General features: G+C 34.7%; 1 protein-coding gene across 1 annotated transcript; it reads left to right on the top strand.

Annotated features, from left to right (window-relative positions):
* The first annotated feature begins 10,297 nt into the window (after nt 1-10,297).
* Nucleotides 10,298-35,710, top strand: LOC124372451 (protein LSM12 homolog B-like). Its single transcript, XM_046830853.1, has 4 exons — nt 10,298-10,499; nt 15,350-15,459; nt 18,915-19,044; nt 34,386-35,710. Exons 1-4 carry the CDS (start codon nt 10,482-10,484, stop codon nt 34,446-34,448), a joined length of 321 nt encoding a protein of 106 aa, XP_046686809.1. The 5' UTR covers nt 10,298-10,481; the 3' UTR covers nt 34,449-35,710.
* The last annotated feature ends 23,328 nt before the right edge of the window (nt 35,711-59,038 follow it).

Below are 59,038 nucleotides of genomic sequence, written 5' to 3'. Positions count from 1 at the left end.
GCTTGTGCGTATTTAAAAATTGATGTTATACTCATTAACTTGTTTAGCTTGCCAAATTTGGTTGATGCTAAATCATCACAGTGTAGATGATCTTGTTTGGAGTAAAATATAATTATTATGAGGCGAACCAAGCGGCTATACGGGAAAGTAAAAAAGCACAAAACTTAGCTAAAAGAACTTAGAGGACTCCTTAGTACAAGTGAATATAGTAAATGCCCTAGACAGTGCATACAACAGCTGACAGCTCCATGTGGGTATGCTGTAGATATGTGCGAAGACTGATAAGCATGTATGAGCATCTTATCAGAGACTTGATAGAACAATGAAACTTAAATTTAGCATAGATATTAATGAAGATATTTCAAGGCTTCAACTTAGGTATGTCATGAAGTTGTCAAACCATAGCATGAAAGTATTCTTGCTGCAGATCGTACTCTATAACCGTTGTTGATAATGTTCAGTTTATCAAGTCACGTTTTTGCTGAAAAGTCTTTCCACAAAAATTAATTAAGTCTTAGAAGGAAAAAAGGTACAGAAAATTGAAGGAAGTGGGTAAATCCAATGGTCTAGTTATATTATTGCATGTTGATGATGGACAGGGTAAAAATACATTTCTAACCGATTCTAGAGCTTTGTATCACATGTCTTTTTGAAGGAAACAGGATTTTTCCGGACATTTGCCATCGTTCAGTGAAACAAGAAAACAGTAACACTATGTTTCGAGATCTGCAATCTGATCTCTTCTTCAGGTAAAGAACTAACCTAATACATAATTACAAACTAGGTTAAAATAAACAAATCTTACTAAAGCGTTGTGGCACGCCTAAGTCAGGAATCACAACCTACATGTTGTTTTGTCAACTTCACTAACTCTAAAGACATGCACTTAACACAAAACTATACCAAACACTAATCATTAAAACTAAACTACGGAATACAGGTCACAATAGGTCTTCACTCGTCTACTAACCACCTACGACTGACCAGAGGGACTAGCCAATGGTAATCGTGACGGCTGGCTAAAACAAGATGGCGGAAATACAAGGGAAGGGGGAGAGGAATGGGCCCTTTCGTTATTATTGGTTCATGCGAGATGAACTTCTTAAAACCATATTGTGACTCCGCATTTGTTTATTACAAATATCCGATCCGTTTGATACTTTTGGTTTTCTCTTTAGTTAATTTTTTTTTTATTTTTTCACTCAATGCAATTATTTTGAGTTAGAGGGTAAAATTTACCGTCAAGATGAGGGGATGGCAATGGGTTCTCCACTGTCTCCTATTTTCGCCAATATCTTTATGGAGAAATTTGAGCGAAAAGCTTTTGCTTCACCTCAGTTCAAACCGAAGATTTGGTGGAGGTATGTGGATGATACCTTTGTTATTTTTTCTCATGGAGACATTGAATTAAATAATTTTTTGAATCACATTAATAGTATTTCTCCTTCCATCCGCCTCACAATGGAAGTGGAAGTCCAAAACAAGCTTCCCTTTTTGGATGTGTGTGTATTAAGAGATAGGGATGTCCTTAAGACAACTGTTTTTCGAAAGATAACACACACAGGAAAATATTTAAATTATCATTCCAACCATCAAAAATCTGTCAAATAAGGAGTAGCCTACTCGTTGTTTGATAGAGCAAAGAGCTTGTTCTCAGATAAAGATGGACTAAAAGAAGAATTTAAGAAAATTGAATCGGATCTCAGAAGCAATGGATAATAATAATAATAATAATAAATAATAAATTCGTTTATTTGTCGTAAAACATGTTACATGCATTGACAAAGTCTAATTCAGCTACAGACTAAGTAGCATTGTCTCTAAATAATATTTAATAAGTATAATACATAAATATTATATATATAACAATATAAGACATTAATTGTCTAGTTGATAATTATACTAGTTATATTATGAGTTTATCTTAAAACAATCATTAAAAGTCTATTTTGTTAATAGAAAAAAACTCATCAATATTATATAAAGGGTTTTTTAATAGCCATTCATAAAGTTTATTTTTATAAATTTTAAGAGGGTATTTTTCTATCAAATGTTTCAATTTGTTATACACCTTCAAGCCAATTATAACATGACTATTCAAAGATTTGCTCAGTCGACAATATTCAATTAAAATGTTATTTTTGTTTCGTGTGTTATAATTATGTGTTTGTGTATGATTTATTAAGTCCTTATTATTTAAAATGTAAACAGATAAGTCAAACAAATATAAATTAACTATTGTAAGTATTCCTTGGTTAATGAAAACAGGTTTACAATGATCAAGATATTCAGCTTTACCAACAATTCTAACAGCTTTCTTTTGAAGCACCAGTATTTCCTGAACTCTAGCACTATTTCCCCACAGTATTAATCCGTATCTCAAAATTGACTGAAAGTATCCAAAATATGCAGTCCGAACATAATTTTCACTTATGCAGCAAGATAGACGTCTCAATAAAAAAAATAATTCTAGATAATTTAGTAGACAGAAAATCAATGTGAGGTCCCCATGAAAGATTATTATCAATATTAATTCCTAAAATTTTGATTACACTACTTGATTCAAAATTAAAGCTATTTTCAGGAATTGATTTTAAAGTAAACAAAATGTTTTGAGTTTTAGTTTCATTCATTAAAAAACCGTTTTCTTTAAACCATATTGATGCCTTGTTTATTGTGGTGTCGGTTAATTTCTTTAGTTCATTCAGGTTATTACTACTATTGAAAAAAGTTGTGTCATCAGCGTAGAGAAGCGTATTAGCATCAACAGCCAATGTTATATCATTTATATATATGATAAAAAGTAAGGGTCCAAGTACAGATCCCTGAGGGACACCGTACTCTATTTTGACTTCCTGTGACCAACTTCCTTTGATGTATACTTTTTGTGTTCTATTGATGAGGTATGATTTTTATAAAATCAAGGGCACTTCCATGAATTCCATAATGCTTTAAGGGGAGCACGAGGGTAAAAAAACTAAAAATTTTGACTTTTTATTTTTTAATTTTTTTTTATGAAATACGGACTTATTGCGGACATTTTGATATATAAAAACACATGATGAAAAGACGTTTGGAAATGCACATAAATAATTTTTAAAGATATGATGTGACGCGCAAAACGAAAAGCAACATTGTTATTGTGCGTTACTATAGTACTGCAACTCATTTACAAACTCTAATGATTTCAGTTTCTGCTGTTGGCTAACCTGTACTAGTGTCTATCTGTAATAGTGAGAACTGTGTAGTGGGCTTTAATTGCTGTATTGTTTGTTTACATTTCAGTCAAAACATTGTTATTGTGGTTTCTTTTTTCAGTGGTTGTTTTGTGTTTTTATGGTTCAATCATGGCAAGGAGACCAAGAAAGACCTAATACTGTGTTCAAAAAAAGAAGAAAATGTAGGTATTCCTAAAGCTAACTTACCTTTACATCCTCAACCAAGTGACAACCTAATTCAAAGTAGGCCTAACACATTGGATAGTCCTAGGCCTAGCACATCTCAGTTACAGGTTGTTGATGAACTCGAACCAAAACAAAGTACTTCTGAAAAGAAGATTGGTGATCTGGATGAGTGTATTATAGCATGTACAGTGATTCTAATGTAAATAGTGTAAATATAGTTTTAGATTTATCTTTATTGTGTGACGCTTTAGCTCAGTCTGTGGATTGTTCGCTTTGTGGCGAATCGGGGATCGAAGTACGATTAGTTAGTAGCATTGGTTCGGCCTCAAACCTTGAAATATTTTATAAAAATTGTTCAAACAAGCATGATTTCAAATCATCCAAAAAGCTGAACAATTCCAAGCTGTATGAGAGTAATGTTCGATTGGTTGTATGGCCTTCGCTCCATTGGCAAAGGTCCATAAATCTGCGCAAACTCTACTTGGAATAATGAATTTGCCCCCTCCGCCCACACATTTTGAGTCTTATAAACGATGTTTTGGGCTCAGTAGCAGAAGATATTTGTTTTCAGAGCATGAAAGATGCAGTGGAGGAAGCTGTAGTTGTAAATAATGGGATTCGAGACTTGGCAGTGGCTCTCGACGGGACATGGCAAAAGAAAGGCCACACATCTCTCAATGGAGTTGTTACTGCCACCAGCTTTGACACTGGCAAGGTAATTGACTGTTCAATACTGTCCAAATATTGTAAATGCCCCAACAAAGAACAGCATAGCCATCAATGCACTGCAAAACTATAAAGGCTGCAGTGAGGGATGGAGGTGCAGGGGGCAGTAGAAATTTTTAATCGGTCCCAAAAGTGCGTATAACGTACGTTATATCTGAGTACCTTGGAGATGGGGATTCTAAGGGGTTTGCTGCCGTGAAAGAAATGAATCCCTATGGCCCAGACTGTGAAATCAGCAAATTAGAATGTCTGGGACATGTACAGAAAAGGATGGGTACTAGATTAAGAAAATTTGAAAAATGAAAACAAACATTTAAAACTTAGTGACGGTAAAGGTTTGGGTGGCAAAAATAGGCTATCTAATGCTGTCATTGACAGATTTCAGACCTATTATGGGCCTAGCCATAAGGAGAAACACTGACAATGTACAGAATATGGTAAAAGACATTTGGGCCATTGTACTATCACAAGCTGTCTACTGATGATGACCCACACCATGGACTATGCCCTAAGAGTGAAACTAGTTGGTGCGGCTACCAAAAGTCTATTATAGGAAATAAAACTTATTCCCATAAGAATAGTGTACCAACCTGCATTATGGAGTTTATCAAACCTGTGTTTAAAAGCCTAACAGATAAAGAGGTTGTTGAAGAAATGTCTGCACGGGAAGACCCAGAAACCCGAATGAAAGCGTGAACGCTGTGATTTGGTCGAGGTTGCCGAAAAACCGGGTTTGTCGGACTGAAAACTCTACATTTTGGAGTTTATGATGCTGTGTCATCTTTCAACGATGGAAACATCACTAAGTGCAAAGTCATAAGTAAGCTAGGCATGGACATAGGGAAACACACCATCAACAGCATGAAGAAAATGGATGAACTCCGAATACAAGCTTCTAAACGGAACTCGTTCTGAAAATGAAAAAACAAGCAAGGCAGAAGAAAAGACAGATCAAGAGAAGGTTGGAGGACACTGAAGAAGATCCTGATGATCCAAGCTATGGAGCTGGCCTGTTTTAGGATGCCAAAGGGTACTGTAAATAAATATTTTGTGTTTATCTTCTCTTTTATCTCAGTTTTCCGAAAAACTATGTTTTTACAACTTGGTGCACAGTTTTCTCAGGAACTACTGCATATAATTGAAACCAAATTTTTACCACTTATTCCTAACATACTAAAGCACACTTTAACACAGGAAAATAGCAATATCTCTTTTTGTTCCAAATTTATAAAATTATAAAACAACACGTTATATTTAAGAAAAATATAAGTAAATTTTAAAAATTTAATTAAATTTTTATTAGTGGCTTTATTTTTTAAATCCTTGTGTTAAAGTGTACTTTCATATGTAAAGAATATATGGTAAAAATTTGGCTCAAATATCTCCAGTAGTTACTGAAAAAAAAACTGTGCACAAAATATTCACAGTTACCATGGAAATAATACAACATTAGTGCTCCCCTTAATTTGGCTAAAAGAGTACTGTGTTCTACACAATCAAAGGCCTTACTCAGGTCACATAAAGTGGCCTGAGCAAAGGCCTTATTTTCAAAAGTTGACAGTATATTTCGTATTAGCTTGTCAATGGCATCAATAGTGGATTTACCTCTTCTGAAACCAAATTGTGATGGACTTAAAATTTTATTTTCTTCTAAATAGTCACTTATTTGGTCATAGACCAGTAGTTCTAGTAATTTAGACAAGACTGGGATGACCGAAATTGGGCGGTAGCTACTTGGATCATTATAGGGACCTTTTTTAAAGACTGGACAAATTCTGGACACCTTCAGTTGCTCCGGAAAAATACCCTGACTCATACACATATTGAAGCAAAGTGTTAGTGGCTCAACAAAAGTATAAATCAATCTCTTTAACAGATTATTGGATATATTGTAGATGTCATTACTATCTGAATTGTTTAGTCTTTTAGCTGCATCAATTGTGTCAGATGGCTTGATTGATTTAAATGATAAAAATGATGAATTAATACAATTAGCTTTTAATGAATTTAAACTACTATTAATAAATGTACCGGTTTTCACTTTAATTTTTTTTATTGAGTCAATAAAAAAATTACTAAAATCTTCTGAAGTAATATCAGTTTGAAGCCTATGGGGTGTACTTTTACTCTTGCTTTTAATTATTTCCCATGCAGCTTTATTTTTATTGTTGCTGGTTTTAATATAATTGGTGTTGTGATTAAGTTTGGCGTTTTTAATAGATAATTTATATTCTTTTTTTAGGTGGTTAAAAAGTTGGAGAAGTTCATTCGAAGGCTCCCTAGAACTTCTGATTAAAGAGTCAAAACATAACAACTTTTCTTTCATATTCCTTAATTCACTAGTGTACCATTTATATTTAAAATTGCTTTTAGCTATAAATGATTTTTTCTTAATAACTGAGTAATAATTTATATTATTTAAAAGAATTTGAAAAAAGGACCAAAAAGATTGTTCAGCGTCAGTGAACTTAATTTCATTAATTAAATGTTCCCAGTCATAAGCATTCAAACTAGATATTAAGTTGCATATTTCTTGTTTAGGCAAGACAATTTGTAAGTTCATGTTTTTTCCAATAAAACCATTTTTATCATTTGGTGCAGAAAGAGCTTGAGTATCTAGCACATTAAGGTCAGCCATTACACCATCATGATCAGAAAAGGGAAAACGAAAAATATTACAAGAGTTAACCCTATTCTGCCCACAATTGACAAAAATGTTGTCAAGGCAATTTGCACCTCGTGTGGGAGATTGATTCAGACAATAAAAATTGTACTCCCTTAATAAATTTAAAAAATATTTAACAGATGGTTTGTTTTTTGTAATATCAAATTTAATGTTCAAATCGCCTCCAATAACTATTGTATAATTGGCCCATTGAGTTAAATATAATAAAAGATTTTCAAGTTTATTGAGAAAAATATTATGGTCACCATCAGTTGAATGGTACAATGACACAATAATTAACTTGAATTTATCCAACAATACAGCGGTTACTTCAAAATGAAGTTCTATACAAAATTCTGCAACATCAAGAGGCCTTGCATGAAAATTATTGTGGACAAATATTAATGTTCCTCCTCTAATCCGTTTTGCTCTACAGAAAGCAGAAGCACAGTAAAAACCATTTGGAAATGAAGTTGCTACCACTGATTGTTTAAGAAAATGCTCTGATAAGCAAATGACATATAGGTTCAATTCATTTTGTATGAAAGTTTTCTAGAACAGTGGTTTTGCCATTAAGACCTTGAATGTTTAAAAATAGCAATTTTATATTTATAATATTATTTTGTAAACGTGATGTGTTAGAACAATTTTCAAAATGACGAAAGTGCAAATTACCTGGTCTTAAGCTAATTAAATTTCTACACTTAGACTCCTCTCCCCCTCCAAAAAATGACTCGAGACCGATACACCCACAGAGTGCTCCAAAGGACACTGATTATTATCACTTGTGACATTCACCAAAGAAACTCGATCACTTGCAATGCTCTCATTTTGCTCACGGCACTTCACTTGTGAAGATGACGGAGTGTTGACCTCAGGTACGGGGCTCTCGTCTGTGACGTCAGTGACAGAGTTGGTCCAAGTACCTCCTTTACTTTCTGAGCTTGAATTTGGTGGATGACTGAAGACTTTTCTTGGCCCAGTTGCCCAGTTTTCTTGGTCTACTTCATGTTTTTTTTCCATTAACACTGTTCACAAAATCAACTATCATAAAACCAAGTTTTCTCTTTCCTTTATAGTTTAAATGCAGACCCTGTCGTGTGAAGTGATAACGCTGGAAAAGAATCCAAATCAATGAGGTGAACATTGTCCATTCTTAAAACAATTTCTCTTATGTAACTATTAGTCAGGGCTAGATCATAGTGTATTGAGTTGTCATGGTGTACATCATGTCTAGGGGGGATTGTTGTTACACACACTGGCTTAGACCTACTCAGAATTTGTAATTCATTTTCCATTTTTTTATAAATAACTTGAGGAGATCCTTTTAAAATATCATTTGTTCCTGCAAGTATTATTATAGGACGTTGTAGAGATTTAGCTGCTTGGTTGTAGACCTGTTGGACATCGGCTCCAGATTTAACTACTCCATCCACATAAATCTTTCCCTTACTGCATGAACCAATAATCTCTGGTAGTCCTTTACCTTGGCTGTCAGCGTACAATTCTACTTTTATTTTGTCAATTGAAAGTTCATAGTTGCTGTCATGGCGATACTCATGAACATGATTTGTCCTTTTTTTACTTGTTGTGTTAGTTTTGTATACATAATTTTTATTTTTATTAGACTCCTTTATCTGTAGTAAATTGTTTTTTTCAGTAAGTACATGGAAGCTATTTGATGTTGAGATAGCAGTTTCCCTTTCAGCAAATATTTTGTGTTTGGGTTTTAATTTATATCGCTTTGACCGTCTTTCAAACTGCCATGGGTTTTTTGGTTGTGTTTCTTTCACCTGATATGTAGTCATATTGCTGTCACTTTCAGAGATCAATGTCACAGGCTTTGTGTTTGCACTTACCACAATATTGCCTACTTGAGCTTGAGGTCCAGTAGAGGTAGATACAAAGTGCTTAAACATCATGTCAGATACAGTCTGACAATTCAGCAGTAAATGTGGATAGTTGTGCCAGAGTAGTGCCAGTTGGGAGCGTTTTGTTAAGATGTCAGAGTGACGAATTGTGCATACTAATCTGCTGCCTGTGTTACCCAGTGGGTCCAAAGAACCAGAACCTATCAGTTGTATAAGAATGTCTGTGAAAATTGTTAAGTAAATTCCACAGTCAACAGTATTAGGCTGTTGAGGGACTTCGACAATTTGAAAAAGGACATCACCTTCCACACCCAAGTGCTCATGGACCTTCTCAGCCACCTTCTGTGCATGTTCCCTGTTGTATGTGCCACATGAATCGAAGTATAGAAATTTTTGCAGGTTTCTTACAAACAACATAAGGCTCCAATGAGATCCTTCTGTTTTGTATGAGCATTGAGTGTTCTCTGGATAATTGTCTTGCACATCTTGCTTCAAGTCATGAATTGGGAAGAGAACATAGTTTTTATTAAATAATTGTAAAGGCTCAAGTAAATGGTCATAGTCTTGAAGGCATTTTGATAGCATGGGTTACTACGGTATTCATAAGTAAGATTGTTTTATCCGACTTTGTGATTAAGGATGTTAGCGTATCATAATACAGCTGGATAGTATCATCAGTTACCCACTTATTTTCTAATAAAGAGAGACTAATAGAACTTTTCTCATTGGTATTGGTGCTCTTTGTACTTTGAGGTTTTTTTACTTTGTCCACATCTATATTACTCGTATTAGTCTCTGTCTGCACTGATTCAGTATTTGGAGTTTTATTTAATGGGTTTTGATAGAGTAATGAGGGACTTGAAGAGGTTGTTTTATTAATTCCTGAAACATTCTTTTTTTGTTTATTTGAGGGGGTTTTCTGATGAAGTAGAGACGAGGATGGTTGACACCTTTGTGTTTTATCCAATTTTTCTATCTGAGACAGAGCCAGTTTGTAACTTTCTTTATGTTTTTTTGCTATAGAGTCGAGAGTATATTTCATTTTACATTCGTTATAATTAACAATATCCGTTTTATTAACGAAAGCAGTTTCATTTGTTGAAAAAAAGGTAATTTCATACTTGGTTATATTTTTGTAAGTTTCATCATCAATGCCAGTTACTTTTGCAGGCCAATGGGGAAACCCTTTCACTTTGGCAAATATTAAGTCATTGATTTTAATATCAGTTTTAGATATATTTCTCATTGGAGTAGCCATTGTAGATGTTAAATTTCACAGTTAAAATCAATCAATATATACTTTACCCAGCTTAATTTGTGCCAAGTTACAAACAATAAAATATAAACTAAATATATAGACAGGATATTATATACAAAATTACAAATTTATAAAATATATGTACAAGCAAAGTTAATCAGTAAAAATATCAATTAGTAAAAATGTAACTGGTGATAATCTTGTCAGAAAGTAGTTTAAGCATGAACCTGTTTATATGTTCAAGGTCAATGTCATATGGGGTTTGATTGTTGTCCCCAGCCTATGGCCAGATGAGTCAGAGTGATAGTTGTCCAATGGTTTAAATCACCAACTGAATGACATTGGCAATCAGCTGTTTTGGCAAGTTTTAGCTTGATGTTGGCAGAATAACCAGTTATAGCTGAATAAAGTAGTTCTATTTTATTTATTCAATTCTACTTATTTAATTTATTTTTTAGTGAGTAAACAGTTCTCAAAAGGAATAACTCTTAATAACAGCTGCACTATACAAAACATCTACTCTCTGCAAGTTCAATATATGTGCTCAGACAAAACATATGTTACAGAGCCTGAATGTAAGTACACTTTTAATTGTAAATAATCACTGAAAAGATTTGTTAAAAACATTAACTTATGGATTTTTCACTAGTAAAATACTGTACTTTTTTAAAATTAAATCACAACACATAACAACTTTTACTTTAAATTAATAAATTTCATTAAAACCACAGAGGCTTAAAAACTGCAAAACACTTATAAATGGCTCCTTAATACAATACCCTCAATTAGTAATTAATAAGTGCAAACGAACCAGAAGAATCATTCCTGAGTCAGAAAAACAGAATTTTGATAAATTTGCGTTTATGTCAAACCCTTATGTGCCGGGATTATCGGAGAAAATTAGAAGAGTAAGTAGAAAGTACAACATTAGAACCGCGTTTAAAACACACAACACTCTTAGACAAAGTCTCGTAAAAACAAAACCAAAAAATCGCACACAGGATTCCAAAAACTGTGTTTACAGTATAAAATGTAGCTGCAATAGGGAATACATAGGCGAGACAAAAAGACCACTAAACGTAGGGATAAAAGAACACAAAAGAAAACACGAGAAAGGGTTTCACAGAAAAGTCAAAAATTGCACACCATTGTTGGTCCGAAGACCATCATATGAATTGGAATGAAGCCCACATAATACATCGGGAACCACATTTCTTCAAAAGGAAATTAATTGAGGCAACATACATTAAATTGGCAGACCAACCAATCAGTCAACCATCAGTCGAGATTAGGCCGCTTTGGTTGCCAATTCTAAAAAATGAACTAAAGAGAAAACCAAAAGTATCAAACGGATCGGATATTTGTAATAAACAAATGCGGAGTCACAATATGGTTTTAAGAAGTTCATCTCGCATGAACCAATAATAACGAAAGGGCCCATTCCTCTCCCCCTTCCCTTGTATTTCCGCCATCTTGTTTTAGCCAGCCGTCACGATTACCATTGGCTAGTCCCTCTGGTCAGTCGTAGGTGGTTAGTAGACGAGTGAAGACCTATTGTGACCTGTATTCCGTAGTTTAGTTTTAATGATTAGTGTTTGGTATAGTTTTGTATTAAGTGCATGTCTTTAGAGTTAGTGAAGTTGACAAACAACATGTAGGTTGTGATTCCTGACTTAGGCGTGCCGCAACGCTTTAGTAAGATTTGTTTATTTTAACCTAGTTTGTAATTTATGTATTAGGTTAGTTCTTTACCTGAAGAAGAGATCAGATTGCAGATCTCGAAACGTAGTGTTACTGTTTTCTTGTTTCACTGAACGATGGCAAATGTCCGGAAAAATCCTGTTTCCTTCACAATCCTTCCATCGTCAAAAATAACCTTCAAACAAAGGACATGTCTTTTATTGTAAAGACTTAAAAGTACAGCTGAGTAATTTACTTAGCCACAGCTGAGTAATTTACTTAGCCACTGTGGAAAATGAAGCTATTCTTTTTATTGAATGTAATGTAAAATGTGTCAGTATCATAGTTAGACTTCAAATCAGAGTTCTGATAAATGTTGGTACGTTACATACATTTTTCAAAACTCAACCTGTGTTTAACTCCATTAAAAAGAGTTTTATTTTCAAAGAGAAAAAATAGTGTCATGAAAAACTTAATTATATGGTCAAAAACGAATAAGCCGTATGAGTTGGGTGTAGTAGTATTTTGTTACCTTACTTCAGTTTACACATGCTAAAATAGCTATAAACAAAGTTAGTGTAAAGTAAGTTAACCAGGAATACTATGACTGCTTTGGCATCAAGAATATCTATGAAGGATAAGTATAGATGGGTTAGGGTATGAAAACAACACGGATGTACTCAAGTACTGTAGATCTAACCATATTGAGTGAAACAATTTGTGCAAATATCTGTAGAATATTATTAAAACGAAATGCAAATTTATTGCAGTAAATTTTACTGTCTGATAGTTTAGTACTATTCCCAGTGTTGGGAAAGGGAGTGAGATAGTTAATTTACAATGTTTTCTCTATGAGTGTCAGAAAACAAAACAATTCTTATTGAGTGATGGTAGAACTAAGTATTGCAATATGACAGTAAGGCAGGTTCTTTAATAAAAGGTGTAGTTATGAGGAGGACATTGTCCTAGACACCAGAAGAAATGTTTTCCCTAGAGAGAGAAATGAGACTAGTTGAAACACCATATCTTACAAAGACTTTCCACTTATATATAAATTTTATTTCAAAGTGATAGAACCTGATTTTTACTTGGGCATTAAAATTTTTTTGAATGACGCAGGTGGCAGAGATCATTAACCCCTGAACGGTTTTTGATGTAGTATTGTTACATTTATAGCGAATGCTTAAAAGTGTGTTATTAAACATCAAAATATTGTTCCTGTTTTATTCTGTTGTCTATCATAATATTGTGCAAGAACCATTTCCATGTTAACCCCGGTTCGCGCAAGTGGTTCTAGCGGTTGCCACTTGAGGTCAACACTTTCTTGGTCCTCTTGTTATGAGTGTTTGTACCTTGGTGAGTGCACTGATGGTTGCATAGTACAGGCAGCTATCGTGTGATGTTGCATGTCATCCATCCCAGAGGATTTTATGGTTTTATTACTAGTGTTTCTTGTATCATGGAGAAATCTGATGTATAAAATAAGACAGTTGGCTTCGTTTGTGTGATGACGACATGGGCCCGGATAGTGGAAGCCACAATATATAAAAAATAACAAAAATTTTAAAATGACAATGAGAATAACTTTTTTGAATAAAAAGTATATATCTACATTCTGCAAACCTGTCTCTGTCATAACAACAAAACAATTAAGCAAAACGCCATAATTTTAGGTACAAAAATAAAATTGTTAAGGGATTCATGTAATTTAGTATATTTAATATTTGTAGTATTTAGTATAATTAAGTGTAAAGGATTTCTAATTTACATCCTGCTGAAATACTGCTTAAAAGAGTATGAAAATATAAATGTAGAAATAAGAAGACTCTTGAGACAAGTGCACCATTTGGAGAAGTTATTGGAGGTGTTTTACATCAGCTATGTTATAATATTGTGATATCTCAGAAAATTTGTGCTTCTGTCACTGATAACAGGATTTATGTAAAAGTGTTTTGTATTAATGGAAGAGAACTGGGGAATTTGTATTGTATACTGGAAGACGAAGAGAATTTTCATTGCTTTAGTAATGCACATTCTACTTGGCAATAAGGAGTCTGGTACAGAATATTCTCTTAGCTGATGTAACAGGACTGTGTCACTTACTCAGCAACTTTTGTGCCACAAGTGAAACAGAAAATTTGTGCTTCTGTCACTGATAACAGGATTTATGTAAAAGTGTTTTGTATTAATGGAAGAGAACTGGGGAATTTGTATTGTATACTGGAAGACGAAGAGAATTTTCATTGCTTTAGTAATGCACATTCTACTTGGCAATAAGGAGTCTGGTACAGAATATTCTCTTAGCTGATGTAACAGGACTGTGTCACTTACTCAGCAACTTTTGTGCCACAAGTGAAACAGAAAATTTGTGCTTCTGTCACTGATAACAGGATTTATGTAAAAGTGTTTTGTATTAATGGAAGAGAACTGGGAAATTTGTATTGTATACTGGAAGACGAAGAGAATTTTCATTGCTTTAGTAATGCACATTCTACTTGGCAATAAGGAGTCTGGTACAGAATATTCTCTTAGCTGATGTAACAGGACTGTGTCACTTACTCAGCAACTTTTGTGCCACAAGTGAAACAGAAAATTTGTGCTTCTGTCACTGATAACAGGATTTATGTAAAAGTGTTTTGTATTAATGGAAGAGAACTGGGGAATTTGTATTGTATACTGGAAGACGAAGAGAATTTTCATTGCTTTAGTAATGCACATTCTACTTGGCAATAAGGAGTCTGGTACAGAATATTCTCTTAGCTGATGTAACAGGACTGTGTCACTTACTCAGCAACTTTTGTGCCACAAGTGAAACAGAAAATTTGTGCTTCTGTCACTGATAACAGGATTTATGTAAAAGTGTTTTGTATTAATGGAAGAGAACTGGGGAATTTGTATTGTATACTGGAAGACGAAGAGAATTTTCATTGCTTTAGTAATGCACATTCTACTTGGCAATAAGGAGTCTGGTACAGAATATTCTCTTAGCTGATGTAACAGGACTGTGTCACTTACTCAGCAACTTTTGTGCCACAAGTGAAACAGAAAATTTGTGCTTCTGTCACTGATAACAGGATTTATGTAAAAGTGTTTTGTATTAATGGAAGAGAACTGGGGAATTTGTATTGTATACTGGAAGACGAAGAGAATTTTCATTGCTTTAGTAATGCACATTCTACTTGGCAATAAGGAGTCTGGTACAGAATATTCTCTTAGCTGATGTAACAGGACTGTGTCACTTACTCAGCAACTTTTGTGCCACAAGTGAAACACCTCAGCAGATTGACAGCTGGAAGTGACTTTGCAAACGACATAGCAGTTGTTCTATGTAATAGTAGTACTGACACACTACAATTGGTAAAAATGGAGGAGAACTCAATAAGATGTTCAAGCACAAGAACATTTATCATCTGTTATAGAAAAAACCAGCTGGTGGATTGTCTGATGAAGGAACTGCCGATTGAAATCCAGTGCTCGCTCTGTTTGGAAAAACATTAAAGAAAAAAACTCACTAAGAACTATTATTAATTAGTTATTGTGTCACAAATAATAAATTGATCATATATTGATAATAGAATTATATGCATGTTTTTCTTATGTTAACATAAATCCTGTTTTCTGTTTAGTAGATATTTTAAATTATTTAAGTTGAACAATTTAAGTTTAGTTTAATTTACTAACATGATAGTCACCAAGTTTTCTGACACTGCCATATAAAGTCGTAATATAAAATGTTGTGTTTCAGTTAAATACAAGAGTGCGAAACCAAATAGAAGAGAAAAAGCGATTAGTCACGGCTTTAGCAGCAGGTGTTTCACCGGACGGACAAAAGCTATTTCTAACAATTACTAAAACGTAAGTGCATAAAACCTACTTATTTGTTTATATGGGTTAATTATCATTATAATGATATTCCAGAGGGTTCAGGAAAGTTTAGAAAGAATTATCTTTAAACCATTCTGCAGTAAATCAAGACCAGACTATATTACAGGCGGGGGTCCTGTATTGTGACGTCACAAGACCTGTCCTACTGCACCACTTCATTCAATAGAAATAAGCAAGTGCTGAATTTTTCAGTTTAGTGTAAAAATACAATCAGTAAAGATTCCTCACTCTGTAAGTATAATTTAGTAGTAAGATGTAAAAGTAGAATGCAAATTATGTTTGTAATCCGGATCACTATCTGTGTTGTAGAATCCTACACTAGAAGACTCATCATACTCACAGAACAAATCACTCATCATACAACACTCTTTGTAATTTATTTTCACTGATAGGTGAGTGTATGTTCTGGCAGGATCCCATCTGTAGATTGTGTGATGGACAGGAGAAAATTGCTAAACACACCTGTTCTTTGATTGCTGTACAAAACAAAGGAGCACTTTGCCGTCTTTGGTACTCTAGAAAAGAGTAGTGAATTTCCCCAAGAGGACATGATCGGTCGTTTCTGGTGGTTTGTAGAACTGCTGAAACTGTAAACTGGCTGGTCTTGTACACTTAAAGGCCCTTGAGGTTTAAATGCATGGATATAGGCCACTCTCATAGAAAAAGGAGGAGTTATCATCTTAAGACAATCACAACTTATTTAAGACCCAATAATTGATTACAATACTTATGATCAAAAAAAGTATTAAATGTGTTCTGTTGAGTAAAGATTTTAAGTTTAATTCATTAAAATTTGATCATTACCATAAGATTCATGTCTATGAACAGAACTACTTTGATAGATCAAAATTCCTACAAAATAATTCTCAAAAGGAGGCGAGGTCTATTCTCATATAAAGTTAAAGATCACAGTAACAAAATTTTGTGGAAATTGCATTATTAATAGTAATTAGTCTCAGATCTATAAATGTATCATTATAGACATTTAGGTTTTATTGTCTCCGTGCTAATGAATTGATAAAAATAAGATATGTTAGTAAAAGTGGTTTATAATTTATATTCAATGTAGAATATCTTATGGGAACTCTATAAATTTATTTCTTCTCAGTAGTACATGTGCCTATCTATCTTGTATAGAAATTTGGTCTCAATTATATGACAAATTTCTGAGTTACGAATGTTCAAAGCTGCAGTTGGTTGAAAAGGGCGAAATTCGTTTGTAAATTATATATATACAGAGTGAGTTTTATGTCCTGGCACACCTGGATATAATTTAAACGGCCCGAGATATCTATGTGAAACCTTGACCCTACCTATTATAACTTGTTTTTTTTCATTTTTCAAGTTGTTGAAAATTTGTCCCCCCTTTTCTAAAGGGGGGCAACTAAACATTTTCAAATACAAACCCCTATCATGCGACCCCTCATTTTAAAGGGAATAAAAAAAGAAATCCAATAATGCAAACTAGAGGTCTCTACGTTTATTTTAACAGATTTTATGACAAATTTACAATTGAGTAAAGGGGGGCAACTAAACATTTTCAAATACAAACCCCTATCATGCGACCCCTCATTTTAAAGGGAATAAAAAAAGAAATCCAATAATGCAAACTAGAGGTTTCTACGTTTATTTTAACAGATTTTATGACAAATTTACAATAATAAAGTCAGTAACTGTCTTGTCCTGTTTATCGTAACATGAGTCAACACTAACGCACTTACCTGTTTTAATGTAGCAGGTGTTCAAACTGTTCAACTTCGACTGTTTGACAGTGTGCTAGACGTGTGTAAAAACTTGACACATGATAGGGGTTTGTATTTGAAAATGTGTTAGTTGTCCCCCTTTACTCAATTGTAAATTTGTCATAAAATCTGTTAAAATAAACGTAGAGACCTCTAGTTTGCATTATTGGATTTCTTTTTTTATTCGCTTTAAAATGAGGGGTCACATGATAGGGGTTTGTATTTGAAAATGTTTAGTTGTCCCCCTTTACCCCCCTTTAGAAAAGGGCGGCAAAATTTTCAACAACTTGAAAAATTAAAAAAATATGTTATAATAGGTAGGGTCAAGGTTTCACATATATATCTCGGGCCATTTAAATTATATCCAGGTGTGCCAGGACATAAAACTCACTCTGTATATATATTAAATGGCAGAAAAAGGCCTGAAAATTAAGAATGTACCTGGCAGAGAAACATGTGTACCAATTTTTAAGGAACTAAAAATAATGACAATTTCAAATTTGTATGTTTATTGATGTTTAGTGAATGTTAAAGAGTCGTTATGTAATTTTTTTACTAGAAAGGAAATCCATAGTTATTTTACCAGAAAAATCCGCATTCTAGATTTACCTACTGTCAAACTTGAAAAAAGCAGAAGCAGCCACACATATATATATATATATATATATATATATGAAACTTAAGATATTTAACAAATTATCAGAAACAGCATGGTCTGTACGTATAAAGAGATTTAAAATAGTAGTGGAAAGCTGGTTAAAAGAGAATGTATTCTATTCTGTTGATATTTTTTTAGCCTGTGATACTAGCACTATAAAGTTTTAACTACATTGATATATTGTTTTTTTATTTGTATATATTTCTGTTTGTGTATTAAGTGTATTTGTGTGGTATTGTTATAATAATAATAATAATTAAACACAAACACACATGCGCGCGCACACACACACATACACAAAATTATTATAACTTCATTGTTATCTGTTATTACCTTATAGATGACGACGGAGAATTTCACAACTGTCCTTTAGACAGGGATTTATATTTATATTTAAAAAATGTTAATTGTAAATCTGACTTTGTCAATTGCTCAATGTGATTAAAGACAGTAAAAATTCTTGATATATCTAAATGGTTATGATTTATCATATGTCTAAATACAAATATCTTTATTATAGCTCCACAAGCTAGTTTTTGGTTAACTTTCAGACTTTTGTATGTAATTTTCTTTATCCAACAGTAGATAGGCTTGATTTTTGTATAATGGAAAATGATATCATGAATACACATGAATACTTACAAATAAATAAGAGACAATTTAAAACATAAATGACTGACTTAATGATCTGAACAACGTGTGCATGTTGGCTTACTTGGTTATGTCAAGTAGGTGATCTGTTTGTTTTAAATTGACTTTTTATTTGTTTGTAAATATTCATGTGTATTTGTGTGACTATTTTTATTATTCATAATGAATGATTCAAGCCAATCTTTACATCTTTACTGTCTGTGATGTTCAATGTCAGCCTGAATATGCTTTAAGAAGTGAAATTGATTTCTGCTACAGAGAATTGGAACAGTAAACCTTAATTATAATTATAAATACTATTAGGGTAAAAAATAAATGATATGCAATTACTATTCTCCAGAGTAGGACTTAATTAGATGTGATTTGTTCCACAGTATTTCAGAAGTGACCTGGCAGGGCTCCGATATAGTCGTCCTGAATCAAGTAATAATAACACCTCCCTATAAGCCAGAGAATGTAAAAGGAAATGCAGATAGTAAAGCCTACACACATATTAAAAAAGTTGTAAGTAATTAAATTTATTAAAGGCTGCATTAGTTGTAGTGTCTGTATTTAACCCTTTCAGGAGTAATGACGTACCAGTATGTCATCCCCAGCACTTTTCACAGGAGTAATATCAATATACATAATAGTACAAGTTTATTGAGTTACAACACCGATATTTGTAATATACCTTTTGTTGTGTTTATCTTAAAATAGCACAGTACGTAAAAAAATGAAAATGTTCAAAAGTGTTTCTTGGTGTTGAATACTGAGACACAACGATATACACACAGGGCAACATTGTAGTCTGGACACTCATACTGTGTATCTTCATTTTTCCTCTTGAGTATTTGTGTTTTAAACCCCGCATAACGTTGTTTCTGGACTATCCGGTTTTGTCCCTCACAATTTAGGAATGGACGTGGAAAGTGGTGGCAAACTACATTTTTCTTTTTGTATATTTCTCATTGTTTTGTTTGGGTTCTTTTTCACCAGGTTCCCTATCACTGTTCAAAAATTCACTAATAACATGATCATAGTCCTCAGCCTCATCAAAAACATCATCATCTTAAGATTGCAATATCTCCTCATTATTTTCAGCAAGCTAATCACCCTCACTGACAAGTGAAGTTTTTGTAAACAGTGTACTGACTAGAACTGACATTTCATACAAGGCCCTTTTTCACTTTAATGAACAAATTGAGCTGATGTGTGGTAACTTTGGAGTCACTTATGTGGAGGCTAACTGCTCTGTAGGGAGGCGTGACCTGGCCCGAGACGGACGACACTTCAATAGGAGAGGTATAATTCATCTAGCTACGGTTTTTGAGTCTGTTTTCATTGCGGCATTGCAGCAGTCTAAGGGTTTTGAAGAGGTGTTGACCCCTTGCACAGATTTTTTATGAATGGTCCCCCTGGGGACTCTGCAGTGGCAGATCTTGGACATCTGGATAGCCCACCTGATACTGTAAAGATTCTTCATCAAAATGTTCAGGGTCTAAATAACAACATAGATAATTTTCAACTTTTTATTGACGGCGAAAATGTAGATATAATTTGTTTATCTGAACACCACCTGAGAGATGTTGAGTTTGAGGTTGTGTCACTGCATGGTTACACTGGTGTTACAGCTTTCTGTAGGACAATGTACCAAAAGGGAGGTGTTTGCATTTTCAGTAAATCTTCAATAAAACACAATGTTTTAGATGTCTCCCAATTTTGTCAGGAGGGTAGGTGTGAGCTTGCGGCAGCGATTTTTCAATTCAGACAGTTTCCTCTTCTTGTTACCGCTTATAAGCCGAAACCTTTATCAGCGTCAGTGCAAGAACATGAGATGTTTTATGAATGTTTATCCGATTGCCTCCACAAAATTATAAATCCAGCAGTTAGAACTGTTGTAGGTGATTTCAATGTTAATCTCTCTGTTGCTGACATGAAAGTAGATAGCCTTTTATCCATGATGGCATCTGTAATGACTCATTTCACACACCCATCTCACATTCATATGAATACTTAATTTAATTTAGAAATTTATTAGTAATAATAATTAAATAATTAAGGAATAATTATTTATAAATTGTCTCAAATTTTGATACAAACAATAATAAATACAAAATTAAATATATCAAAATTCACCTTATTACATATAAAACTCAAAAGTTAAAGTTGAGAGGAGAGACGAATATAGAAGAAGTGAAGCAAGATTATTATATTAAATAAATAAACTGGTTACATTTTTATTCAGCAGTATTTGATTCAAAAGAAAGGTTAATTTATTAAATTCGTATTATCACTGAAGTACAGAGAAGCAGAAGACAGACATTGGGTGAGAAAATTCCTTTTAAATTTAACAGTGATCCATTGGAAGAACATAAAACCCAGGAACATTCGATTTGGCTAACAATTCAAAATTAATATAATTAAAATTTAACAAAATTATTTTTCAAATTATAATATATCTTTTATTAAAATCAATACCGAATATTTCTATTTCATTAAGCCAGCACGACCACCCTGCCCTAAAAATTAAGAACTGTATTTAAAAGAAATTTACCATTATTGTATCCTCCATCTTGTTTCAAAATTCAAACTTGTATGTCAATTAATTTATCATCATTAAAGTTCACATTTGTATCATACTGAGTTATTTATTATTTCTAGCTATAATCATCAGAATACAAATTAAGTTTAACCATTTATTTAAAGTGTATAGTAGTAGTATATTACACATCTTACGATTTAAGCAATAAAGTAACTTCATTTACGAGGGAATTTAAAAACTCCCGGTCCCTAATCGATCATGTATATACTGATCTTTCTGAAGACATTTTTGGTTGCTCTGTCATGATAAATGCTCTGTCCAATCACCATGCACAAATCTCACATGTCAGGTATTTATCTAGTCCTGATTGCCCTAAGTTTATGCTTAAGCGATCATTTGTAGAGGATAATGTTCGTATTTTTAGAACATGGCATGATGTTTATGCAGCTAGAACAATGGATGATAAGATGAGCTTGTTTATGTCCTCTATAGAGTTTTATTTCATTCAGGCTTTTCCTGAGAAAAGAGTTCGGATTCGTGGGTGTTCTCCAAATGTCAAAGTGTCTTTAACCCAGGAGCAAATTGAGCTACGTGATTTTGCTGTGCATTGGTATTATAAAACTAAAGACCTGTGTTCTTCTGAGAGAGAAGAAAACAATACCTTTCTTTGAAGAGGCAATATAGGGCGAGTGTGAGGGAAGCTAAGTCATCTAAGGTTTAACATTTACTGCAGACTTCCTCAAATAAAGATAAGACTGTGTGGGACATAGTGAACGAGCATAGAGGTAAGGCAAGAGTTTTGGCACATATCCCTCGAACCATCAAGGATGGTAATGGAGTCATTGTTAGGGATCCGAAGGACGTTTCCAACTTGTTCAATGATTTCTTCATTAATGTGTCGAATGCAAGTTCATCTTCCATATCGTTGTCTCTTCTTCAACAACAATCATGTGCAGAGGTGTCTTCATTTTTCTTTTCACCTGTTTCTGAAGTGGAAGTATCTGACATCATCAGATCTATAAAAGCAAAGGCTTCTTCTGGCTTCGACAATATATCATCGAAGCTTCTTAAATCATGTACGGAGTATTTTGTTAGGCCACTTGCTCGTTTGATAAATTTTTCGTTTGAAAATTGTGTGTTTCCTGACATTTTAAAGTTGTCTATAGTGAAGCCGTGACATAAAAGGGGACTGGTTGAGGAACTTGATAATTTCAGGCCTATTTCGATTGGATCGACATTTTCTAAGGTGTTTGAGAAGGCAGTTTTAATAAGGTTAACGGCTTTCCTGGAGAGTAATAACGTTTTGTTTGACAAACAGTTTGGCTTTGTCAAGGGAGGCTCAACTGTGAAGGCAATGTTTGCTCTCTTGGATAAAGTTGTTAAAGCTCTTGATGAAGGAAAGTTTTCTGCTGGTATCTTTTTTGATTTGAGAAAAGCATTTGACATGGTTTCGCATGAACTTCTTTTGCAAAAGCTTGACAGAGTGGGTGTGCGTGGCTTGGCAAATCAATGGCTGTCATCTTTTTTGAGTCAGCGTAGACAAGTTGTGGAAATTCCATACGTAAACGTAAATACTAAGAAAAGATGCTTTTCTGACGAGCAGATTGTCAAGACGGGTGTGCCACAGGGCTCCATACTTGGACCCTTCCTCTTTATTTTGTATGTGAATGACCTCAGCAGTTGTGTTTCGAGGGGCTTGTTGTGTTTGTTTGCTGACGACACATCACTTGTAATTGATGAATCTTGTCGTTTCAATATGGAGATAAATACGTTTGTTCAGTGTAATTCAATAGTCCAGTGGTTTCAGAGTAATGGTTTGGCCGTGAATACTGATAAAACTACATTGCTAGACTTTTCAATTTCATCAAGACGCAATGACTCTTTGAGTGTCTGGGTTGGCGATGCAGAGGTTTTATTCTGAGCAGATGGTCAAGTTTTTAGGCCTAATTGTCGATAGGAATCTTAGCTTCTCCTTTCATGTAAATCATGTCGCACGTAAAGTCTGTGCTGGTATTTTTGTTCTTCGTAGACTTTCATCTTTCACGGGCACCGATGTGCTTCTGACTTCATATTTTGCATTAGTTTATCCCTAAGGGGGATAGAAAATGGCGCCTGCTAGTAAGAACCCGGTTTGTGGTGGATGTCCAAGAAAAGTGACTAATAGCTCTGGAGGAGTTATGTGTACTGGAAATTGTAAAAATTGGTTTCATTTTGATTGTGCGGGTAAATCTAAGAAGGATTACTCTTTCTCCAAAGGTGAAAAGTCGAACTTTCAATGCAGTGAGTGTACGCAGCGGCAGTTGGCGAAACGTGTATCAGTGAGTAAGCCGCTCGATGCAGTGGCTGATTGCAGGGATGATATAAACTCGTGTGAGTGCTCAGTGCATATTAGAATTCTAACAGACCAGATTTTTGATATAACTCAGAATCAAAAGGATCTTCGTAAACAGGTTACCAATCTGTTGGCCGAGAACGCTAGACTAACCTTAATTTTGACCGATCATTCAGAAGTGATTAGCAATATCTTAACTAGTAATAGTAGTCGGACCTCTTATTCTAGTGCTTTAAAATCATCTCCTAAAAACACAAGCTCATTATATTTGGTAAATAATTCAAATAGGACTGATGGTGAAACTAACATTAGTGAGGTTATTAATGATGAATTTGATTTGACTCCAGTGGTTAACTTTGACATCTCTTCATGCATAAGCAGACGAAATTCTGTTCCGTCAAACAGCTTTTTGAGGGAAATAACTATTCGAAAGAGGAAGGAAAAAGTTTCTAAGCCTGCAGAAGATCCAATTGGTCGTGTTAATGGGCAAACAACTGTGAGGCTTCATGACAATACTCAGTCTCCTAACTCTAAGCAAGGCAGTTCTGTTCCAGTCCCCAATTCCTATTCTACTGTTGTTTGGGGTAAACGGTCACTATCAGAATCAGGGACAATTACGAAGATGAGTAAAGTTGAATCCGATCGTACGGATTTCAAAGTAGTTCAAGCCAAAAGAAAGCGTGGTGTAAATATTGGTTTCAATAAACTGCAAAACCGAAATCGCGCTGATTTTATTACGGGACGTGCAACAAGAAATGACCTACTCAAAGTTGTCGAGAAGAGTAGGTTTCTGTTTGTATCCAGGTTTGATGAGGATGTTGACTGTATGGCCGTGAAAAGATATATTAATGAAGGTGCAAACGGTAACTATGAAGTTACGAAACTTAAGAACAGGAACTCTGGTTATAGTTCTTTTAAGGTTAGTGTTCCCGTTACCCTCCGGGATAAAGTGTACGATGCAGATTTCTGGCCAGTTGGGACTTATGTGGCTCGTTTTCGATATAATCAGAAGAATAATTCTCATAATGTTCCTAGTGAGTCTTTTTTGGAATCAAACCATGGTGCGAGTTTGGTAACTTAGGCCTACCAAAGTTTGCAGTTAAGGTGAGTGATCCTAGTCCTTCTCAATCTATATCTGGTTTGAAATTGGATGTAAATTTTGTGCACATAAACACTCAGTCAATTAAAAATAAAGTTAACGAGCTGGATGTTTTCCTTGAGGATGTCAATTGTGACATACTTTGCATTAATGAACACTGGTGTGTAGACGATGAAATATTGCTCTATCAACCAGCAGGTTTTCTACTAGCTGCTAGTTATTGTAGGCCTACTTCATTTGGCGGAGTGGCAATATTTGTTAAAAACACTTTTTTACATGCGTTTGAAGTTGTTGACATCCATTGCCTGTGTGAAATTAAGCAATTTGAAGTGGCTGTGATAGTTTTTTCCTACTTTGAGCTTATTGACTGTGTCTGTATATCGTACACCCGATTCGTCAGTCGACATCTTTACGGAGAAGCTGGCTAATCTTATTGACTTTTTAAATAAATACAGAAATTTCAAGATGATAATTGCTGGCGATATAAACATGGATCCAAAAAGTGACGACCCTAAAGTGCAAAACTTTGTTAATATTCTACGATCTCTTGATTTTGTCTGTTTAAATTTCCAGCCCACCCGTCTTACCTCCTGTCTTGATAATTTTATCACTAACCTACACCCCTCAATGCTCACCTGTGAAATTATCCAACCTCATCTTTCTGACCATTGTGCACTACTTTTAAATTATAATATGCAACACCTAACCTCATCTTCTGAACCTTTTCAAAATATTCACTGTACATTTGTTACACATAGGCTTTTGAGCAAACCTTGTCTAGATAGACTTAAGCATAGGTTAAGATCTGTAACCTGGGATAGCATTTTTTTAACAGTAACTAATGTTGAGTTAGCTTTTCAAACTTTTCTGCAAGTTTTATCTGATTGTTTAAATGAATCATGCCCTCTAAAAAAGAAAAGTCTTGTCAACCATAGTAGGCCTAGATATAAGTCAAAAAGCTTAAAGTTGAACTGGTACACTCCTCTGCTAAGGGAAATAAGGCTATTGCTAGACTTAAGTCATGAAAAAGGAAGGACTGATCCTCAGTGCATGGCAATTCATGGTAGGCTTAAGAAAATGTATAGGCAGGAAATTATTTTGGCTAAAAAAAGAGCAAATGAAAAGTTTATTTTTTGAGTCACACAATAAATGTAAAGCTGCATGGAAAGTTATAAACGCTGAAACAGGTCGTGTGCCTAACAAAGCCAAAGAAAAAATCCCAATAACAGCTGATGATTTTAATAGCTTTTTTATTAATGTTGTTAATGTGTTAAAAAATAACTGTGATATTTTAGATGTAGCAAGTTCTGTTGATATGTTGAAATCGTCAGGTATTAAACCCCCTGGCTTATCTAGTTTTAAGTGGACAGTTGTAAATAGTAGAGATGTATATAGTTCTGTGTATAGGTTAAGTAATTCCAGATCAGAAGATGTCTATGGACTTTCTAACTTTGTATTAAAGGAAATATTAGATGCTATAATCTATCCTTTAACACAGCTGATAAACTGGGTGCTTACTGATGGAATATATCCACAGTGCCTTAAAATAACAATAACAGTACCTATACATAAGAAGGGTGACAAAATGAATTTAAACAATTACCGGCCTATTGCCCTAGTACCCATTATATCAAAGTTAATAGAGACTATTGTGAAAAACCAATTGGAATATTACTTTGAGTACAATAATTTGATTTCTTCAACTCAGTATGGGTTTAGGAAAAATCTTTCAACTGTTAAAGCTGTAGGAAATATCGTATCTTATGTATTGAATAGCTTTGAAAATAAGGAAGAAACAGCTGCTGTGTTATTGGATTTAAGTAAGGCATTTGACGTTGTACCTCATGATGAACTCATTCAAAAATTGAAATATTATGGTCTGGAGAACAATGCTTTGTCTTTGATTATGTCTTATTTGAGCAATAGACTTCAGCTTGTCAAAGTAGGTGACCAGAGATCAGGACTTAAGAGGGTGGCAAGCGGGGTTCCCCAGGGCTCAGTCTTGGGCCCCTTCTTGTTTACTGTCTTCATTAATGATCTCCCTAAATTTGTCCCTGGTAAGGTTGTCTTGTATGCTGATGATACTACTCTGTTATCATCAGACACAGACTCAAAATTAAATGATGTCGTTATGGGCTATATGAGGGAAACGTCCTATCTCTGGTTCTCTGCTAATAAATTAACTGTGAATAATAACAAGACCGAGGAAATTGTCTTTAGTTTACGTAATTCTGTAAATAAGTCTGTAAAACTACTTGGTATCAATTTAGACTCAAAGCTTAGCTGGGGAATCCATACAAACCATTTATGTATTAGATTGGCAAGAGTAATATTTCTACTAAAAAAACTAAAATTGTATACAAGTCTTAATCTTGTCATTAGCGCATATTACGCTTTCTTTAATGTACACCTTCTGTATGGGGTTTTACTGTGGGGCAACTCTAGTGGAGCCAAGACTGTGTTTAAGTGGCAAAAGAAAGCCATACGCTGCATAGTAGGAATTAGCGACAATGAGTCCTGTAGGCCATTTTTTGAAGAACTGGGTATACTTACGCTTCCATGTATATATATATATATTACACAGTTTAGTTTTTGTTAAGGAAAATCTCGACTCTTTCAATCTTAGAAGCTTTAACCATGAACACAACACACTAGAATTAAAAATACAATTGATGTGCAATATGCTAGGTTAACCCTTAAACCGAAATAGGACACTTTTGACTCGCCAGGGAAATAGCGGTATGTCAGACCGCCCGATGTTTTCGCCAGAGAAATACCGGTCTGTCAGACCGCTAGTATTTGTTTTTTTTTTTACATTGGAAAAGCCTTTAAAGTTAAATCTTATCATTAAAATGCAAAGCTTAGATAATTAAAGAATGTTTATACTTATTATCATCAAGGGTATTTTTGTTGGATTTGAACAAAGGAATAATGAAAAATGACACTTTTTCACATTAAGTTTGGTTTATTGAACATGGTATACGTAATAAAAAGTAGCTTAAATAAGAGTAAATCAGCACGAAAACTTAATATTCCTGGATGAATGATGAACACATCATTTCTACCTTGCACAATTTAGGCACACTTTGCGGGAGCATTCCAAACAAATGGCGTTCTCACATTCAATGCATTTGTATTGGGTTTTTCTCTTCTTTTCATAAGGGCATATGCTGCAGGTTTTCCTCTTTTTGTAGGCGATCGTCACGCACTTCTCCTCGCTCCTGTTCTTGTCCAAGAACAGAAAGAATGGTCTTTTTCAGGTCTGCTCTCAAGTTAGGCATTTCTAGTCGTCTTCTAATATGAGGCTCTACTAGTTCAAAAGCCAGCTGCTTTATAAAACTGAAATCTTGTCAAAACTGGACTTCCCCGATAGCAAAGAAACAATATGAACGCGTTAACACTGGCAATATTAATTATGGCATAAAATACTGCCATTGGCCAACGACGAGTCTTTCGATTACTCCCATAGATAGATGTCTTCATATCTAGGGTATCAACGCCACCCTTAGTCTTATTGTAGTATCCTACAATTTCAGGCTTATTATTTATTTTCAGAATTTGTCTCAATATCGTGGTGCATCGAGGAAATAAGAAGTACGGCCTTATTTTTCTTCGGCACAACAGAAAGTAAACGTTGTGTTATTGTGGAAAGCATACAGCGAAGATCCCACACGTCTTTGCCTGTGAGGTAAAAATTCTGGAGGAATCTCTTTTTTGTTTTTTTTAATAGTGCCAACAAATGTTAATCCCCTTAGTTTCAATTGGTCAACTAGCTCGATGGAAGTGAACCAATTGTCAGCAGTAACATTACGATTGGTTTCTTTCTATATGCTTTGTTAATTTTATGACAGTCTGCGTACTCTCTTCAGTAGTTGTTGTTCATCTCTGGTGAGACCAACACTGTAACAGTTTTTTACCAGTGTAAATAAAAGCATTACAGAGATACGAACTACCTGAATCGGCCTTACAAAAGATTTTTATGCCATATTTTGCTGGTTTTTTGGGCATATACTGTTTGAAACGGCATTTGCCCCTAAAAGGCACAAGCATCTCATCCACAGTTACATTTGCTTTTGGACAAAACAACCCCCTGCCATTTGAGATTAGTTGATTGAATAAATCAGTATATTGCTGCTGCCTTATCTTCTGCCTTGCGCTGTTCTCTTGTCGTGGAGTCGTCAAATCGTAGACAAGATATTAAAATCTCAAACCTTTTACACGACATTGTAGCTAAAAATATTGGTCGCCCAGTAGGATCTTTGTTGAACAGAGATCTCATATCTTCATGTCCAGATTTAAATATTGAGGTATAAAGAAACAACCCTAAAAGAGCTCTTTACCTCTACTTGATCACACGGATTGTAATTATACTTTGATGTGTGGTCACTTATTCTTCCTCTAAGCTCCGTCAGCTTTCTATTGGTTTCCTTCACTATAGTATCTATCATACTATCTGTGAAGATCAATTTCCAAACGTCCTTTTTGGTTGGATTTTCGCCCACAGCTTTAGCCTCAGCAGTAAGACCAGACAGCCCCCTAATAATATTGTGAGCTGGCGTTCGCCGATTTCTTGGAGGCTCACACAGTGCTCCACTCATATCCGTTTTTTTTCCATGTAAAACTTGTGGCTGCGAATCTAGGTAGTTATCTACAGTGACAACACCTACCGCATCCTCCAGCATTATATCTTCATCATCACTGGAGTCATTGTAGTCACAATTGGAGCTGTCGCTGTCTGATGGAACATAGTTGGGATCTTGATCCGAATCGTCAGCTTCTGAACTAACATCAGAAAGGTTATCATCATCGTTCAAGAGTCTCTGGATCCTGGTATCGAAGTCCACATCACTTGCTAAAATCCTTTGGTCACAACTTGATGAAGGTTGTTGATCCATAGTGAATGAACCAGACCTTTTTCCACTACTTCCACTATTTCACTATTTCCACACCCACTATACAAGTCAATTTACAAGTATTTACAAATGTTCACTCTATTAATACATGTCAAGTAAAGATAAACAAAGAAATAAGAAAAGTTCAAAATGTATTTTGAGCTCATTCCAGAAATATCAGTATGTAAGACCGCTAAAACGGGCAGCGCGTAAGAGAAATACCGGTATAAGAGGACCGCCAGACTTTTAAAAGACACAACTAACTGGCTTCACAACTGGACTGGAACTGAGCGGGAAGAGTGTTGATCGACCGAAAAAAGAGTGGGGGGAAGGTACACAGGCGCGTACGCCTCAAGGTCAAGTAGTACTACCAACATTCACAAGTCAAAATACCCTAGCGGTCTCCAAGACCGGTATTTCGATTTAAGGGTTAAGTAAAACTCAACAGAACTATGCAATAACCGGAGCTAGGCTATTCAATAAGTTACCATTAAGTGCTAGATCAATTTCTGTTGGTAGGTTTAAGAATGTTGTTGCAGAGTGGCTCAAGAGAAAAACATTTTATTCTGTAGATGAGATTTTTTATGCTAATTTTAGTGACTTACAATTTTAAAATTTTAAACAATTTTAAACTTTTAACATAGATATAGATTGTATTTATTTTAGGCTCTGTAGGCCTACTTAGTGATATTTTTAATATCATATTTGACTTTGTCAATACAATTTTGTAATTGTTGGACGACAATAAAATGATTCTGATTCCCTACCTTTCATACGCTGTTGAAATTTGGGGTTTTTAAAATTGCAGAACAAACCATATCTTTCTTTTGCAGAAGAAAGCGGTGAGAGCTATTGCTGGCATCTGTCAATCGGAATCCTGCAAATCGCACTTTAAGAAGTTCAATCTGCTTACTTTTCCAAGTATCTATATTTACCACACATTGGTCTTTTTTAAGCAAAACCAGGGCATTTTCGAGTCACTAATTCCACAGTCCGGACACTATCTCAGGAATAGCAACAAATTAAATATTCCCCCCCATGCAACCTCTTTTTTTCAAATATCACTGTTTTTACAATGCCGTAATTTTTTATAATTCTCTTCCTGTGGACCTAAAGAATGTAAATGATGTAATGGTCTTTAAGAGAACACTGAAGGCTTTTTTAATAGAAAAATGTTTCTACACCCTCAGTGAATTTATTGGAAATAAATAGTCTGTATGTCTAGATATAAAAACTGTACATGTATTATTGTAATATTTATGACGCAATCCAATGCATGTTATATGTCTGATGGAAATAAAGGATATTTGATTTGATTTGACATTGTGCAAAAGTTGTACACGTATTTCATCAGAACGTATATTATCTTGTTTATTGAAACCGTGAGAAAGCAATAAAAACATTCTTCATTGATGAAAAGCGCCAAACAAAAAACAGACGGTTGGATACTGCACATGACACTGTGCGCACTCTTGTCTATATATCTGCGTATGTTTCACGCTAAACAACAAACAGCATGATACTGTGCTAGCAGTCGACAACAATTGAGTCAGAGAAAACTGTGAGACGCTAGCAGTGGTGGCATAAAAAAAGCATAAAAAACTGTGAGATGGGGGCCTAACCCACTTGTTCCAGGGCCATCATCAAAATCTTCATCAGAAGCTGAAAATAAACAATAAATTGTATAATTCAATTTTTGTGCAGTATTTTTAATTGTGCTGCATTTCATCATAAAAACATAGCTGGAATATTTAGCAGTGAGGAAAGGCAAATTGATTCTGTAATGCATTACTTATACTCAAGTATCCATATTTTATAAGGATTATAATTTAATAAATAAATATATTCATTATTCGTCTATATTCATTTAGGGAGTTAGTGTTATATGTTTGACAAGTCTACTTGTTTTTTATTAAAAGTAAAGACATAATGAATACAAAGTGACAATTAAAATTTTTGATACCCACGTTAAAAAAATTAAGTTAAATTTTTTGAGATAATTAGCAATACACAAGTAGTAAAATGTGAATGAAGATTTTAATTCTTCTACGAAGGTGTGCAAGATGGTACTGGGACTTTTAGAAGATGAGGATTAACACAGGTATGTCCAGTCAAGGGTTTAACAGTGGCTATTTCATTCAACAGAGTTATTGAATGTATATTCAGGGGAGAAATGAATGTATTGCCTTTGGTGGTCAGCTCTACTACTTCCTTGGACCCCTACTTCATCGGAGACCGCAGCCATAGATTTTCACCCTCTTTAAATGTTGTACTCTCAGTGGTCAGCTCTGTACTACTTCCTTGGACCCCTATTTCATCGGAGACCGCAGCCATAGATTTTCACCCTCTTTAAATGTTGTACTCTCAGTGATCAGCTCTTAAAAACCTCCTGTCTCTCCTGCTCTGTCGGAAAAAGGCCGTCATTTCTCTGCAGATTAGCCCATGTTAACATCCATTCAATTAACATGGGGTTTAGTGAGCTCTGCTCTGTAGTTTAGGATTTTGACTTTGAGTTCTAGGATATCCCAGAAACTTGGCTCATTCCTGATATGTTTTCAGAATGTTTTAGTTTGGAAGGCAATTAATTTTGGCGTTTTGCTCGGATGATCGGCTCTGGCCTGCCTTCAAATGGCGGTGGAGTCACCGTTTACTTCAGGGAAGGATTTGATATGAAGCGGATCTATCTTGATCATGATAATGGCTGGCTGGAATACATGTGTGCTGGGAAAAGTTTGGGGGTTACGCTTTTGTGTGTCTGTGTGGTCAAAATATTCAGAATATTCAGGTTTACTTCTCTGTTCTATGCCCTCTCCATTGACATGCTCTCTCAGGTTGATGAGATGATTTTAATATGTTGGTTTTCTTGGATACAATAAGCCAGAGTTCCAATATTTCAGGAATCTCTTGGAATCGATGAACCTTGTTCTGATTAACGAGCCAGATACAGATGATACCACAACCTTGATTAATCATATCATCTTTAGGAATTCCCTGAGCAACATGTCTGTTGGTGTGGTTGACATGTCAAAAATTATGGATTGTCAAGGCAAGCGTATCACTGACCACAAGCTGGTTTTCTGTGTCTGTTCTTGTAAGTTAAGGGAAGAATGAAGGGAAAATCAATTTTTTGTAGAAACCTCCCAAAGCTGAATCTTCAATTGTTTTCCTCGGAGCTCTCCACCATCGAAAGGAGCAGAGTAGAACTTCAGGGTGATGTTGATGATTCTGTGGATATGTTAACCTCGGGCATTACACAGGTATTTTATGCATGTGCTCCATCAGTAAAAAATTGTGTTACCAAAAAGAAAGCGCCCTGGTGAAATTTAGAAACAATGCGTCTGACATGCATAAAAAATCAATTACAAAAGATTATCTTACTCATAATGATGCACCTGCGAAAGTGGCATACTGTGATACACTCACAATAAACTCAATACGCTGTCAGAAAGACAAAAAAAAGATTACTTTGCGTCAAAGTTAAAGTGCATTGACTCAAAATCTTTCTGGGCAACCTTGCACACAAGACATCTAAAGGTAGGCAATGCTGGCTTGGGCGGTGGTAATAAAGTGAGTGAGGAATGACTCGCGAGAAGGTGCTGGATAAACTTCAGTTTTGGCAGGTGAGCGAGAGTGTGGTTTAGAGCATTGTCAACAGTATCTCCACAGCAGCCTTTGGCATTCACAGAATTTCAATCGACATTATACGAAATCGTTACTGATAAGCTTGACTTCCACAAGTTGTGTGCAAGATGGGTACCGAAAATCCGGACCGACGTCCACAAAAACCAGTGCATGGCTGCAGCGTTAACAATTTTGGATGCTCACGACAAAGAGGGTGAATCACTACTCGATCGCATTGTAACTGGCGATGAAACATGTTAACTGCGAGACCAAATTGCAGTCAATGGAGTGGGGACACACAAGTTCCCCTCACAAACCAAGAAAATGTTTGCAAACGATGTCGGCAAGAAAGGTTATGGCGACCGTTTTTTGGGATAAGAAAGGGTAATTCTTGTTGATTTCCTGTAACGAGGCACTACAATCAACTCAGAAAGGTATTGCCAAACATTAAACAACCTCAGAAGAGCGATCCAAAACAAGCTTAGGGGAAAGTTGAGCTCGAAAATTCTGTTGAAAAGTAGTATTTAAGTGTGGCTTTCAAATGTATATAATAAAAATCTTTCCCTATACTTTGTTAATTTTAAATTCCAAAACGTAATCTACTTTCCGAATAGCCCTCGTAGTAATCCTATACGTGTGTCTGAGCTAAGGCTTCTCCATTTTACCAGTTCTGTCTAAGGTATTGGAAAGGGTTGTGACAAATTGGTTTCCTTCCTAGAATACACCAATGTTTTGTCAAGCGAAACTAAACATTGTCAAAGCTGTGATTATCCCAATTATTTTTTATGCTCTTCCTGTCTTTGGAAGAAGATTGCCACTTGGGAACACGGTCTTGATCAGTAGGTTGCAGAACTCTGTTGTAAGAATTGTATACCGCCTGGACAATTTGATCCCGTCAGCCAGTATCTGTGGTCCTTTCAGTAAAATATATTTTCAGGCTTCAGGTGGCTTGCCTTGTTCACGAGGTGTTGCTGACGGGAAAACTTACTTACTTCAGGGGGACACTGCTGACCCATGCATAGATTAGGGACTGTCGCACTCGGCAGGATGTACAAATACAATCTTAGATTAACTTTGGAGGAGTGTTTTACTCTTAAATAATTGTCTTCTTTTAATGTATTAACTATTTTATTTGTTTTAATTTTTTTATTACTCTTTTAATGTACTGTATATGTATGTGCATTGATTTTGAAAATGTAAGACATTATTAAAAAAAAACAGCACTGTAATGTTGAAAAAACGCTTCAAATAGAGACATTTATTTACCTTATCTTCTTTATATACATAAAAAATAGCCTTGGATCCTTTGCAGTTACAAATCAATTTGTGTTTAATTCCTTATATCTCAACATAAATGATTCGGTGATATTGTTACAGGTGGAGAAGCATGTAAAAGACCAACAAGCCTTGGATAATTGCAAGCACAAGGTATCACAATAAACTAGCAGGGTCTTGCCCTCTCCGCGCCCTTCATACTGCAAGACCATGACGTCTTGTCACGCAACGGCAAATTATATTTGCTGGTTTAGTTTACAAAAATGTGTAAATCTTTAAGTCACTTTTGACTTGGACAACCACAGTACTGAAAAAAATTATCTGCACTCAATTTCAGTACTTTAAAAGTAAACCTTGAAGGACAATTTTGTTAAAAATTTAGTAGTAACCTAGTAGATAAGATAAATTCAATGGCATGTTTGTATCATTCCAGTGTTATGTTTTAATTAATATTTTAAAGTGCTCGGCAAGTCCCAAACAAAACAATGAACCTAATTATATGTTAAAACCTAAATTAAAATATTGGAAATTTTAAATTACAGTTTGTATTTAGTGAACAAATGTGCATTGTTCTTAATGCTATCTTGAAGGGACGCTTGCAGATCTGATCTTTCAAGTTTATGCTTTGTTACCTTAATGAGATGCAATTGGTGGATAACAACGGATTTTACATTTCTTGCTTTATTACCTTTTTATTAATGTAGAATATGAACTTGTAAAACTACAGTACGGATTGATAAATACTCAGTGATGTGGAATATGAGCTAGATAAAACTTTTTCATACTTAAAAAAATGATTTGGTTTTCTTATAATTTGATTGTTTTGCTTAATGATACTATGCCATCCATAGTGTTGTAAGATTGTATTAATTGCATTTATTATAAATAGTCCGAGAGCATAACAGTTTATCAATTCATGTTAGTAATATAATTATTTAAAGTACTTTTGTATTGCCACTTTGTAATTTTTATCATTATATAGTTGAAAGTAATGCGATTGTTATTTTCTGTATTGGGAAGTGCATTGTAAAATTTCTTGCATGCAATTTTTAAGATCCTTGGTATGCATTGTATTGTTATTAATTAAATCTGTTCTATGTTGAAAGTTTTCGTAGTTTTTTACCAAATGGTTGAGAAATCTTGAGTTTGAATGAACAAATTTCGTTTATTTATACACTTCATGCTTTAGTTTAAAAATAAATAACATGATTAAAACAAACGTTCCACTGTTTTTATCATATTTGTTAAGGATAACAATTCACTGGTCTATATAACGAGTTACATTTGTCCTCTAAAATGACGCCAAGCAATAACACTCTTGTTATTTCACAAAAGAAACATCCTCCAGTTGTTACATTTCATTATTCAAATTTTTGTAAATATTATTTATGATGCGTTTGATTTGAATAAAGAAAGCACTGTTGTTACTTGGTACTTCATTTCATTTGAACCTACTGTTTTCATTATTATACTAACTTTTTAAAAGCATTGAGATCACATGACTATCTTTTAGGTGTACTCAGCTGACTGTCTAGTGAACACTAAAGAAGAAATCAAAGGTAATTGGGTATCATGTAATCTAAAGAAGGCTGTCGATAAAAGACAAATGAAAGCTTCAAAACAATATTTTTTTTTGTAGATGTAGATTTTGTTTTATTGTCTGTGTTTTCCAAGAATGGGAAAGTATCTAATTAATTATATTGTATTAGGTAGGCTTCCATTTGAAAGATCATTGCTGAGATATTTTAAAGCAAAGTTAAAAAACAAGGAGAAGAATGCTTTAGCAATATCAATTGAATTTCTTAACGATTGAATTGGTATATAATGAGTGAATCATTTTCATACACATAAAACTTCATGGTCAAGTCAGAGAAAGTAGCTTGCAGAGAGGTGGTTTTCTTTATATTTTATTCGAATGATCATCTCTTACCTCGTGGATGCTAAGTAATATTTTTTGTTTAGTGTGGAGTCTGCTATATAACCTGATTTGATTCCTCCCCTCTGAGACCAGTTCGAGGTCAATATGTTGAGAACTGTCGATGCAACAATATGTTACATGAAAAATGTCCAACCAATTTCCCGCCTACTGTGAATACGCAGCGTCATCCGTTATCTCGTATGGGGACACTCTTCTTATTTTCAAATCATCGGTTAAAATCGAATGTAATGACCCAATGCCGACTCCAATTTCTCCTGCTAGTTCTTGGACTGAAAGACGACGGTCCTCTGTGACTAAATTTTGTACTTTTTAAATAACATTTTCATTCCAGCTTGTCGATGGTCTGCCTGAATGCAATTCGCTTTCCACTGATGTTTGACCATTTTTTAATAGATTGTTTCCACTTGCGAATCACCAAGTATTTAGCCAAATTTAATGCAGTAAAGCTGCTCAAGTTCTTCTGTCACTTTATAACTTGATAAAAACTGCCGAGCACAACAGAGAGGTTTACTACTAGGCTGACTGTCGGTGACTGAAGCTTTGTCATGATACAAAACAGTGCATAATATATATAATATAAGGCGTACACATGCTAGTATATTCTCTTAAGGCTGACAAACCAGGTGTATTCTGAATACTGGTTTTAGCCTGTAATGTGTTAGATTGTTAATACTGCTGTGTGTTGTTGTCGAGGTGGGCAAATATGTTTTAATATATGGTGGGCAAATGCTAGTATATTCCCTTAAGGCTGACAAACCTGATGTATTCTGAATACTGGTTTTAGCCTGTAATGTGTTAGATTGTTGATAATGCTAACATATTCTCAACATTGCCTTGAGGTTTGAAAATCTGATATATTCATAATGCTGCTATGTGTTGTTGTCGAGGTGGGCAAATATGTTTTAATATATCAGAAATCAGAAATCAGAAATTCTTTATTGATAATCTTTAAGATTACAAGTAGCGTCAATTAACAAAAAGTTTACATAGTTATAAAATATAAAAGTTCATGTTTGTCTCTGTCAAGTTGTCAGTCTCCATAAGTAAAATTCCTCCACTGTGTAGATGGTTCTTTGCAAGAGCCAGTTCTTTATTGCAGTCTTCATGTTAATGTGATTGTTTCCTATTTTCTTAATTTCTTCTGGCAGAGCATTAAAAAGTTTTTTCCCAGCATAGGTTGGTTTTTTCTCAAATACAGCTGTTCTGTGAAGAGGTAGTGGAAAGTCTTGACCATGTCTTGTGTTATGTTCATGAAGATTACTATTTCGAGGAAAGTCTTTTAATAAGCAGTACAATATCGTTTCCAGAATATATAGAGAAGTCACTGTCAGTATATTCAATTCTTTAAAAGTAGCTCTGCAGCTTTCTCTAGGTCCTAGCTTCCCCATTAACCGGATTGCTTTCTTCTGAATTTTGAGGACTTTTAGTAGGTTAAATTGAGTTGTGCCCCCCCATGCTGCTATCCCATACCTGAGATGACTTTCAAATAGGGCATAGTACGCTATTTTGGTAGATTCAAGAGTGCTTGTTGCATGGGTCCTTCGCAAAGCATAGAGTGATGAATTTAGCTTCAGGCATAAGTTGTCAATGTGATTTGTCCATGTCAATGTATTATTTAGTGTTATTCCTAAATAATTCATGTCCTCTGTTTCTTGAATACCAGGGATTTCGGACACATAGTTTTTATTAGTTCCTAGAGTGAGTTGTTTAGTTTTCAAGCTGTTTAAGACCAGATCATTGTATTTGCAATATTGTTGGGCCATATTGAATGAGATGTAGGAGTTTATTTCTAGCTGTTCAACATCCTTCTGGGCTGAGAGTAGTACGGTATCGTCTGCGTACATGATGGAATTTGTGTAGTTTTCCAAGAATATTGGCAGGTCATTGGTGAATAAAATATATAACACTGGTCCTAAGACGGAGCCTTGGGGAACCCCTCGAGTCATAGGTAGTTTTTCAGATTTAACAGTACAGGTCTCTCCCATTCTTCTCTGTTTAACCTCTACAACTTGGTATCTTTCGTTCAAATAACTCTCAAACCATTTTAAGGCTGACTGTTGGACGCCAAGAGTTTGTAGTTTGGCTAGGATGAGCTTATGGCCAAGACAGTCAAAAGCTTTGCTCAAGTCTAAAAAGATACTAGTGATGGTGTTGCCCTCTTCCAGGTTGTCTGTAATATATTCAACAAGGTCTATTATTGCAGTTGATGTAGATCTTTCTTTTCTGAAGCCATGTTGATTATTGGATAGGAGGTTATTGTCTTGTAGGTGAGTGAGTAGTCTAGAAAGAGTGATCTTCTCTATTATTTTTGATACAGTTGGTAGTAGTGAAATGGGACGGTAGTTTGTTGCTTCATCTTTGTTTCCTTGTTTATATTTAGGGTATACTTTGGCCTGTTTTAAGTTTTTTGGAAATATGCTCTGTATAAAGGATATGTTAGTGATGTGAAGGATTGGTTTCAGAAGTTCAGCTTCGCAAAATTTTATGATTTTTGATGAAATCTCGTCCAAACCCGAGGAGGTTTTACTTTTCAATGAACGGATTGTTTGTTTAATTTCTTTGGCTGTGGTTGGGGTCATTTCTGTCATTGTGGTATCTATATTGTAGCATGGACTATACAGTAAGTTGTCATTCGATATTTGGTGTTGCTTTAGCGTGTTTTCTGCTATATTTACAAAGAAGGTGTTAAGGTGGTCAGCGATTTTCTTTGGGTCCGTTTCTTTTATTCCGGTGGGCAAATGCTAGTATATTCCCTTAAGGCTGACAAACCTGATGTATTCTGAATAATGGTTTTAGCCTGTAATGTGTTAGATTGTTGATAATGCTAACATATTCTCAACATTGCCTTGAGGCTTGAAAATCTGATATATTCATAATGCTGCTATGTGTTGTTGTCGAGGTGGGCAAATATGTTTTAATATATGGTGGGCAAATGCTAGTATATTCCCTTAAGGCTGACAAACCTGATGTATTCTGAATACTGGTTTTAGCCTGTAATGTGTTAGATTGTTGATAATGCTAACATATTCTCAACATTGCCTTGAGGCTTGAAAATCTGATATATTCATAATGCTGCTATGTGTTGTTGTCGAGGTGGGCAAATATGTTTTAATATATGGTGGGCAAATGCTAGTATATTCCCTTAAGGCTGACAAACCAGGTGTATTCTGAATACTGGTTTTAGCCTGTAATGTGTTAGATTGTTGATAATGCTAACATATTCTCAACATTGCCTTGAGGCTTGAAAATCTGATATATTCATAATGCTGCTATGTGTTGTTGTCGAGGTGGGCAAATGACAGTATATTCCCTTAAGGCTGACAAACCTGATGTGTTCTGAGAGAGCTGCTTGGAGTGTATGAGACATGTTGTGCTTTAATTTGGCTCCACAAAACTTACAGTGATTTAAAAACTGTTTTTATGTGAAAATTTAGGTAAAGTTGTGTAGTTTTTGAGGTGCTACAATTGGAAGGTGATATTTTTGAGTTTGACTTTTTTTGTAATTGTAAAATCTCAGAGAACTAAAAAAACAATCGTAATAATTTCCTGTATTTTGCAACTTTATAGGTAAGAAAGGTCTACCTTCTCATCAGAAACAACTGACCCTTGGACTTGGTAACTCTACCCACTATCAACAGTCAATCTGTTATCTTCCAATCAGTGGGGAAACTTTTATTCAAAGAAATTAACTTATGTTGTCAGAGTTCTTGGTGGCTTGTCTGGTTGAATAACACTCATAACCTGAGGGTTTTCAGTTCAAAACCACAACCAGTAATATACTTTTTGCAAGTTTTTAACATCATAAACAGAAATGTGCCACTAAATCATATGGGATCTTATTAATGAAAATTAATTTATACTTGTAATATTATTATTGTACATTGATTTTACAGTGCATCATATTATATTATAATTTTATTAACAATTACATTTTGGAGTGACTGTTAATGGTGACGCTTTTGTGTCATCATTGTAAAATTAAATTTTTGTTTGTGTTTTAATAGACCAGCATATTTTGGTACATGGCATCAGATATGGGTGAAAACATAAACAACTGTGGTAAATGTGGAAGATATGTGCGACATGGAGGTGTATTTTGCACAGGTTTGTGTAAAAGTTGGTTACTTCTTCGATGTATTAATCTGGCATACGCTACAGTTAAAGACTTAAATAAACAAGAACTAGAAAAATGGAAATGCCCAGGTGCTTGCTGGGTTCTACGGAGGATCTAGCTAATTCAGATAATGAAAACATGTACTCTGAATTATCAGTGTCAGTCACTTTCTGTTGACATTGGAAATACTCTCTTACGTGAAAATGAAAATTTAAAACAGGAATTTGCATGATATAAAAATCAGCAAATCATCACGTGAATTAGAGCTAGAAGACAAAGTTATGCATAAAGAAGAGGTAATAGAAGAATTAATAAAAAAATATAATGTAATGGAAAAACAGTTAAGCAAAGCTATTGCTAATTTAATGACAAGTTACAGATTGAACAAAGTCAAAAGGCTGAACTGATCTTGCTAAGTGAACAAGAAAAAGAGGAATACAAGAAGCTATTTCAAACTTACTGTAAAAATTGTACAATTTTGCAGGAGGAAATTAAAAATATGCTATCCTCAATTAAGAGCCTGGAAGAAGTCAACAACGTTGTCCAGAAGAACAATGTCGACCTGCAAACTAAACTGAAATCTTGTGAAAATATGAAGTCAAATTGTCTTAATTGCTTTCCCCCGCTTGAAAATAATGTGCAGACTAAACAAGTAGATGTCCTAGTATCTAATTGAGCCAGTAACATGGATTACACCAAGGTAACGTACAGAAGGGGTGGCTCAATTGCAAAGAAAAATAAAACTGTGGGAAGCACAGTAGAAAGTTCATTTGCATCTGAAAATCCTTTTGCAATTTTGCAAACAGTTTGAAAGCACCAGTATCGCCAACATTGAGAAGGAAACAACAGATGGGAAAATTGTACCTCCAAAAATGTTGCTTTGCACAGACAGCCATGGTAAAGAACTGGCATGTTATATTAATAAATGAACCAATAAATCTAAAAATTCTTATGATGTCGTTGGGTTTGTGAGATCTAGTCAGATTTTGGATCATAAGAATATCGATGGAGAGAATATGAAGAATAATGATATTTTGGTTGTTATCTGTGGCACTAATGACGTTTCTCATAATGAAGCACAACTGGCTATCAAACTCCATAACCGACATTTTACATGTATTTATAATGTAATTTTTATATCTGTATGTAAGACACCCAGCTCTAGTTGCACAACATTTCTTACATACCTTGACGATTTACTAAGCTATGTACAAAAGAAAAAACCTACTCGTAAAATTATTCTAGGAGGAGACTTTAACATTGACGTTTTAAAGAGTACTGATAATGATACAATAACGTTCATTAACAATGTAAAATCGTTCAATCTGTACTGTGTAAACAAACTACCAACTAGAAATAAAAAATGTATAGACAACATAGCCACTGGTTTAAATAAGCATTTGTACAGCAGTTGCATATGGAAGGTGAGAATTTCAGATCACTATAATTTACCTTGAATTTAGTGTTGTGGGTACTGTTCTTCAATCTAAAAATATTTCATACAGAAAACTAAGTGATGAAACTTTGTAGGCACAAGCTCTTCATTGAATTGGCATTTGTTGTATGACATGGAGGATGTAAATAGTGCATACGAATATTTTGTAAATAGGCTGTCAATTGTATTAAATCATAGCTTCCCAAGGAAAACTAAAAACATTCAACGAAGAAAACAAAACAAGCATAATTCTCTCTGGTTTGACGATAGCTTAAGAAAGTTGAGGAATAAATTAATTCTGCTAAAAGATCTGTTAAGAATACCAAACTATAAAAATAACATGTTTCTAAAAAACTGCTACATAGCTAAAAGAAAATTGTATCGATATAAAATGAAAGAAGCAAAGGTCATGTACAATGAAAGTATAATACAAAATTAAAAAAAATAAATGTTCGGCTGCATGGCATGTAATTAAATCAGAAGCTGGTAACTACTATAAACGAGAAAATCAGATTCCACCCATTACAGCTGAAGAATTTAATAACCATTATATAAGTATTGGGGAAATGGTAGTTCGTAGTGCAAGAACATTAAATAATAGCAATTTAAGTTATATGTCCTACCTGAGGAAAGTTGAAAGGCCTTCAGAAAATTTTCACTTGAAGTGTGTTAATGAGTTTGAGGTTCTTAATATTATGAGATCCTTAAAGTCTTCGAGGAGTGAGGATGTTTTTGGTTTTAGTAACGGAGTGATTAAACACATTGCTAATTGTATTGTTAGGCCCTTAACATTTTTAACTAACTTCGCTGTTCTACTTTCCCAAACTGCTTAAAAAATTCCAAGAGTGTACAACTTTTTAAAAAAGTTAATAGATCCAATATAGATAATTATCGAACAATTTGTATAGTTTCAGTGTTTTCCAAAATAATAGAAACGTGTTAAAAACCAAGTTTTAAAATTTTTGGAAAAACTATGTTTTAATAGTCAGTTTGGATTCCGCCCTGGTCGATCCACAACAGAAGCTTTGAATGAAGTTGTAACTAGTATTTTAAGTGGTTTGAGAAATGTGAGTATGCTAATATGACTCTTGTGGACCTAAGCAAGGACTTTGATAGTATTTCCCATCACACTCTTCTCAGTAAGCTGAAATTTTATGGTATTATCGATGAACCATTGCTCTTTTTTGAAAATTATCTTTGTGGCAGAATGCACAGTCTCGGTTGCTGGTACAGAGTCCACATTTTGAGAGGTCCTTGCTGGGGTTCCACAGGGATCTGTTCTGGGTCCGCTTTTGTTTATTAAATACATTAACTATCTGCCTTTCAATGTTCCATGTAAGACCACTCTTTATGCTGATGACACTTCATTTATAGATACTGGTGAATTACTTAATGAGGTAAAAACACATAGTAATGAGGTAATGGAGGTTGCTTATTCTTGGTTTAATTGTAATAATCTAGAAGTCAATACTGATAAAACAGAATCAATTTGCTTCACATTGAAAGAGTTGAACGTAAAAGAAAATTGTTCTAAACCAGTTAAGTTGCTTGGAGTGGTTTTTGACCAGAAGCTTTCTTGGGAGGCTCACACCAACACAGTAATTTCAAAACTGTCTAGGGCCTGTTTTCTACTTGACTTAGAAAATTAAAATCTTGTATTGGTGGAGATATGATGCTTATCTTCTACTTAGTGAATTTCACTCTCACTTGCTATATGCTGCAATGCTGTGGGGAAATAGTAAGGGTGCTAGCCAGGTTTTCACATGGCAAAGAAAGGCAGTGAGAATTTTTAGCTTATCAGGATGATTGTAAGCAATGTTTTATTGATTTTAATATATTGACAGTTCCTTCCATTTTTATATTTAAAAATTTAATACAAGTAAAGACAAACCAAAATGAATTTGTTTGTTTTAATGAAGTCCATGACTATTATACTCGAAGGGCACAGGATATTATACCTTCTTCCAGGCTATAGAAGACTATATAGATAGTCAAGAGTTCAGAAGTTTAGAACTTCAACCATATTCATGTGAATTGTCACGTTGGCTTATAAGTAAGGTCTTTTATTCACTTGAGGAATTTTTTACAACAAATATTAATCTACCTTAGAATAGGTGGATGTGTGGCAGTTTCTCTCTGAAGATGGCTTTTTCTGTTTACACTGACCTGAATCTATTATAGTATTCTTTCCATGCTTTGTATAAGCACTTAAATGTGTCTGGATAGTACAGGCCTTTGGGCAGTGTGACTTTACCTTAGTCTTACACTTGATCAAGTTTAGACTAATTATAATTATGTGTTTTAAATTAACATATAATATTACATACTGATGTATTCATAATGCTGCTATGTGTTGTTGTTGAGGTGGGCAAATGCTAGTATATTCCCTTAAGGCTGACAAACCTGGTGTGTTCTGAATGCTGGAGTATATTCCGATTATTGCCTTGAGACTGGACAGCCCTGTTCCATTCTCAATTGTGCTCTTTGCCAGTTCCTAACTGCTGTCTTTTGGTTGGTTAAGTGCCATTGTCTATTCTTGTGCTGAGACGTACTAGTACTTCACCATGTCTTACTTGTTTAAAATACACTAAAAGTCTTGAATTTTTATTCAATATATAGACAATAGACAAATATTTATTGTATAATACGTTCTCTGGTATCACAATGTAATAAAAACTGGTACATAGTCAATGATTAAAAACTACATAACTAAACTTATTCTAAAACATTACTTTCATACTTATAAAAAATCACTTTTGATACATTGATCTATAAAACATTAAAAAAACAAAGATATATTTTTATTATTCGTTTTCATCATAAACTGTCTTCAGAGAATTCATTTACACTATAATATGTTTTTTTTACAAAGTGCTTCTTTTAATTTTTTTTTGTAAATGTAAATAAGGGAAGTTTTTTATATGCCTGTGGAATATTATTATATAATTTCAAACCTAATAATAAACCAAATTATAATTAATAAATTTCAAACCTGATAAAGAGGACAAGTTTCAAATTTTTTTTAGTCTATGTGCTGGATATTGAAACAAACTATAATTTCCTGTGTGATATATATATGATTAAATTTAGATTTTTCAAATTTATTAGGATTCTTATGTACCAATTTAAGCATTTCAAAAATGTATATACATGGCAAAGTAAGGATATTAAATTTTTAAATAACGGTTTACATGTTGTTCTTCAATTGAAATGACCTATTGTTCTAATAATTAATTGACTTTTGACTAATAAAGAGTTTTCGCACATCTGAGCAGTTACCCCACAAAGTAATTCCATAACTCAACATCGAGTAAACATGGGCATAATATACAGCTAAACCAACTTCCAAAGATGTTATTCGAACTAGTATACTCAAAGCATACCTGGTTGAATTAAGTTTCTTATTTAACATATTGATATGGTCGGGAAAATGTAATTTAGTGTCTAAATGTATGCCTAAAAATTTTACTACGTGTTTATTATTACTAAACCCTTTACAAAAATGATCATTTCTTAATTTAAAGCGTAATATATTAGTCTTGTCTCGATGTAAGAACAGACCGTAAGTAAGGAAAATTTTGTGAAGTTTGTCAATGACATCTTTGGTGTCAAGTTCTAAATCACTTAACATTTTTCGTCTAATTAGAGCAGTAGTATCACCTGCATATAAAAAGAGGCTACAAACTTCTTTAGGGAGGTAATTTGGCAGATCATTTACATAGACAATGAATAACAATGGGCCTAATATTGACCCTTGGGGTACACCATGTTTTACATCTGCCCAATTAGAACAATATTTTCCTGATCTATTAGTAATAACTGTCCTCTGTTTACGGTTAAATAAATAAGAATGTAATAATTTAAGAGCTGTGCCTTTGACACCCATTCTTCTTAACTTTGTCAGCAGCAGTACATGGTTTATACAATCAAAAGCCTTAGATAAGTCACAGAAAACCCCCGCAGTGTAACTTGACTCAACCAAGGCTTCAATGGTACTGTTTACGAACGAGAACAGAGCTGCTTGTGTACTAAATATTTTTCTAAAACCATACTGCTCTTTACATAATTTGTTATTAGATTCTAAAAAGTCAAAAAGTCTGATAGATTTTTGAAATCAAACTTAGAAGAGAAATTGGTCTATAATTGTTTACTTCACTACATGAACCTTTTTATGTATTGGGTGAATTTCTGATAACTTCAATAAGTCAAGAAAAATTCCTTCACATAAGGACTTATTTATAAGTCCACTTAGTACATCAGAGATTGTATCAACAGACCATTTAAGTATCTTATTTAGGGATCTCATCCCATCCACTTGAACTACTGTTGCTCAGATTTAAAATGATATTTTTGACCTCAGTTTTGTTAGTGGGTGAAAAAACTTGCAGCTCAATGTCATTTTGTTCACATGTAAGATAATATAAAGGGGGTAATGTAACAGGAACTTTTGGAACTTGTAATATCTCTACTATTTGATTGTTAAAAAGTTTAGCTACAGATATTGGGTCATCTATCTCCTTATCATAAATTTTTTAACATAACTTAGAAATAAAGAATCTGTACAGTACTTTGATTGAATATGAAGCCTTCTTTTATGTTCAGAGGATTTTATGATTCCCTGAGTAATCCATTTCTTTGGTTTTCTCCTTTGCTTGGAAGAAATAGCCTTGACAGGAAAAATTTCATCAAGAGACAACTTGATTATAGAAAACATCTTTTATAACTCTCATCAACAGACTTGTCAAGAATGAAGTATTCCATATAACAGGATAGTCTATCCACAAATAAGCTAACTTTTTTTATTGGAAATAATCGTTTTTTAAAGATATAAGAGTTATTTTTATTTTTATAGAGTAGATTTAAACTTTCTATTTCTACAAACGATCCTTCAAAACATAGTTCCTCATTAAAAATATGTAAATCATTCCTTACTTTTATAAAAGGGAAAGATTCATGGACGAGAATGCAAGAACCACCCCTTGATGCATTTCTAAAAAACCATCCGCTAATCTAAAGTTGGGTATTTTGTTTAAAACACATTTATTTTCCTCATCAACATTATGCTCATTCAAGCAAATAATTTTGATTGCACTGAAACTTTTAATTATTATTTCCAAACTTTCAAACTTACTTTTAATACTTTGAATGTTACAATGAAGTAAAAATCCATCTTTTGATTGTGTTAGTACTTTGTGAATATTTTGTCTAAGTTAATAAGGTTGTTGCGGAATTGATTCAGTTTTTTGAAAGATTAATTTTACGACTACTATTTACAGGAGTAGAAAAACCAAGAAATACTGATCCATCACTATCACTATTAGAAAGAGATAATATAGAAATGTTACAATCTCCATCACAACTATAATTTAAACAGTGAGCTGTTGAGAGATCTAGTGCTTCAACAACACTTGGACCATTAATCCCTAACCTATTTGAGAGCAAAGACTGGCTTTCAACACTGACACTGAACACTTGAGGTTATTGTAAAGTTAAATCATCCTGAGTTGAACTGCCATCTGCTGCTGTCTCCTCCAGTTGAACTCTCCTTCAGTTGTTAGCTGTAGATAGTGGAGGAAATTCACTCATCTGTTCAAAGTCCTGAGCATGATTTTTCCAAACTAAAACTACTAATATCTTCTCGAAGCTTCTTGATGAATTGTGAGTAGCACATACCATTATGTAGATCTTTCATCATGAGTAATAATGATAACTGAAGCTGTAGTGTTGAGTTGAAATCTTACAAGGGTTTCAGCAAAAACCTCAGTAGGAATCATATCTCGGACACATCCCATCGGTGTGCATGTGAATACTTTAAACTTCCTTGCTTTAAAGTCATCTGTCAGCTGTATGAAGGCCTCATTATAAGCAGTTTTTGATGGTTTACTGTAGTAATTAGGCTTAGTTACAAGACCATAAACAGCATCCCTGTCCACAGAAGCCTGGTATGTCAAGTTTTCACTGAGTAGGTCCGAAGAACATGGTCCACCAAAATGCTTTCTGAACGAGACAGAGACTCCAGCACTCATGTGTTTATCATTATTAAAGTCTCTGGATATACAGTGAGAAAAAGCATGAAACTCGTTATGTTTCAAGTTGTTAATAACATAGTCCATATCCCCCTCAACAATATTGTTACAGTTTTGAGGATGGCCTATCAAAGTTTGAAGGTTGCTTCCTACATTTTTCATGTTTGGAATTTGTAGTAGTAATCTTTTCTAACTTTCCAGCTTTGTTCCTAGACTGCCACCAGGAAAGAGCTTTTAAAATTACTTAAGCTAATTTTGATTTACCTCTGTTATTTAAGTGGAGGCCGTGAGCGGTATAATGAAAACTCTTGAAACCACTCAAATTAATTAGGAAGACATCATCCAGCCTGTTTGTTAACTCAGTAATGTAGCTAGTGACAAATCTCAAATAATTGTTTTCTGCACTGCTCAAATCTTTGTCATATCTAATTGGAACTGTAGTAATAAAGACAGGCCTGGTCTTACTAAGATGATGGAGTTTTATTTCCAAATTAGAATAAATATCCTGAAAATTTCCATTTAAACTATCATTACTTTCTCCTAAGAGGATGACTGGACTAGTATCATCCCATAAAGAAGGAGAGTCAGCCACTTGAGTCAGAGTAGTGTTAGGTCGCACATACCCAAAGCAGTTTGCCATTACTCAGCTCCTCCAATTTTGAAGACAAAAGTGAACCTTGACTATCTGAACAAGGGTTCAATTTCATTTTAAACTGAAATTTAAATGTTGTACCCTTCATACCAGCTTTAATTTTCCCACTGTAAGATTTATCAGTACCAATATTATTTTTCTTAATATGGTTATTAATGGAATGATTTTTATCATATGATTCATTTTCTTTTGTACAAATTTCTGAGAGTCCATCCAAAATGCTGTACTTATTTGTAGTAATAGTCTGTGAGGTTGTCTTATCTTGCATCAAAGAACACCGATAGTTAAAGCATCCCTGCATACTTTTCCTTTTCACCACTGACCATTTCTCTATACCAGAAGTAAGACTAAAAGAATCTTCAAATTCCTGTTGACATTTTGTGTTTTTTTGCAGCTGATACTGGTTCTTCAGTAAACTTGCATGTTTCATGTGATGGCTGTTTCTCATGATTATTTATTGTCTTATTGGACTGGTTTCTTTCAAGATCTCCTTTGCCAGATATGTTAAATATTAGTTCTTTAGCAATGTCTTCCTTCAACTCCTTGTATTGTTTATTATATGTTAAGTAGGTCATAATAGCACGCTTCCGAATTACATCTGAATCCCTGACTTCAAGATCACCAAAGCATGCCTCAAAATCAAAGGTCTCATATGCTCCAGCTTTGTGAATACAACTTGAGCATGACTCAAATTATAATTCTTGATTGAATCAATATAAAAAAAAAAAAATGTTTCATCTGCCCTGCTATAAACAATAAGCTCCAATGAGAACCATTGACCTCCATTGCTCCTTTAGAATCGTTAATTGGAATGAAAACGTAAGATTTACTAATCATTTCAGGTTCCAAAAAACAGTCAATATCATTAGTACAATTAATACCTTGGCTTACATTTGGGTTCATGAAATAGACATTTTTTATTACATTGCTTTTAAGCAGGAAATCGAAATACAATGAAATTGAGTAATCAAGAATCCATTCATTTGCCAAGAGTGTATTGCACTTCATTCGTCGTAGCGTGCTGATAGAGTTAACAGTGTTTCGTTGTCAACTTTCTAGCTTCGTTGCAGCCTCGTGATTTTTCAAATTTTATTTTCCTGGCAAATGTGGTAAACTTGTCATTATGTAAATAACAATTAACCTTTTTTTATACTTGTTACATTATATTTACTTGGATACCCTAACATTAATTATTAATTAACTGTTAACAAACTAACAGTATAACTTTTGTCCATTACCTGTACATGTTTCGGCTGGACCTGACATGTCTTCAGGTCTAGCCAACCCTGAAAGCATGGAGAGTACTCAACATCAAACTGATGAAACTGTGGCTGCAGTTTACTCCATAATAGAACATTCCTATGTGGATAATAACATGGAAACTAATGAAATCAGACATAAACGCAATAGGGAGGAAATGGAATCCCTCACTATTGAAGCGACATGTGAGTATCCAATATTAGAGGTAAATAGAATTTAAAAAATTTTAAAAAACACTCTAGTAGACACTCAATTTGTAAAGATGACTTTTGAGTCAGACAAGTTACCTAAAGTAGTCTATTTGAATTATGTAAGATTGCCAATAGAACCATACATGATCCCGGTGAAGCAGTGTTTCCGCTGTTTTTCATTCGGGCATGTCATGAATTCCCAGTGTAACAAAACCCGGATATGTAGAGACTGTGGAGAAAATTATCACTCTGAGGAGTGTTCTAAACCTAAAAAATGTGTCCATTGTTACGCGTCACATAGCAGTAACTCCAGACAGTGTCCTGAATACCTCAGACAAAAATCAATTAAAGAACGCATGAGCCTAATGAGGGAAGATTACTTTACAGCTTATAAATACTTCCCCATTACATACAAAAAACAAAAGTTCTCTAAAATTCAAACATACACTGAGGTAGCTAAAACCAATTTAAATTTAAGTAATGAAACCATTTATCAGAGTTTGCAAACTCCCGAAAAGAGACAGTAATATAGTAAGTACAATACTATAACTAATAATAAATTTAGTAACTTGAGGGAAATGGCCGATCTTGAGGACAACACTTCATATAGAAGTTCCCCAGAATATTCCGGCCCTAAACAGGTCACAGGTACTGGTAGTTTCAGATCCACTAAAGTCAACACCAATGGAACACCTGCTTATAAACAATTACAAGGTAAGTTTAGTAATTCTGGAAATAGACAAGCACAGACCCCCTTCTCATCTAATCAGGATCTTGCGCCCAGGTTAAATTTGCAAGAACAAACTAAGCTAAAAGCAGCATTACGTGAAAAAATACTTGAAATCAGGAAAAAAATTCAAAGTGTAGAGATAAAAACAAAGGGGCAAATAGACGAGGTCCTGATGTCATTTCTAAGTGATGATGTGTCCTCCAAAACAAAAATTAAATCTAACACACCTACAGATAAACAAGGAAAACCTCACAACCCAAGTAGTATTATTAAAAAATCTAGCAGTACATAACAAGTAAAGAGATAGGCCACACATTATAATGTCCACAGAAGTAATTAGTAATGAGTTAAAAATAATACAATTCAACGTTAGATCTCTGAAGCCTAAATGGCCAGAGATCATGCATCATTTTAATAATAACAAAATTCATATAGGTATTTTACAGAAAACTTGGTTACAGGATAAAGATACAGTAATAGACAAGAACTATAACATTATTAGAGTTGACAGACATGATGTCTATGGTGGTGTCGCTTTTGTCCTCCACAAGTCTATACTATTCAAAGAAGTGGTTAGATATAACAGTAGTAGCACTCAGGTACACGGAATAATTATAAATGATTTTAATGTACCCATAACTATATACAATATTTATTGTACAAAAGCTAAAATTGACAAAATGTTTTCAAATGAACCTGGATTGTTCCTAATGTGTGGCGACTGAAATGCACACCACCCATACTGGGGAGCTACCAATTCCGACACAAGAGGTAACGATATTTTTAAGGCCTACTCTGATTCCGAATATATCTTATTAAATGACAATAAAGCTACTACCGTCCCGACACTTTTTCAGCAGCCATCCACTATAGACTTATCTTTTGCAACACCAAGTCTCCATAATCTGCTTACATCTTGGGAGGTAAGTGAAGATTGTATGGGTAGTGACCACTTACCTATTTCTATAACATTTGACACCAGTAGTATTAGCAAAGAATCTTATCTAGGGATCAATTTTAATCAGGATAGTTTTATTGGAAGAAATTTTAAAAAAGCAAATTGGTCACAATATACTTCTTTAATAGAGAAAGAATTAAACTCAATACAGTTATTAACAACAGAAAGTAAAATTAAAGTATTATATAATGCCGTAGGTTTAGCAATAGATGGTGCAATACCTAAGTATAAGTTACCAGGTAGGAATGTAACAGGCTTTACTCCCAAAACCTGGTGGTCTGAAAAATGTTCAAGAGCTGTAGCTTATCGCCGGCTGGCTTTTACTAAATTTAAACACCATATGACTGCTGAAAATTATCATGCTTTTCAACAGGCCCAGTTTAAAGCTAGAAATGTAATACTTTTAGCTAAAAAACAAGGTTGGGAATCTTTGTGTAATGAAATAGACAATAAGAACAATACTAGTTTTGCATGGAGAGTTATAAAAAAAATGCGTAATAATAATTGTTTGACAGAAAAAAATAAGATACAAAATAATAATGAACTCTGTGAGAGATTTATGAAACAAATAGTTCCTGATTATGTGCCTCACACGAATGAAATACATAGACCTTCCATACCATTGACAAATAGTCCACTAGAAAAAGATTTCTCCATGAAAGAACTCAAATTAGTAATAAAATCCAAAACAAAATATACATCTCCTGGTTTGGACGGTTTAACATATAATATGATTAAATATTTACCAGAATGTGCTTATGTAGAACTTATGTTAAGCATTTACAATGACATTTGGAATGGAGTCTCAGATATTCCGGACGAGTGGAAAAATGTTAAGGTAATTGCTCTGCTTAAGCCAAATAAGGATAAAGAAAACGAAACATCATATAGGTCAATCTCTCTAATTAGTTGTATTGTTAAGGTTATGAATTCCATGATCAAAAATAGGTTGGAATGGATTATTGAAAGCCAGCAGTTAATTCCAGCAACACAGTTCGGATTTAGGAGTAAGCGTGGATGCAATGATTATTTAGTAAATTTCTTATCTGATATTTTTACAGCCATTTCCTACAATGAAACCACTATGGTTGCATCACTCGATATTACAGGTGCTTATGATAATGTGTATATTCCTGAACTGTGCAAAAAATGGTTAATCTTAAAATTCCCAGTAACATTTATTATTTACCTTCACAGGTGGCTCACCAATAGGCACCTTACTGTGTCAAATACGCAAATATCTATAACAAGAACCACAACAAGAGGTATTCCGCAACGAAGTGTTTTATCGCCATTATTATTTGCTATTTACATATCACAAATAAATTTAACTTTGCCTTTGCAAATTAAATCCTTGCAATGTGCAGATGATATTGTAGTATATCATTCTGATAAAAATCTTAATGTATTAAGTCGTAAATTACAGGCAGCACTAAACAATCTCATAACAACATTTGATATTCTCCAGCTATAGCTAAATGAAACCAAACGCAATACAATTATCTTTTCAAGAAAAAGACAAGTAAACATGAATTCGTTATCAATCAGTGGACAGGTACGGTACTCTCTCTCAAAGATAATATAAAGATTTTAGGGGTAATAATAGATAATAAGCTAACATTTAAGACACACATCAATAACCTGGTAAGTACATGTACTAAAGATCTCAATATTATCAAATCAATCACTTGTGGGAGTAAAGGTTGTAACCCACATTTTGCCATACAAATTTAGAAAAGCTTAATAAGATCTAAGTTGGATTACTGCTGTGCAATCTATGGCCATGTCTCAAAAAATGATTTGGGTAAATTGGATTTAATTCAAAATCAGGCGTTAAGGTTAGCCTTGGGTTCCTTTTGTAGTACACCAGTGATAGCCCTACAAGCTGAAGCTGCAGTCCTGCCACACCACCGTGAAGTTAGCGTCACTTTATCGTCCGTCTGTATTCCGTGCAACAATTTTGCAGTCAACAATCTGAAGGCGCTAACAAACATTCAAAATCTGAAATAATAGTATAAAACTAATTATTAAAAAAACGATCTTTCACAAAATCTACACAGTTAATCGTATTTATTACTTACCACAAAGAATTCCCGTTAATATACTTTAATTATACTTTAATATACCAACGTCAAATAGGTGGTGTCGGCCGTCAGAGGTCCTATCGTCAAAATTAAATGCACGGTTAGACGGGCGTTCTCGTATAAAAGTCACTCCTGAGACTTAACCAAACAAGTGCCCGCAATGAAACTTTGTACACAGATGCTCTGTAAGCTGAACTTTAATATACCAACGTCAAAAAGGTGGTGTCGGCCGTCAGAGGTCCTATCGTCGAAATTAAATGCACCGTTAGACGGGGCGTTCTCGTATAAAAGTCGCTCCTGAGACTAAACCAAACAAGTGCCCGCAATGAAACTTTGTACACAGATGCTCTGTAAGCTGAACTTTAATATACCAACGTCAAATAGGTGGTGTCGGCCGTCAGAGGTCCTATCGTCAAAATTAAATGCACGGTTAGACGGGCGTTCTCGTATAAAAGTCACTCCTGAGACTTAACCAAACAAGTGCCCGCAATGAAACTTTGTACACAGATGCTCTGTAAGCTGAAATTTAATATACCAACGTCAAAAAGGTGGTGTCGGCCGTCAGAGGTCCTATCGTCGAAATTAAATACACCGTTATACGGGGCGTACTCGTATAAAAGTCGCTCCTGAGACTAAACCAAACAAGTGCCCGCAATGAAACTTTGTACACAGATGCTCTGTAAGCTGAACTTTAATATACCAACGTCAAATAGGTGGTGTCGGCCGTCAGAGGTCCTATCGTCAAAATTAAATGCACGGTTAGACGGGCGTTCTCGTATAAAAGTCACTCCTGAGACTTAACCAAACAAGTGCCCGCAATGAAACTTTGTACACAGATGCTCTGTAAGCTGAACTTTAATATACCAACGTCAAAAAGGTGGTGTCGGCCGTCAGAGGTCCTATCGTCGAAATTAAATGCACCGTTAGACGGGGCGTTCTCGTATAAAAGTCGCTCCTGAGACTAAACCAAACAAGTGCCCGCAATGAAACTTTGTACACAGATGCTCTGTAAGCTGAACTTTAATATACCAACGTCAAATAGGTGGTGTCGGCCGTCAGAGGTCCTATCGTCAAAATTAAATTCACGGTTAGACGGGCGTTCTCGTATAAAAGTCACTCCTGAGACTTAACCAAACAAGTGCCCGCAATGAAACTTTGTACACAGATGCTCTGTAAGCTGAACTTTAATATACCAACGTCAAAAAGGTGGTGTCGGCCGTCAGAGGTCCTATCGTCGAAATTAAATGCACCGTTAGACGGGGCGTTCTCGTATAAAAGTCGCTCTTGAGACTAAACCAAACAAGTGCCCGCAATGAAACTTTGTACACAGATGCTCTGTAAGCTGAACTTTAATATACCAACGTCAAATAGGTGGTGTCGGCCGTCAGAGGTCCTATCGTCAAAATTAAATGCACAGTTAGACGGGCGTTCTCGTATAAAAGTCACTCCTGAGACTTAACCAAACAAGTGCCCGCAATGAAACTTTGTACACAGATGCTCTGTAAGCTGAACTTTAATATACCAACGTCAAAAAGGTGGTGTCGGCCGTCAGAGGTCCTATCGTCTAAATTAAATGCACCGTTAGACGGGGCGTTCTCGTATAAAAGTCGCTCCTGAGACTAAACCAAACAAGTGCCCGCAATGAAACTTTGTACACAGATGCTCTATAAGCTGAACTTTAATATACCAACGTCAAATAGGTGGTGTCGGCCGTCAGAGGTCCTATCGTCAAAATTAAATGCACGGTTAGACGGGCGTTCTCGTATAAAAGTCACTCCTGAGACTTAACCAAACAAGTGCCCGCAATGAAACCTTGTACACAGATGCTCTGTAAGCTGAACTTTAATATACCAACGTCAAAAAGGTGGTGTCGGCCGTCAGAGGTCCTATCGTCGAAATTAAATGCACCGTTAGACGGGGCGTTCTCGTATAAAAGTCGCTCCTGAGACTAAACCAAACAAGTGCCCGCAATGAAACTTTGTACACATATGCTCTGTAAGCTGAACTTTAATATACCAACGTCAAATAGGTGGTGTCGGCCGTCAGAGGTCCTATCGTCAAAATTAAATGCACGGTTAGACGGGCGTTCTCGTATAAAAGTCGCTCCTGAGACTAAACCAAACAAGTGCCCGCAATGAAACTTTGTACACAGATGCTCTGTAAGCTGAACTTTAATATACCAACGTCAAAAAGGTGGTGTCGGCTGTCAGAGGTTCTATCGTCGAAATTAAATGCACCGTTAGACGGGGCGTTCTCGTATAAAAGTCGCTCCTGAGACTAAACCAAACAAGTGCCCGCAATGAAACTTTGTACACAGATGCTCTGTAAGCTGATCTTTAATATACCAACGTCAAATAGGTGGTGTCGGCCGTCAGAGGTCCTATCGTCTAAATTAAATGCACGGTTAGACGGGGCGTTCTCGTATAAAAGTCACTCCTGAGACTTAACCAAACAAGTGCCCGCAATGAAACTTTGTACACAGATGCTCTGTAAGCTGAACTTTAATATACCAACGTCAAATAGGTGGTGTCGGCCGTCAGAGGTCCTATCGTCGAAATTAAATGCACCGTTAGACGGGGCGTTCTCGTATAAAAGTCGCTCCTGAGACTAAACCAAACAAGTGCCCGCAATGAAACTTTGTACACAGATGCTCTGTAAGCTGAACTTTAATATACCAACGTCAAATAGGTGGTGTCGGCCGTCAGAGGTCCTATCGTCAAAATTAAATGCACGGTTAGACGGGCGTTCTCGTATAAAAGTCACTCCTGAGACTTAACCAAAACAAGTGCCCGCGATGAAACTTTGTACACAGATGCTCTGTAAGCTGAACTTTAATATACCAACGTCAAAAAGGTGGTGTCGGCCGTCAGAGGTCCTAACGTCTAAATTAAATGCACCGTTAGACGGGGCGTTCTCGTATAAAAGTCGCTCCTGAGACTAAACCAAACAAGTGCCCGCAATGAAACTTTGTACACAGATGCTCTGTAAGCTGAACTTTAATATACCAACGTCAAATAGGTGGTGTCGGCCGTCAGAGGTCCTATCGTCAAAATTAAATGCACGGTTAGACGGGCGTTCTCGTATAAAAGTCGCTCCTGAGACTAAACCAAACAAGTGCCCGCAATGAAACTTTGTACACAGATGCTCTGTAAGCTGAAACTTTAATATACCAACGTCAAAAAGGTGGTGTCGGCCGTCAGAGGTCCTATCGTCGAAATTAAATGCACCGTTAGACGGGGCGTTCTCGTATAAAAGTCGCTCCTGAGACTAAACCAAACAAGTGCCCGCAATGAAACTTTGTACACAGATGCTCTGTAAGCTGAACTTTAATATACCAACGAAATTGAAGTTGTTTGTGTTTTGTACATATTAGTTATATAAGTAATACATTACCTTTTTATTAGACAATACTCGTACTTCTTTTCCATGTAGTCAGGAAATTTTAAAAAAATGAGAGCTATAACAAAAAGTAAAATTAATATGACACAAACCATGTTTTTTTTTTTTTTTTTAAGTGGTGAAAAAATGCATTGCTGCACGAACGCAATGCATTTAAACTCTTTACATTTTCCAGCTGCGCTTGAGCCACACCTTGCATATGTTACATATTTTAAATTTTCATTATGTCTTAGTCTACTATTTGTAAATATTAACCTGCAACTGATATTTGCTTGTTTTATTACAGCATTTCGGAGCCAAATTCTAAATGTGGCTGTATCAAATACACCGTTAACCATTACGTCGTCTATGTGACCAGTAACTCTTTTTTCTTCAACTGCAAATTTATTAGAGCACGACAAGGAATGTTTCCTTTTAGGTACTGCTATGTACGATTTTCCTGATTTTTTCTGCAATATTTTTCAATATTTTTTTTTAGGTATTCCTCATTGTTTGAACAATTAGCCGATACATTAATTTTTCCTTTTTGATGTAATATTTCCTTATTCATATTGTCAGTCTCATTGGTGACATATTCACTGTAAACATCTTTTGAACTATCGAATACTGACATCCATATTCTATCTCGATATAAAATTTCGTCCATTCTATCAAAAGGGTATTTTTTATCGTCATAATACTGGTAATGTCCACAGATGTCGTAGTTGTCACTACCTCTTTCTGATTCTCTTATTTCAATTTTTAATTCGTCCCCAACTGTACTTAAGTGTATGATCATTTCATTGTCGCAAAACTTATACAAGCACTTTTTAAAAAACTAGAATTACGGGTTTTTTGATAGATCTGGTTTGTTTTAGATTTTCTTTATATTTATACATGTCATCAAAATCTGTCCACGTACACACTCCACCGACCCTACGATGACAGCTAATAAACTCTTTGACTAAATGTTCAAATCTCTGATCTTTTTTACACTCATTTCCCCACAAAATAACAGTGCTATGAATTGTATTGTTAATAAAGATTTCTGTTTTCGTTGATGTTTGTAAGTCCTGGTGGCTTGGTGATTTGCAATAAGTCAATGATTTCACACAGCCTCTGCTGTCTTTTAATCTATCAGCGAATGTTTCTCCTTTGCCTGTTATTTGCTTTATTCCAATATCTGACTCAGGTAATTGTGTTAGAAACTTATTCCAAACATGCTTGAATTTTCTTGCATTATTTTTATTACTCCCTTTCCATCCTACCTTCTGACAATAGTGATTGTACACTTTATGATAAACGATCTTTTCCTTTTCCATTAGTTCTTTCTTTGTTATTTCATCACCGAGCGTGTTTCAAAACACTGTTTAGTAATTCCGCATACTTCTCGTTTACTTTGTTCCGAGGAGATTGTTGGATGTCTTTTTCTGCTGTAACTTTTGTTATGAATTTTGAAAAGTTTTTTTCATACAATTTATTAAGCAATAACATGTGTTTGTTACTGCAGTCCCCAAATATCAACAAAGCAGCCTCTTTGAATAATGCGTGTCTTTCCTTACTACGTTTTTTTAATTTTTGGTTACAGCATCCTTTCTTGTTTAAAAACGCAATCAATTTCTCTAACACATCAGGATATGTTGAACTAGTCATCGATTTCTCTTTCAATTGCAGACTCTGTAATGGGGTTTTTTCTACATTTTTAGGTTGATCAGACGAAATGTAACTGTTTTCTGCGATGCCACTTTTATGAATGGTAGTATCATGTCTGGTGTTAGATTTGTGGGGTTCATCGGAGACTTCCAACTCAAATAAATCTCTTTTTATTAGTAGATCATAATGGCCTTCTGACTCGTGACCTTTTTCTATTCCTTGAAATACAAAATCATATGTTGTATACACTTGATTGATATTAAAATTTAGCAACCTTAAAGATAGTATCTTTCCCACAAATCCTTTGTTTAACATCTCTTTCTCTGTATACAGTT

This window comes from Homalodisca vitripennis, unplaced genomic scaffold, assembly GCF_021130785.1.
Source record: "Homalodisca vitripennis isolate AUS2020 unplaced genomic scaffold, UT_GWSS_2.1 ScUCBcl_3257;HRSCAF=8674, whole genome shotgun sequence".
Lineage (NCBI taxonomy): Eukaryota > Metazoa > Arthropoda > Insecta > Hemiptera > Cicadellidae > Homalodisca > Homalodisca vitripennis.
The sequence above is the reverse complement of the archived record's forward strand: the minus strand, read 5'-3'. Positions and strand labels throughout refer to the sequence as shown.

What these genes read in the sequence shown, in the direction of transcription:
- LOC124372451 (XM_046830853.1), top strand. An exon ending in TTTCTAACAATTACTAAAAC is followed by an intron (nt 15,460 to 18,914) that starts GTAAGTGCATAA and finishes TTTGTTCCACAG; the next exon opens with TATTTCAGAAGTGACCTGGC. An exon ending in ACACACATATTAAAAAAGTT is followed by an intron (nt 19,045 to 34,385) that starts GTAAGTAATTAA and finishes ATATTGTTACAG; the next exon opens with GTGGAGAAGCATGTAAAAGA.